Consider the following 72,089-nt stretch of genomic DNA (forward strand, 5'->3'; position numbering starts at 1 on the left):
CAACATCTAACAAGGATACATGCTCCACTATGTTCATGGCAGCCTTATTTATAATAACCAGAATCTAGAAAGAACCCAAATGAAATGGATACAGAGAAATGGATACAGAATTTGTGGTACATTTACACAATGGAGTACTACTCAGCTATTAAAAACAATGACTTCATGAAATTCCTAGGCAAATGGATAGAACTTGAAACTATCATCCTGAGTGAGGTAACCTAGTCACAAAAGAACATTCTATGGTATGTACTCATTTATAAGTGGATATTAATCCAAAAAGCTTGAATACTCAAGAAACAACTCACAAATCTTATGAAGCTCAAGAGAAGGAAGGCCAGACATTGGGTGCCTCAGTTCTTCTTAGAAGGGAGAAAAAAATGCTCATGGAAATAAAGGAAATAATGGGACAAATAGAGGAGCAGGGATTGGAGAAAAGATCCTCCAGAAACTGCCTCACCATTTGATCAACCCCATATGCAGCCACTAAACCCAAGCACTACTTCTGATGCCAAGTAGTGTTTACTGGTAGGAACATTATATGGATGCCTCCTCAGAGGCCCTGCCAGAGCTATACTGATACAGAGGAGGATGTTTGATACTAACCACCAGTCTCAACGCAAGGACCCCAATTAAAGAGGTTGAGAAAGAACTGAAGGAGCTGGAAGAGTCTGCAACTTCATGGGAAGAACAAAATTATCAACTAACCAATCCCACCACAGCTTCCAGGTTCTAAAATAGAAACCAATGAGCTCACATGGAGAGACCCACAACCCCAAGGGCATATGCGGCAGAGGATGGCATTTTTTGGCATCAATGGTAGGAGAGGTCTTTGATCCAGTGAAGGCATTTTTTTTTTCCAGTGTAGGCGAATGTCAATGTGCTGATATGTGATAGGGTGGTTCTGAGATGGAACAGCAATATGCAGACAATGGGAGATGAAGTGTGTATAGAGGGGCGATGGGATTGGGGAAATTGGATAACATCTGAAATGTAAATGCCAAGAATATTCAATTTAAAAATGTTTTTTAAAAAAGATATGGGAAAGGATCATCATCTCATCTAATGACTTCTGAGGAAAAGGAGAAAACTTTTTTTTATTGTTACATCTTTTTGTGGTGTGTTATCTATCTTCATCTTCAAATTTACTGAGGCATAACTGACAAATAGAAGTGATAAACAGTCAAGGTTTTCAGTGTCTGAACTTGATAAGTGCAGGCAGTGGAAATGACTGCTGTAGCCTTCTGACACTGCACACTATTAGCATTTCCTTTCATGGTATTTTGTTTTCCTTTAAAAATTATTTTAATATAGTCATGTGTTCTAATAGTCACAATAAATCTTACAAATATGTGGAAAAAGAATAAAAATCAAAATTGTATTTTAATATTTCTAATATACAATTATAATTAATTTTATTATTGTTAATTTATAATAAAGTTATTATATTATAATATTACATATTCTATTATGTATATAAGACTATATACAATTATATCTTACTTTAAATATTGAGAAAAATCTTCAGAAGAAACTGAAGGAATTACAAAACATTAGGGATTGCCAATGAAGCTTTCTGAGATATTACTGCTAACTTCATAGAGTTTGAAAGAAACATATAAAATTTGATGGTTTATTCTTAAGTTTTCCACTTGATCTTTACAGAATTCTGGATGAATTTAATATGCAAATATAAACATTAGAACCTCAAACTATGTCTTCACTTCTTTTTCTCTAAGCATTTTTCTAGACTATTTGTATTTGGTTGTGTTAAAAATAATTTGCATAACTTTAATGTCTCACAGTTTCCTCTTTAAAAATAAGTAAGTTTTGCTGCTGTAACTATATTTGCTTGTTTTTCACTCCCAATCACTACTAGAATTTAGCTGTCAGTCCTTTTAGGAAGGGCTCAATATTGTATATGTTTGAGTTTTATGTACTAATGGTATCTTGCTTTTTTAAATTTACTTATAGTTTTACATTCCTATATGAGCCTTTTTCTCTTCTCATTACCCCTTTTACGCAAGTCTTCCCTCTATTCAACCTTCACCTTCTGTTTTAGACTCTCTCTGGGTGTCATTCTTCCCATTAGCCCTTCTTTCATTTCAAGTTGCTGTATGCCGACTAGGCCCAACCTCCCCCATCAAGGCCACACAAGGAAGTCTATTTAGGGGAACAGGATCCACACATAGGCAAGCAACAGACTTTGGGACAGTCCCCACTCCAGTTGTTCAAAAACTCTTATTAAGATCAAGCTGCTCATATGCTACAAAAGTGCAAGGAGCTTAGGTCCAGCCTGTGCTAGATCTTTGGTTGGTGATTCAGACTCTGGGAACCTCAAGGGTCCATGTTGGTTGATTCTGTTGGTTTTCTAGTGGAGTTCTTGTCGTACTCTGATCCCATCCTTCTCTCAGCTCTTCTGTAAGACTCTACAAGCTCCATCCAATGTTTGGCTGTAAGTCTTTGTAGCTCCTTCCATGGCTGCTTGGTGGAGCCTCTCAGAGGACAATTATGCTAGGTTTCTCTCTACAAGTATAATAGAATGTCATTAATAGTGCTGGGGATTGGTTCCTGCTCATGAGATGGGCCTCAAGTGTCCTTGTGGGATGGTAGAACATCTTTGGGGTGCTTAGGATGTTATCTTCTGTACCAACAAGTTCAAAGGTATTACCCTCTTAGATTTAGCTTATCTGGTTTTACATTAAGGACTTTGATTTATTTAGACATGAATTTTGTACAGGGTACTAAGTATGAATCTATTTGCATTCTTCTACATGCAGACATTCAGGTGACCAGCACCATTTGTTGAAGACTCTCTCCCCTTTACAGTGTATGGTTTTTGGCTTCTTTAACAAAAACCAAATATCTGTAAGGGTGTGGGTTTATTTCTGGGTCTTTGATTCAAATTCATTGATCTACCTGTCTGTTTCTATATTGATACCATGTAGTTTTTATTACTATTAATCTGTATTACAGCCTGAAGTCAGGGATAGTGATACATCCAGAGGTTATTGAATAGTTCAGGACAGTTTTAGCTATCCTGGTCTTTTGTTGTTGTTGTTGTTTTGTTTTGTTTTCCTGTATAAAGTTGGGGATTGTTTCAAGATCTGTAAAGAATTGTCCTTGAATTTTATAGGTATTGCATTGAATCTGTAGATTGCTTCTGGAAAAATGACCATTTTCACTATGTTAATCCTCCTGATCCATGAGCATGGGAGATCTTTCCATCTTCTTATCTCTTCCTCAATTAATTTCTTCAGAGACTAAAGGTTCTTGCCATGCAGTACTTTCTCTTGCTTGGTTAGAGTTATGCCTAGATATTATGTATTAACATTTGTGGCTATTGTGAAGGGTCCTGTCTTCCTAAACTGTTTTTCTGCCTGTTTCTCACTTGAGTAGAGAAGGGTTACTGATTTCTTTTAATTTTTTTACCCAGTCTTTTCGCTAAAGTTGTTTATCAAGTATAGAAATTATCTAGTAGAAATTTTGGGGTCACTTCTATATGTACTATAATATATTATGCAAGTAGCAAAACCCTGACTTCTTTCCATACCCTTTTGTTGTATCATTGCTTTAACTAAAGCTTCAAGACTATATTGAGATAGGGGACAACCTTGTCTTATCTCCGGTTTTAGTTTAAATGCTTTCAGTTTCTCTCCACTTAATTTTATAGTGGCTATTAGCTGCTTTTCTTTGTATTTTCTTTATTGTGTATAGGTATCTACCTTGTATCTGTGCTCTCTCCAAAATTTTTATTTTGAAGGGATGTTATATTTTCTCAAATGCTCTTTCAGTATCTAGTGAGATGATCATGTGGCCTTTTTCTTTCAGTTTGTTTATATCATAGATTACCTTAATGGATTCTCATATATTAAGCTGTCTCTGCATTTCTGGATGAAACCCACTTGATCACAGTGGATGATGTCTTTGCTATGCTCTTGGATTCTGTTTTCGAGTATTTTATTGAGTATTTTTGTGTCAGTGATCATAAGGGATATTGGTCTGAAATACTCTTTCTTTGTTGGGTCTTTGTGAGGTTTCAGTATCAGGGTGACTAGCCTTATAGAATGAGTTTGGCAGTGTTTTTTCTGTTTCTATTTTGTGGAAGAGTTTAAGGATTTTTGGCATTAGCTTTTCTTTTAAAGTCTGGTAGAATTCTGCACTAAAACCATCTGACTTAGAGCTTTATTTTGGTGTGTGTGGGGGGACTCCTGGGGAGGGAGGGCCTTCTAATGACTGCTTTTATTTCCTTACCAGTTATAGGACTATTCAGAGAGTTAGATAGTTGACCTGATTCTGATTTAGCTTTAGTAATTTATATCTATCTAGAAAATCGTCCCTTTCATTTAAGTTTTTCAATTTTATGTAATACAGACTCTTGAAGTAAGATCTAACAATTCTTTGAATTTCCTCAGTGTCTGTTGTATGTATTAACTTTCATTTCTGATTTTGTTTTAAATTTGGATGCTGTCTCTCTTCTTTTTAGTTAGTTTGGCTTAGACTGTGTCTATCTTGTTTATTTTCTCAAAGAACTAACACTTGGTTTCATTGATTCTCTGTATTGTTCTTTTTTTCTAATTGATTGATTTCAGCCTTGAGTTTATTTGTTGCCATCCATTCCTCCTGGGTGTCTTTTTTTAAAATTTTCTAAAGACTCCAATTGTTCCTTAAATTTATTAGTGTAAGTTGCCATTCTAATATAGAATAAAGTAGATTTTCAACCAAAAGTTATCAAAAAAGATAAGGAAGGATACTTTTTATTCATTACAGGGTAAATTTGTCAGGAGGAACTCTCAATCCTTAACATATATGCTCCAAATATAAGAGGAATCATATTCATAAAAGAAACCCTAGTAAAGCTCAAAAAATACATTCTACCCCACACAATAATAGTGGGAGACCTCAACACCCAACTCACACCAATCAGAATGGCTAAGATCAAAAGTCAGACCACAGCAGGTGCTGGTGAGGATACAGAGAAAGAGGAACACTTCTCTGCTGTTGGTGGGATTATAAACTGGTACAACCACTCTGGAAATCAGTTTGGAAATTCCTCAGAAAATTGGACATAGTCCTACCTGAAGATCCAGTTATTCCACTTCTGGGCTTATACTCCAGAGAAGCTCAAACATACAATAAAGACACATGTACCACAATGTTTATAGTAGCCCTATTTATAATAGCCAGAAGCTGGAAAGAACCCACATGTCCTTCAGTGGATGAACTGATACAAAAATTATGGTATATTTACACAGTGGAGTACTGCTCAGCCATCAGAAACAATGGCTTTATGAAATTCTTAAGAAAATTGATGAATCTAGAGAATATCATCCTGAGAGAGATAACCCAGTCACAAAAAAACAGCTATAATATGCAGTCACTAATATTTGGATACTAACCCCAGAAAGCTCTGAACACCCCAGAAACAACTCACAGACTATATGAAGTTCAACAAAAAACAAAGGCCAAAAAAAAAAAAAAAAGAAAGAAAGAAAATGAAAAACCAATGTGCTTAATCTTTATACACCAAGAAAACTTTGACTAATTCCAGGTTACATCATCTTTGACGTGTACTTTATGCTCATTGTAACTAGTAAGATTTTAATGTACCCTATCTAACCTTATAAAAAAATCAAGTACTGACAAAAATGTATTCGTATACTTTTATGCAAAAATGCTTAAAATCTGTACATTTATATTTGTCTTTTAAAATAAAGTTTTTAAATAAAAAAAAACTCTCCAACTTTTTTATGAGGGCATTTAGTGTTATGAACTTTCCTCTTAACTTAGCACTGCTTTCATTTTCTTCCATAAGTTTGGGTTCGGTCTGTCTTCATTTTCTTCCAAATTCCCTGGGTGCTTTGTGCCATGAACATTTTAGAGTTTCCATTTTCTTTGCCTGATTTCTTCAATCATATTGTTTACAGCTGAGATTCTCTCTTTTATCTCCTGTATTGTTAGTGATGCTTATGTCTATAGTTCCTGTCCTCTTTCCTGGGTGTTCCATCTTCAGGATGGTCCCAGTTTGAGTTTTCTTTATCCTTTCTATTTCCTTTTTCAGATCTAAGACAGTTTTGCTCATACCCTTCATCTGCTTGATTGTATTTTTCTGCATTTCTTTATCTTTACTTGCTTCCTCTCCTTGTTTGAATGTATTGTCCTGTATTTCCTTAAGGGATTTATTCGTGTTCTTTTTAAAGGCCTTTATCTTGTTTATAAGATTGAATTTAAGATCTTCTTCTTATGATTCACTATTAGGATATCTAGTGTTTGTTATAGTGAGATAGCTGGCTTTGCTAGTGCCATATTGCCCTGGGTCTTATTGATTGTGTTGTCCTTTAGGCCTCTGGTTTTAGTCCTGATGGCAGCAGTGAGCTGTGGGCCAAACAATAGAGGGCAGAATACCCAATTCTGCTGGCCATGCCTCAGGTAGACTCTACTCTTCATGGTGTGTTCTAGTAGGACACAACTGGCATGGTGTGCAGATCTGGCCGGATGGGCTTGGTGGAATAGATTTCCATGCTGGCTAGTCTTGGCATCCCTGGAAGGTTTCCATGGAGAAGCAGTATGCTCTTGTCATCCTTAAAGTTTCTCCAGACAAAAGAGCAGGCCCAGGCAATGGAGCTCAGGGGACTGCATACAATTCACCACTGCAGGCTATTCCAGGTGGACCAACAGGGATGAAGGTTGGCTCTGACTAGGATGAGATTGGTCGGGCAGGGTCCTAAACTGGTTAGTTTTAGAGTCCCTGAAGGTTTCTTTGGGGGAGCAAGACACTTTTGGTGTCCAGCTAGTGTCTGTCAGATGAGAGAACTGGACAATAAGGCTCAGGGGTCCACAAGCAACTCACTGTTGTCTGGAGTTTTAAAATAATATTCTATTCCCGTGTGCATGCATGTATGCATGTTTACATGTTCCATGTGCATTGAGGAACCTACAGAGGCCAGAAGAAGGCATTTAATTACTAGAACTGATGGGGCAGACTATTTTGTGCCCGCATGTGGCTGCTGGAAAATGTTGGGTCCTCTGTAAGAGTTATGAGTGCTCTTAACTGTTTAAGCATCTCTCCCCTATCAAAGGGTTTCTAAGTATTTCTGCAAAACCTGATCAGTATGTTGGTTGAGCATTTGACCAGTTATAGTTCATTTTAACTGTCAACTTGGCAACATAGAAACACCTGGGAAGAGAGTCTCATTGAGTAATTATATCAGGCTGTCTTTTAGGCATGTTTGTGGGAGATGTGGATATTTCCTGCATTTGGTCTGTACTGTATACACATAAAGGCTGAGCTCTAAGCATGCATACATTCATTCTTTTTGCTCTTGACTATGGATATGACTAGCTGCTTTAAGTTCAGTGTTGACTTCCTCTCAGAGCTGGATAGTAACCTGTAATTGTGAGCCTGATATACACCCTCTCGATTAAAACTGCTCTTGTCAGCATAGTTTATCACAGCAGCAGAAATGAAGCTAGACTTGGTGTCCCCTGGAAGGTTTCCATGGAGAAGCCATGTGGTCCCTCAAGCAAGCCCAGATAATGGGGCTTAGGACACTGTATACAATTTACCACTACAGACTGTTCCAGGTGGACCAACTGGGATGAAGGTCAGATAAGACTAGGATCAGATTGGTCGGGCAGGGTTCCAAGCTGGTTAGTGTTAGGGTCCCCGTAGGTGTCCTTGAGGAAGCAAGACACTTTGGGGAATTTGACTAGGCTGGCTCTTCTTTGTTATTGATGGTAATTCTGCAGGAAGTTTGAGATCCTGTCCTAATTTTGCCTCATTAATTCTTTTATCTTCTATTTTGTTATTTCGTAGTGATCATTCATATGTATTTATGGATATATGCAAAATTATTTACCATCTTTTTTGAAATAGGAATATGTTGAAGTTATCCTAATTGACTGGTGAATGATAAAATAGTTTGCATACACACATAGAAAGTTATACAGTCAGAAATATACCTAAGAAGCTATTTATGTACTAATGCAAAAAGACTTCTAGAGAATGTGTTGGCCACAAGTTTCAGGTCGGTGCTTGGACAGTAAGGCAAGTATCATGGAGCAATGTTTCTGTCAATTATGGGGTACATGCCTGGTTCCCATACTACCTAGAGAGGTACAATCTATATTTGTGTAAGTGCCTCTTAGATGTCCCCGAAACAACAAACCCACCATGCAGCATATATTTTTGAAATTATCTGTCATTAAGTGGTACATCATTTCATTTTGTAAGAAAGGCAATTAGCAAGTTTGTTGGTTTATTTGCATGGATTTAGGTAAAGAGCTCTTAGCAGAATGCTTAAGAACTTAAAAGTGTTTGTCTGTGATGAGGTGAGTCATGGAAGATGGTATCAGGACTGCCTGTCAGACTTTGTTGTATTGAGGACCATTTTATGTTATTTTGACGTTGGAGCCATGTTAAAACAAAGTAGTCAAAAGTATTGCATTCAAAAGAACAACCACATTGGCTATACAAGAACTGGAATTTGATTTAGTTCTGAACATTTTGGAGCTGGTTCCATAGTCGGCTTCCTAGGAAAGTCTTAATGATAGGTTCTCTGGAAATACCGTCCAATTTAGGAGCCCTTTCTCCAGCAGGAAATCATCAGTGGCCACTCATCACTCGCTCTCCACTCAACTCAGTGTTTCTTCCTGTATTTTTCTAAACCTCATGGGCTTATGAATCCGATGCAGATTATGTATGTTCTGTGAGGAAATAATAAACGTGAATCATCCCCCCACGACTCCATAGACCCCTTACATGTTTCCAGCTAGTGTCAATTGTCAACTTGGCTCTAGTCTTGTTAACAACAAATAGAATGGATTAGGTGTGGCTCTCATAAAACAGAGTTAGTTCCACAATGATCCACAGCTGTTTAAAACATACCTTTAATTTAGAAGAAAGTGGTAGATCAGTATTAGGAATACAGAACCCTAGCATTCTAAAGTAAACAATGGAGATCAGAAAAGATTTATGTACTAGCTTTATATCTGGAACTACCTTTTCTTTTTAAAGGAAATAAGGAATCTCATTGTGAGTGAAGATTGACTAAATAAGAATGGATTTCATCTCTGCCATCAAGAATCTGACAACAATATAAGGGCAGATATCTTAACTACCTCAAATAATTTAGAAAATATATTTACTTATCTAAAAATGATATCATTATTTAGAAAAGTATATACTTTTATAAAAAATATAAATATACTTTTATATTTACTATTATTGAGATATTTCTAAGGTGATGGGGGCTGAGTGGTACCCGTGCTCTGGGAGGGATGTAGTACCTTAGGTATCTTAGAGTCCAAGATGGAGACCCCAAAATGTTTCTAGCTTATGCTTTTACACTTTTTAAAAGACAAGGGCCATAGATTACTTGATTGCCTTACAATAAATATTCAAACAAATTCATAGCATCTTACCTGATGCTACTTAGTAAAAGAAGTGCTTACGAGATAAGATGACAAGGCATAATTTTTAGACATCTTCTTGCCTAATGGAGAGCTAAGAATAGAGCAAAATGATTTCTCCAGTGGCTGAAAAGCTATGCTTGGCTCTCATCTGCCTGGCACAGTGATAATTGATTTTACCGAGTGAACTCTTCATGTCTATAGTGAGTGCAACATCAATGGAACAATGCCAAACCTTCAGTACAAAGACTCTTTTTTTCTCAATGGCAACAAAGAAGAAGGAGGCCCAGTAGTGTTTTATCATGGAACTGAATGTTAGAAGAGACTATTGGGATGGAGATGGAGAGGAGGAAAAGCTTGGCTAAGTAGTAGCCATTATGCCTATGATGCCTAAGGCCGAATTTTATAGTTGCAAGTTTCTGAACCTGCCGATGGCCAGAGGCTCAAGAAAGACCAGCCTCTGTGCCTTAGCAAAACTTCACTGTTGTCAGGGACAACAGAAAACAGCTGAGTTGTCTGAAGAACAAAGAATGCATAGTTTTGACAAAAGACTATGGAGGTCTCATATTGATTCAGTGTTTGCCATGATTCTATCATGTGTTTGAACGAGGCCAGTGACTTGATTCAGAATGGTGTTATTACTCAGACCCTTAAGTTTTCAGGAGCATCCATACACTATGCTATTCTAGCTAAAGTGTGATGTTGCAGCATTCATTTGCTGATACATAACTCATATTTTTATTGTTAATATTTAATCACAAAGTAATGGTTTCTTGTCATTTGTTTTTCATTTGTTCATGGGACTATTTTCTTTCATTTTAAAATTAATTCTATGTCTTCCTCTTTGGATTATTTCTCATTTCTCTGCCCATACGTCTTCAAATTTTTTAAGTTCTTTTTTATCATTTCAAATGTTATCTTCCTTCCCAGTTGTCCCTATGCAAACTCCCTATTAAATCCTGCACCCCCTGCTTCTATGAGGAAGTTCCCCCCACTCCCACCCACTGCCATCTCACCACCCTAGCATTCTCCTATCATGGGGCATCAAGTCTCCAAAGGACCAAGGGCCTCCCCTCCCATTAATGGCAGGTAAGGTAATCCACTGCTACATAAATAGCTGAAGCCAGGTATCTCTACATTTGTACTTTTGAGTTGGTAGTTTAGTCCCTGTGAGTTCTTATGGGTCTGGTTAATAATGTTGTTTTTCCTGTTGGATTGCAAACCCCTTCAGCTTTTTCAGTCCTTTTCCTAACTCTTCCATTGTGGTCCCCTTGCTGAGTCCAATGGTTGGATATGGGCATCCACATCTGTATTGGTCAGGCTCTAGGAGTGCCTTTCAGGGGACAGCCATAATAGGCTCATGTCAGCAAGCACTTCTTGGCATCAACAATAGTGTCTGGGTTTGGTGTCTTCATATGGAATGGATCCCCAGGTGAGACAGTCTCTGAGTGGCCTTTCATTCAATCTCTGCTCTACTCTTTATTCCAGATTTCTTTAAGTGTTACATTTTTTGAATACACACACACACACACACACACACACACACACACACACACATATATATATATATATATATAGACACACACACATGGTTTTTGCATCAAATAGTAGATTAGATATGAGAGTGAAAATGGATTCTAATGTACATAATTTTTACAAGAACTATCTTTTTTGTCTTTGCTTCTATCTGAAATTATTACTGGCTCTCTAATTCCAGAACCCCCAAAGATTACTGTCCCTACATCTAAGGTGATATTCAACATTTATAACTTCCTCATTTGGTAAATCCAACCCTCTGGTAACCACCTTGGCTATTGATGTGATGGTGTCCTTGGTGTGTTGTTGAGGTAATCCCACTTGTCAAGTCCACACTGGATCCTGGAGGCATGAGAAACATGTCAAGTATTAAAATGAGGAGTCTCTCTGGAGTCTCAGAAATGACTTACTTGCCTGGGTGTTTCCTAGATGTCTCCATTGTCTCCACATACAGGAGTCCTTGAAATTGTGTGCCACATAAAATAGTTCAGCTTCTGCCAGATGAGGGGGATGAGGTCTCTGAATTTATAATAAGAAAAAGGTATTTGTCTTCTGGGACAGATGCCTTTATAGATGATTTGTGGAGAAATGGGTTTTTAGTAATAAGTTCATTATATAATAGCTAAGACAGTCTCAACACAGTGTTGCAGGCTTTCTTTTCGATGCTCCTATGATTCTAAATGGGTTCTTTTGATAGGTCATTTCATTTAGCTCGAACTTTCCTTTTTTATATCCTTTAGAATTTTGTGTAAGTCAATGAATAATAAAAATCTAGGCAAATGAAACTTTCCCAAATTATATGCACAGAAAAACTTCTCAATTGTCCAGAAAGAAGTGAGTATTTAATATTTTGTTGCAAGGAGTCATTTCAATGAGAAAGTAAAATTTATAGTTTTGGTTCCTGTGAAAAGATGGTGAGGAGAACAATGGGGTGAAAATGGTAATTTCAGTGAAAAAAATATGAAAAGGGAAGTCAGAATACTAAACTAGTCTGTGCAGAAGTAAAATGTGATAGTTAGAATGGTAAACACACTGTTACACTTTCTGAGAAAAATCTGTATTTTCCTATATATCCATGTAGACGGTGGACAACATAACTTACAGTCACCTCTGATATCCAGGCAGGCAATAGAGGCAGTTACCTCTCAACCAACTGTGATCATCAGTACTTTACACTTAGTCTAGAGTTTTCCAGGATATTTATTTTTATTCTACCACAAGCTTGTTAGTGGGTCAGAGCAGAAAATAATTATGACTTTTTAAAAGAGGTTAATTAACTAGCTCAAGGTTAAATAGCTTGCCAGTGAAGACTCATATTAGAAACCTTATTATTTTAAAACGAATTCATGGTTTATTGTAATTTTATTGTTGCTATCCAAACCCTCATCTAGTGAGAAGAAAAAGGTAAAAATGGCTAAATGAAATAATAACAAGAGAGTTATTACTCAGCTTTGTTGCACTGTCAACACAGTAAATGGGCAGATTGTAGGACTGGCTTCTACTGTTGGAGGAGGTGTACAAGGAGAGGCTAGGAATGGCATAGCCTGCACTGGTCAGCTTAGACAATGTCATTAGCCTATGTGAGTTCTGTCATTTCAAGCGTTACAGATCCTCAGAGTTTCTGCTTATTTCTAGTTAGTGGCTTTTGTCGGTCAAGGATATAGTGTTCTTAATGTATATTTCCACATTGTTATAGATTTTAATAACTCATGTAAAATGTGAGAGTGGCATTGAGTGGTCACTGCTGCATATTTGAGAAAAAGCTTTATAAATTTTATCTAGGAAGAAATTTTAAACAAAATAAAATCATATGAGAGTAATTTCAAAAATAGAATTTTCCTAGAACTAAATACTCAAGAGACATTTAAAAAGTGACAGACGACTTAGAAAACCAATTTGTGGTGGGTATAGCAACAACACAAAGAACATTATAGATGCTTAACAACAATGTCATGGTATCCTGGTTACCTGGTTTAGGTAAATGAGTGAAGCTTGTTTAACACAACTACTGATCAATACCCAATTCTCCACTCCTAAGTCAGAAAACATCTCAGAATAGTTTTTGTCACAGTGGTTTTTTTTCCCCTTGAGTATCATTTAGGTTTTTCTTTCTCATAATGAAGAGTAAGAATAAGAGGAAGAATAAGAGGAAGAGGAAGAGAAAGAAGGTAGAAGTTGAATGGGAGACCAACATCAGCCATCATTTTCATCCTGACCGTTGCAATGCCCTGGGATTAACCTTGTGTGTGAGAGCACCATGTACCATTCACTCCCTAGCCATTGCTTCCATCAGACAGACTGTGAAGAACACTCACCTGTGAGTGAGCTCTCAGCAGTGGGTTGGCGCTTATTTAGAACTTGTCCTTTGATTCTCCTCATCTTCTATCTTTAGCCTGAATGCCATCTCTCAAACATGGTTTGCTTGGGCACAAATACAAACCCTAATGCTTTCTCTTGTTACTAACTGCACTGAAGCACCTAAGGTACCAGACAAGTCAGAGTTTCCTATCACATTTCCATCTGAAACTTCAAGTCACCTTCAGAACTAGGTTCTAAGTGGGTTCTAAAGTAGCTTTTACTTAGCTTTCTGAGGACATTTACATAAATGAACAGAAAAATTGCAAAGAGCCAAACAAATTTTGAGAGAGAAAGAGAGAGAGAGAGAGAGAGAGAGAGAGAGAGAGAGAGAGAGAGAGAGTTTCCTGGGAGTTACTTTGTGGGCTGTTCAGATTAGCCTCTAACAAACTGTGACACTTTCCACAAGTTGCTTAATCGAGTTATACTTCAATTACCTCAGCCATAAAATGGGCATTATAGTAACACCTCCCTCAATGAGTTGTTGTGAGGACGGAATGGGTTATAAAGCAGTTAGTAGTGGTCTAGGCACATGTTATGTATTCAGTAAGTGTTAATTATTATTTGTTTGAAGGTTAAGGAATTCGAACATAGCATGGTATGGCCTGTATTCATGCTTTAAGTCAGTGGACCATAGTCACATGTTCCAAGTCTAATACTGACACTGAACAAGGAGCACTTTCATACACCAGAGGAATGAATACCTCTAATGAATGACGTCTCACAATTAAAGCAGCACATCTCATGCAAATCTCCTCCATCAAAAAATGCAGAAGCCTAATGATTTTGATTATTTTTTAATAGCAATGTGAAGTTCTGCATTTATCGCCTGATGGAACTCCTGAAATGCATTGTGTGACTCCAAAAGAGCCCAGGCTGCTGAATAGGAACTATAAACCTGATCTCAACAGACTGAAAACAAGATGTGACAAGCAGTTTGACACTGGTCCTCCACTAATTTCCGCTCCTTGCAAAGAGGCCCATCTGAATGGAAATAGCTCTGGAGAATGGATCATCACTATGGTTGAGGCCATGTCAGTCCACACATAAAACTGCAGTAAAGGGGAAAATAAGCAGCCATTGATTTCCTGGCAGCCCACCATCACCAGAGACTGGGGAAAGTGGCCAATATGGGGCACCAGCTGCTCTCTGCTGGAATTTCTTTGTCTAGGGCATAAGGAGTGAGAGAAAGCTACCAAAATCTGGGTATATAAAAGGGGACACACACACACACACACACACACACACACACACACACCACAAACACACACACGCACACACACACACACACACACACACACACGCACACACACATACCACAGCACACCAGGACAGAAGAGGTGGTGTCAACTGCTGAGCCATGCTTCATTCTTCAAACTAAGCATGCTTCTTTAGCACAAAATGGAGGAGGTGGAAGGGAAGCTTCAACAAACCCGACCTTTATTTATGCAACACGTTGGGAACCTTTCCAATGGGAATTTCTCATGCTCTTTCCCTCTCTCTGAATTCTGTTGGTGGTGAGACCTTGTTTTCTTTAAACTGCTCTCTAATAAGTATTTGCTTCAAAACTGGAACAAATACCCTGTGTGATTGTAGTCCTCATTTGCATAATTGCATTATGACAGCAATTTGAGGAGGATAATAAATGGAGATTATTATGATGTTTTTTGGCTGTGATATACTAAACACTCCCAGATTTCTTTCTGAGGACCCCTGTGACAGTCTTGCTGAGTAAATAAGACTTAACATTCCTTTCAAGTTTGGGTCGTGGGCAGTCATTCTTTGTCTCTGACTGGGCCATTGTGAGCAATGTGTCTGACAGTGGAATCAAATATTCACAAGATCATCCAGGACAGCGTGGAACACTACGTTTCAGGTTTGGCAGGGTTGCTTCTCCATGAATGTCAGCTATAAACACTGCAGTAGAAAGGCATTAAAACACTATCTTTTTTACTTTCCTAAACCTGCACTGGTTACTGGCCTAAAGACATTTTGGAAAATATCAAATTTTAACAGGTTACAATTGAAAAACAAATGCATGTCATTAAAAAAAATTAGATGGTCTTTAAAAAAATATCCTATTAAAGCATATTCCAGCTCTGTTAACTTTTCTTCCTGCTCTCTATTTCAATGTGTAAGTGTAGGCAGATAACTTAGTTAAAATATGTGACTAGTGAAGGTAAGAAGATTGTAGTTTAAACATGGATTTATCTAGCATAAGAAAAGAAATGGCTCACGTAGTTTAGTAAATGGTCAATAAATTCTTTTATTTTGTTCTTAATTTTTCAATGTATATAAGTATACATACAGATTCACAGGAAGCAGGAAGAAAGAGCCACTGGGCCTGGCTTGGATTTTTGAAAAACCTGAAGGTTCACCGCCCAGTGAGACACTTTCTCAATTCCTACTCTACAAAGCAATTCCTACTCTAACAAGGGCAGAGCCCCAAGTCACTGCTGCCTAAGCATTCAAATATATCACCCTATGGCGGCATTCTTCCTCAAACTATCACATTCTGCTCCTTGGACTGATTATTATAATTTAAAATACATTCAGTCCAATTTCAAAAGTCCCTATTTCCTGTCATAGTTTCAACATTGTTAAGAAGCCTAAAGTCAAAAATCTTGTCTAATACTCAAGGCAAGCTCTTAACTGTGACCCCCGGTAAAAATCAAGGTTAAGAAAACCAGATCACATACTTTTAAAATATAATGGAACAAACAGACATTACTGCCAAAGGAAAAGGAAAGGAGGCATAGTGAGGAAACACTGGACCAGAGCAAGACTGAAAGTCTGTAGGGTAAACTCCAAATTCTGCATTTCTAGGTCTGACCATCAAGACTCTTCAGATTTCCAATTCTTTTGGCTTTGTTGACTTTAACATACTCCACCCACTTGGGCTGGTCCACTCCTGATCTGTAGCTTTTCTTGTCAGTTATCCTATAGCTTTGAGATCTCTAACATCTTGGATTCAACACAATCCAAGCTTTACCTTCACAGTTTCATGAAATACTTGCTCCGAGACTTTATGCAGGGACAACCCTGACACATTGCTGGCCTCAGCTGCTTTCCTTAGACTCCAGTGGAGACAATCCCCTTCTTGTATCCTAGACTCTAGAGCCAGAACTACATGATGAAAACTGCCAAGTTCTGCTTACTGGGGCTGGAACATGTCCCTTGGTTAAATGATATCTCCATCTACTTTCTGTTATTGACAGCTTGCTTGCCTCTTTCAGCTGTTTTTAAATACTTTTGAACAAATTGGAAGCTTAGCTGAATGGGGTCTTGCCCTGAGGTCACCATTCTCTTTATTCCATTTATCATGGGGCTTTTCTTTAAACATTTTATCTCCTTGACCACTAGACTTGGCTCCATTACAAGCTAATGCTCATTTTCTCCTCAAACACTGTAAATTTGTATTTTTCCATGCTCATCTTATTCTTTATCATTATAGATCTCCATAAGTGTGAACACTAATAACCAACAACTGAGTCTGTAGTGGAAATAGCAACTTTTATTAAGGAAAGCATTTAATTTTTGATTTTTTTTACACTTGCAGTGTTTTGTTTTTGTTTATTCTCTCCCATTGTCATAATGGTGGGATGCATGAAAGAGAACAGGGAGAAATGGTGCTAGAGAAGTAGCTGAGAGTTCTATATCCAGATTTGCAGGCAGCAGGAAGAGAGAACCTCTGGGCTATAGCTAGACTTTTGAAAACCTCAGTGCCTACATCCAGGGAACCATTTCCTCCAACAGTGCCACACCTACTCCAGCAATGCCAAACCTTCTATTCCTTTCAAATAGTGCTACTTCCTAGAGACCAACCATGCGAATATGAGAGCCTAGAGGGCTATGCTTATGTAAAACATGACATTGGTCTTTGACATCTTACATGTTAACGAGATTATTTCTTCACAAATGAACCCTTAACCTCTGACAGTTCATTTCATTCTATGTTTAGAAAGTAATAGAAACACTTTTCTTTTAAAAATTCATTATTTTAAAATTCCTCGAGAAAATGCTTGTTTTCTTACGTGATGCATGCATTAGAGAGGTGCAATGAGTGGGAAATCTCTCTGGAAATACCTCTGGCATGTTGACATGCTTCCTTCTTTCCCGTGGATAATTATATTGTTCTCTGATCAATTTTTTAACCCCATCCTTGCTGTCTTTGTTCTGTAATATAGCTGCAAGTGGTCCAGGGGTCTGGCTTGTCTGCCATCACTAGTTTTTCTAGGGCCAACCTAGGTCAGCTGCATTTAGTGATGTAGGGAAATCATATATTGTGGGGAAAATGCAGTGTGCTAATGACTCACATATTCAGAATGTGGATATCCACAACAAAACAGCTTCAGGGTTAGTAGTGAATAGTAGAAGCTATAGGTTTTAGCTGTTAAGCAGAGACTGTCTTTGAGAAAATTATACCATAACCTGAACAAAATCAAAGATATCATCTTGCAGTTCTCAAATCATCATACTAATTCTAGTTCTTTACATTTTTGTGTTTATGATTCTTTATGTTTATAATTAATGTAGAACTTTGCCTATAGAACCTATAATCCAATGAGAAATTCTATTTTGAAGATGGTCAAGGACCCACTGTTAGGCTGCACAGAGAAGAAATGTGTGGTTAGTTTTTAACATGTACAAGATGAAATTAAGCAAATCCTCAGCAAAATCCACAGAAAACAGTCAGCATCATTCATAGTCATCAGAAATGAGCCAATAATGAAATTACCCTAGAATTAATGATACATTCTAAAATTATATGTTTTACTTGCCAATTTTCTCAAGAATAACTCCAAATCCATACTTACCCTACTTCTTTTTTTTAAGGTACTTCTATGTATAGTTATTTTCACTCTACTGAGAACTGTTTCCTCACTATTACCTTTAGGTATGTAGGACTCCTGGGCATACACTATGTCACATGATCTTGGTCTCAAGTATCGTTTCTCTATTTTCATTGTTTATAGAAATGTGCTTGCATAAAAATATATGATGACAGTTATTTTGTGAATTTAGGTGCTTAAAATATCATTCCACTGTCTTCTGACTTTCTTTGTTTCTGTTAAAAAATAAGAAATTTCATTATTAAAAGAACCCCTAGTGCTTTTCCATTTCTGGAAGATTAAAGAGATGGACTCAGTCATGCTGCTAGAAGTTATTTTAGGGTCTGCTTGACTGTGTGGGGTTATAGAGTTTCCTGAATGTGAAAGTAAATCTTTGTACTAGTGTCAGAGAGTTTTGGATATAATCAACAGATATTCTTGTAAAAATAATTTTTGCTACATCATTCACATTTTTTCTAGGAGTTAAACTTAAAAAAATTAATGTCAGGAGTCTTTGTCATGCATCTTGGTTTCTCTAAACATTTTTATAATTTTAGCTCTTCAATCTTTATTCTGAACAGTATATTCTGACAGTCTTCCAATTTCCTGATATGCCTTTTAACCACATCTAGTTTACTGTTAAACTAAATTCATTACACTTTCAGCAGTTGATTTCCAAAGGTTTAAACTTCTTTCTTTTTTATTTAATTTTATGGTTTTTTGAGAAATTATGTATAAAACTATATCTATATCACTCTTACTTCTTCTTATGGGGGAAGTAGAACCATTTAGAAAGGGACTTTGGAACAACTCTTATCTGTGTTTTCTGGAAGTTGGCAATTCAGTCCATAGTTTAGCAGTGGCAGCTCAGTCCACTGTCAAATGCTTCATGGGAATACCAGCAGTCCAGTTTGGTAGAGATGGGTTAGCAGCAATGGAAGGTGACATGGTTTAGCAGGGATAGCCAGGCCTAAGCCTTAGCAGGTGTTAGCAGAAGGGACCAGGAAGAATGCCAGCAAAGATGCAAGACACACAAGCATTGTCCAGCTAGCTCTATAAGCAGCCTTGTTTAATCCCCATCACTGTCTATGGAGTCTTGTTTATGCCTTCCAAACATCACATGTCTTTCTTCAGCCTGTGTATCTGTCTCAGTTGACATCATTCTGCAATTCAGCCAGTTTATGGAAGTGACAAGAAGCTGCAGTATACCACCAGAAGTTCTTGGTTAGTTTCTCTCTAAGAAGGCCCAACAAATGCAGATCAACTATATAATGTAAGGTGAACCAATACATGGGTGTTGTTAGCAAAGAATTCTTCATCATGTGTCCTTTCACCTGCTTGCTTTAGCAGAATATCCGTTTACCTGTGTCTGCTTCAGCAAAACTTTTCTTCATGAGTCTGCCTAAGACTTTTATCTGTGTCCACTTCAGAAAAACACTCCTTCATGTATTTGCCTCAGAAGAGCACTATATAACTGACTTTCTAAAGGACCCTTAAATTTTCACTTAACCTATCCAAATTTATAAACTGTTCTTTTAAAATTATTATTGTTATACACACATATACCCATACACACCATGACACGCATATACAATCTACTGAGTTCATTTAATGTTATGCATATGTACATATACAGAATATTATCTCCATTAGAAGAATAAGTGATTTTAACATCTAGCAGCTAATTCTTAAATTTATAGTTATATGTGGGTTTGTTTTTAACTGCTATTTTTCCTGAGCTTTTCATTTTCATGTGTGTTTTTATATCTCTTGCTACCTACTTTTATTTTAAAATTATACATAGAAATAACTTGATCGGGAAGCAATGTCATCTACTATAAAGACGAATATATTGGTCTGTTTCTGTGAGTTAAGTACAAATATCACATTCAGGGATTATCCTAACCTGTAGTGTGTAATTATTTTAAAAAAATGCACACTATCACCTGCTACTTGCCAGCAATGGAGGTCTCTCCGCCCCATCTCTCCTCTCTGTCTCTCTGTCTCTCTCTGAACCTTCTCTAGCACTCTCAGCCTGCCTTCTTTTTCAACTGCCCAATCACAGGCTCTAGCCTTGTCGTTCACCTGCCCTCACCTGTGAATAGAGAGCAATCTGAACTAAGCAAATGACTTTTTGTTAAAGTCTGGAGTCAATTAACTAGCACAAGCAGTTGGGTTACTTGTAAGCAACTGTTTAATGTAGGTTTAATTTCTTATCTGTAAGAAATAATTTTTATTCTTATTCTTTTTAGTTAGTAATATTTTTCCTTTAGTTGTAGTTGACATAGCTATCTTTCTTCCTGGCTGTTTTTACCTGTGGTTCTAAAATTTGCCATCTAGGTTGTTGTAGTATCTCAGGACCATGGGGAAAGATAACTTTGAAGTAACGGTACATGCCATTGGCTGGAATTCCGCACTGTAGCTGACCAACAATTGTTTGCAAACCTTAAGCAAAGTTATGGTTGTTTTCTCTTGCTTCTTTTGAACCAGAGTCTCACCATATAAAGTAGATGACCTTGAACTTGAGGTTCTCAAGCTTCAGCCTCTTTCATAGTAGAATTACAGAGATGTCTGACAATGCCTAGTATTCCTAACACTAACAGTTGCCTACATTGGAAAAGTCATATAAGTTTTTTTTGAGGATTTGAGAAGGGAAGATATAATTCCAAAGAAAAATGGTTCATGAACAAAGTTGTGTGAAATTTCTGATTCCTAGTGAGAAAGATCCAAGTAAACAAGACAAAGAGTCTTGTATCTCTGCTCCTCCATAATGTGGGTTGTTCTTGAAATGTGCTTTCCTGCCCCTCCCAGTTGTAGCGGATAGGAGGGAGTTTATGTCAGATTATTCCTTACAACTGGCTCTCATTTGTTAGGAGAAACATGGTTTAGCCACTTTGGCCTTGTCCTTTCGATTTGTATGTTTACTTAGATGACTCTTCTTAGCCCTTGAAATATAAATTGTCTGATGCTCTAAATCACTTGTTCTCAATCTGTGTGTTGTGACCCCTTGAGGGTCTCATATCAGATATCTTGCATATCACAAATTTACATTATGCTTTAAAACACTAGCAAAATTAAAGTTAGGAAGTAGCAAAAAATATGTTTGTGGGGTCACCACAATATGATAGACTGTTGAAGGGTATTAGGAAAGTTGAGAGCCATTGCTCTAAATAACGTTGGCTATTGCATAAGCCATTAGTCTGCCTGATTTTAGTCCTGCATTTCCACGTTCATGCTGCAATGGGAAAGTAAATGTCTGGCCATTCTCTATTTCATAAATCAAAGTATTGTCACTAACCCTGATTTTAATAATATTATTGGTTATATGCTATTAAATCATTTTTCATTTTTAAATTTTTACTAGTCACCATTACACTTCAATTTGAATAGCTATATTAGAAAAGATTTTCGGAACTGAAATACAAAATACTATTTTTGCAATATTTATCAAAAGAGAAAAACTACATACAACTCAATTATCAGTCTATAGTCAGAGAAACAAATCATCTACTTCTACAATAGAATATTATAAAACAATCAAAATAACAATATAATTACACACATCAAAAAGTAGTCTTAAAATATGAGCAGGCAATTGATTCAGTGGGTAAAGGAGTTTGTCACCAAAACTGATAACCTTAGTTTATTCTTGAGAGCCACATATTTGAAGCTAAGAAATGTTTCCTGATAGGTACACTGTGGCATGTGGTGTCTAAGTTAGTGTGTGTGTGTGTGTGTGTGTGTGTGTGTGTGTGTGTGAATGTGCACGTAAACTTGCATACTCACACACATTCATGCAGGGACACACACATGTATGTACACATGCACACATGTTTATACACATACATGCACACTCATGTACATGTACACTGAATAAATAAATTCATGTTTAAGAAAAAAGTTATAAGAGAAGGTATAGTGTATGTTTCCACTAATATCAAAGTGAAATCCAGACTAAACTAGATAATAAGTTATAAAAGACAATGTAACTGTGCAAGAGAACTTCAACTCAAGGTACATGATTTCAGACAATGAACAGAGTATGGTGCTTTATGCCCGCACTTACAGGGCAAGTTGTACTCAAATACTTGAGGAGTGTCTATTCCTTTAGAGACAGATACAGCAGGACACCCTATAAGCTATGAGGAGGCCCAGCCCTCTTACACTCTGCCACCATATCATTAGTATGGGATCATTAGAAAGTGCAAGGGAAATATAATATTCTGTCATGAAACAAACACAACCCAGGCAAGATTGCTCGGTTGGTACTATGGCCTCCTCTGTTATCCAAAGATGTTGACTAGAATTTGGTTTGTATATTAAAATCTCTCAGAACTCTCATTAAATAAATCTGTTCTTTCACTTGACAAATAGGTGTATGTCTACAGTATGTCCTGTTGAATTATGAACCCAATTATAAATCCTACTCCAAAATCCCTAAAAATAGCTTTCATTGTGACCTCCTCATCACACTTGAATTATATTTTCATGAATTCAGTGCATGCACTTGCTACCCAAACTGCGGCTAATTTGTTAGCTGAAAATGAAGCCATGTCCTCTACATTAGTGATCAATCATTATCATTTGTCTTCTTAGTCTTCCCTTCATTTTCTTCAGACATCTGAGACTGTAGGTTTATTATTAGTTATTTTTCAGCAGTTCTGTAGAATGGATACTATAAATGAATATCTAAAATTCTATTTAATTATTGTTATTCAGATTAAAATTAAACGTTATTAAGTTTTACGGGGCTTGACTGCTTATATGTGTTTTGAAATTTTAAGTTCAGTTCAGAAATGAATCATGAGTAAAGTTAAATGAACAGGATCAGCAAAATGGCCCAGCAGATACAGAGGCCTGCCTTTGTCATTAGAATACAACGTGTTCCCTAAGGTACACTTAATACATGCATATGTTAACTATACCATGTATTTCCCTGTGTGATTTTACCACTGTGGTGAATATCCATAAGCCAACATCCAAAGGAACTGAGGCAGATCAAGTACACAGTAAACATCCTGATGTCATAGGCATAACAGTTAATTTGAAATCAAGAAATAGACCTATTTCATTGGCTCAGAGAAACTAAACATAAATAATCTGTGCACTGTGTTGGCAATGTCACCCTCATTCCATGCTACAGACTTCACAGTGCAAGTAAACTGGGGTCCTGATTTATTCCTGAAAAGACACATAAAAACAGTTGTCCAGTGTAACAAAAGCCCGAAGTCTCACATAGTGATTGGTTCCCCTATTTTGGCAGACATCATGGTGAAATATTATTTCTTGGGTGGAATTATAATGATCATGTACTTATTCATGTGGTTCTCTTTGACAGCAATATCAGGGATCATGGAAATTAGCAAAAACTAAGGTCTTTGTGCCTTTGATTTTCCAATTATAACATAGAATAGTTAAATTTTTTTGAATCATTACTGTACTCATTCATTTTTTCTGTGTGTATTTATTTGAGTGTGCACATATTAGTCATGCTTAAAAGCAGGAATATAAAATGAATATTGTTAAAATTGCTTTGTTATACTTAAAATTTAATTCTAGAAAATATAAAATTGAACTTAATCATAGAAAGACTTTAGAACTTTCTAGATTGTTAGCCTCAAAACCCAAGAAGGTCTACTTTGTGATCTTAAGGTCATTTGGAATAAATCAACAATGATAACTAGAGATGGAACCTTTCCTCAGCCTCTGGATTTGGGCTTCAGTTCATTTCTGAAGAGTGAGATTATATCCTTTTAGGATCATAAAACAACAGCAAGATCCCAGTGTAAAACTGGTAGAGATTGACAACTTGAAGAATTAGAAAAGAAATTATTTTTAAAAGATTATTGTGTTCATTTGTGGCATATTCTTTTTCCAATTGATCACAAAGACAAACAAACAGATAAGACATATATGCTAAGAAAATTGCCTTAGTAAAATTCCAAACCTGTCCACACCATTCATGGTGAACACAATTGTTAATTATCTACACACATTGCATTATTTCCAGAGTGCCTTTTTCAGAGAATCCAAAACTAGGCAATGTTTTCTATTCAAAAATTCTCACAGTTAAGATTTAGCTTATTTTTTTTTTTTTATGTTTCAGGTTGCTGTAAGTGGAATAGAAATATTATCCCTTCAAGCCTAGAGTTCAGTGCCAGCAAGCTCTGGTTAAATACTAAGAGCACAGTGACCTTGTGTCATTTTCAGTGAAGAAAATTTGAGTTTCATCAGCTTAAAATAAACTCTTCTATCCTAATCAGGTGTTATTGGGATTGGGATTGCTTTTAAAGTCTTTTTTTCTGACATCTACTGGACCTTGGTTTAGGATCTCCCCAAGGATGCCAAATCTGAACATGTGTCCATCACTTAAATGAATGGAGCAGTGTTTGCAGAGAACATGTGTCCTTCCCACATATTATACTTGGTAGGCCATTTTGTTTGTCTTCTTTTCTTCCCTCTTCTCTTCTCTTCTCTTCTCTTCTCTTCTCTTCTCTTCTCTTCTCTTCTCTTCCCTTCCTTTTCTGTTTGTTTGGGTTTGTTTTATGAAGGAAGGACTTTCTGTGTTCCAAGACTCATCTCCTACTCCTTCCTATATTCAAGCCACAACCAGTTCTTCCTAAGTGATAGGGCTTTGGATCTTACAGTATCTAATATAATCTACATACCATAGAATAATTATCATACTATATTCCTAAAGAATAATGAGAGAAAAATAGTCTGTGTGTGTTCATTACAGACTCACTTTTTTCCTATCTATCCTTGAAATCAGAGGTGAGGAGTCTAGTAATTGGGAGGGAGGGCTGTGTGCATGGGGTCAAGCATTAAAAGTGAGAACTTGGTCTACTTTTGCTATCATAGAAGGTTTTTAGTTTAGTAGAAATATGTCTTGAAAGATAAAGAAGGGAAAAATAAATAGGGAAAACCCAGAGATAAGGAGGAAATGTCCTTTGTAAGGGAAATTGGTCCAAAGATGAAAAACAGAGCATTTTTATTATATACATTTCAGAGGAATATGCATGCTGATTTTAAATCCCTAGAAATTAACTGTTGGTCTCTTTGTTTATACATATGTGATACTTGAGCACAAACTTAGGCATGCTCCACTTAGGTATCACTTTTTTATTCAATTGCCACCTCCTAATTCAATAACCTGGCAGATGTAGAGATTTTAAACTTGCCTTGCCCTCCAAATTCCCAGCAATGAAACAATGGCTTTGGTAAGTGCAAATTTACCTAACATAGCTTCTTCCATAACTTTACTATTGTGATACTAGTTTAGTTATGAGAATCACTAAACATTTGGTTGATTAGATTCTAAGAATAAATAGGATGAGACTGAAGTTTGCAGCAGCACTAATACATCTGTCAATGTTTTGTTCTGTTTGAAACAAATATTTTCATCCATAGTCAAGAAATAAATCAGTGATTATACTTCACTTTTAAATACTGTAGCAATCAAGAAATTGTATATTAAGTGTCACCTTTTCAGATAGTCACAGTAAAATATTTAACATGAGAATTAAAATTTTATATCTCCTAAAAAAAATAGCACAGTTCAGAGTTTGTGGTCTAGTTCACTGTTGTAAAATTTAAAGAGACGAACCCACAATGATTTCATAGAATTGTAGTTCTGTACAGCTCCAAGACAGGGTTTTCATATTTGGGGATAATCATTTTGTTCAGAATCAGCTGCTGGAATTTGGAACTATTGAGTTACCTAAGGTTTTGAATAACTCTTGTAGCCAGAAATATCCACAGGTGGGCAACCTTTGATTTGTTGCAAAGTCATCCTGCAGAAGGCATGCCAACTGGAGTCCAAAACTGATACTGCAGCATTGCTGACAAGAGGAATTGTCTCACTTATCCAGAAATTAGACCAACGAGTTATTACCAAAAAGAGCCCTTATCATTTTCGCATGTAAATAACTAGGTCCTGGTGATAATTGTAAGGGGAAAGGGCTTCGGTTGGTTTGCTCATGCTTGTAAATTGTTTAGATGGAACATGAACTCTCTGAGTTCAGATCCATGAATTAGGAAAGAGTTTCATTCTCTGTGGCAGTAGCCATTTCACCAGGGTTAATGTGTTCAGCATGAGAAGTAACAAAGTTTGCAAACATCACAAGCTTTTCATCACAGAACTGGAATTTAATCTGGAAAACGAATAACTATGTAGTCAATATGCTTGTGTTTGTTTTAGATTTTGTCTCAGCCTGCTTTGCCAGTGGAAACAATATAGATACATATTCTATATAGTATATACACAGAGAAAATGTCTAATCAATAACCAAATCATCAAGCTGAGATAGAACCAGAACACTCAGAAAAAGGTTTACTTTAGAAAAACAAAAAACAAAACACCCCCCCACACAAAAACAAACAAACAAACAAAAACAGGTCAAGAGCTCATCCTAATCTGCATAAGTCCTAGAAGCGGAAAGCTTTGTAATTCTGAGGAGTGAGCATAAGGCATCAGAACCTGCTTTTAGCATGCTGTTGTATTGCTGCATGCACCAACAAGGTATGCTTTTGATTTCATTTCTCAATGTGTGCAAGGCAGAACATTTGTCCCATAAGAAAACATAATCTTTTCCCTATTTTTCTTCTTGAAATATATTTAAACAGCAGGTTCATATCTTGTAACTCCTAATTAGAAGGGAACTCAGATGCTTTGTCTATCCCCATTATTTTCTGGGTATTTTACACATAAGGCTAAAAGCTGTACATGTAAAATATTTTTATAGGAAAAGAGGTCCCCCTTTGATTGCTGTACATGGACAGTCATAGTCCCAAAAGAAGTGTGCTGACCTGGATGTATAATTTGTCTCACATGCCCTAAATAGACTCAAAACATTCATAATTCAAACCTGATTAGACAGAGTCCTCCAACGGTTTTCCATAACACTTCCTCAGAGAAAACGCCTGAATATGTCTTTATTCCATAACAATTCAATTCTGGGTCCTTATTATACATAACATGAAGCCATTAATAATTCCTCTTAATTTCTTAAGTTAACCCACACTCTCTTTCCTCATGATACCCTATTGAAACAAGACAAACAAATGACTTTTACAACATCTTTTTAATTATATCAACATAAGAATAATCTGGGTATAAACATAACCACATAGCTTGTACTCATATGACCTATGCCTTTTTCGAATTTGATACTTATTTATCTCTTAAAAGCATATTAAACTTAAATTTTCCACTGTAAATGAAGACATATTTAATTTAAGCTACAAGGAGGAAGAGAACACAAACATATGGTATTTATGCATCAGTTGCTCCTGCCTCCCAATTAAAGCATAATCTATATTCTTTTAAACAAAAGGTGTGTAGTGTAGTTTTGCAAAATATGTTTTTAATCTATTAAGCTTATAGACAAATAGGAAGCAAAAGTCAATTAATGTAACGACCAAGTTAACCTGCAACCTTGGCTAGAATATGCTAATTACATGGTCATGTTCTATATACTATGTTAATTAAACAAAATCAAGACATCCAATTTCAGCAGATAATCCCACTTAGTTAGATTTTAATTAAATGCTTCAATACAAGCCTTCCAGGTTCTGCCTGTGTCTTGCACTGACCCTGTGTTATAGCTCTTTTTACCCAGACACCACTTTGTACCCAGAGAGGGCTGGTCCCACAGAAGTGCTGACACACCTGAGAGCACAATATTCTTCCAGTTTCCACCTTTAGCACAAGCTGAACCTGTGCTAGAGCTCTCTGTATGCATACTCCTCTGGGTAAGAGCCAGTCTCACAGGAGCGCTGACACAGCTGAAAGCACATCTGAGATCACCACCCCTTAATGAGAAAACACACACACACACACACACACACACACACACATACACACAAACACACACACACACACACACACACACACACACACACACACACACAAAACCCACAAAAATTCTTTAGAGAATTATAAGAAAACATGAGCAAACAGGTGAAGGAATTGAAAAAAAAATCCTCGATCTAAAAATTAACATAGAAAAAAAATAAAGAAATCACCTGGCAATTGGAAACCTAGGAAAGAAATCAGGAGTAGACACAAGCATCATCAACAGAATACAAGAGGTGAAAGAGAGAATCTCATGGGCAGGAGATACCATATATAACACTGACAAAACAGGCAAAGAAAATGAAAAATGTAAAAATCTCCCAATCCAAAACATGCAGGAAATTCAAGACATAATAAAAAAATCAAACCTGAGGATAATAGGCATAGATAAGAGTAAAGATTCCCAACTTAAAGAACAAATAAATATCTTCAACAAAATTATAAAAGAAAACTTCCCTAACTTAAAGAAAGATACTCCCATAAACTTACAAAAAGCTTACAGAACTCTGAATAGATTGGAAGAGAAAAGAAATTCCTCATGTCACAGTATGAAATGCATAAAACAAAGAAAGAATATTAAAAGCAGTAAGGGAAAAGATCAAGTAACATACCAACTTAGACCTATTAGATTCACACCAAACTTCTCAACAGAGACTATGAAAGCTAGAAGATCCTGGGCAGACCATATATATCTTACATATCCTATATCATACAGATCCTAAGAGACCACAAATGCCAGCCCAGATTACTATATCCTGCAAAACTCTCAATTAACATAGATAGAGAAGACAAGATATTCCATGAGAAACCGAATTTACATAATATCTGTCCACAAATCCAGCCCTACAAAGGAGAATAGATAGAAAACTCCAACACAAGGAAAGAAAAATACATTGTAGAAAAAGCAAGAAAGTAATCTTCTTTTAACTAACCCAAAAAAGGACAGACACACAAACATAATTCTACCTCTAGCAGCAAAAATAACAGAAAACGACAGTCATTGGTCCCTAGTATCTCATTATCACACCATCCATAGCCTTTTTTTCCTCAGTTTTTATAGAAGCATATGTCTTTCTTTCTTTCTTTCTTTCTTTCTTTCTTTCTTTCTTTCTTTCTTCCTTTCTTTCTTTCTTTATTTTATTAAACATTCCATCTCAAATGAAATCCCCTTTCCAGGTTACCCCTCCATAACTCACTACTCCTTATCTGCCCCCTCCTTTCCCCCTTTGCATCTATGAGGGTGCTCCCCATCAACCCACCCACCCACCCCTATTCTCCCACCCACCCTTACTCTACTACTCTAGCATCCCCCTGCACTGGTGCATCAAACCTCCAGAGGACCATTAGCCTTCCCTCTCATTGGTGTCAGACAAGGCCATCCTCTGCTACATATGTATCTGGAGCCATAAATCCCTCCCTGTTTTAACTCTCTCTGTTTCTCTGTCTCTCTGTCTCTCTGTCTCTCTGTCTGTCTCTCTCTCTGTATATTGTGTGTGTGTGTTTGTTTTTTTACCTTTAGAACAATTCCAATTATACTTTATTTAGAAAAAAAACCAACTCATTTGGAAGTCCATTTTTAATAGAACATGGCAAATTTCCCAGGCCATCTCCCCAAAATACCATATATTTGATTTTTTGTTGATTGCAGAAAACAACAGGAAAATACACATTTGAATTTGGGGGACCATTCTCCCTGGAAGGTTCTCCAGAAGAATATATCTTTGCTTTTCCATTGGCATTTGACTGTTGTGAACAGTTCTTTGAATACTGCTTGCTGACAGACAAATCCACTAGCAATATCTGCCTCTATTCTGGCTTCTAACAATAATAGATTATAACCTATAATCTGGAATAAACCCTTTGTTCCCGCAGTTGCTTTTGGTCACGGTGTTCTTCAGAACAACAAAAGGTAACATAGAGAATGAGAATGGAAGATGGAAAATTAAGATGAAATAAAGTTATTGTGGTGGGCTCTTGTGTACGGTAGCATGTCTTTACAAGTATATTTAAGATGGGTTGGATAAAACAATGTGATGAAATAAAAAAAGAAGGCTACCTATATGGCAGAGAGACAACCTGCCAAGACCTCAGTCTATGCTGTCCAGTGTCCAGAAGTCTGGGGCATATATTGCAGTTCTTCAGCCACCTAGTGTGAAGAACCTGCTAGAACAGAGCTACATAAGGCGAAACTGTTTAGGCATGAAGGGCCAGAAGCCATCTATGGGGGAGCATCTCTGTATTCTTAGCCTTGGGAGGCTGCAGAAGAAGGCCATGAACTTGTGGCATGCCTGGGTTAAATAGAAGGACCATCTTCGAAAGACTTTTTAATGGGATCTAGACAGGTCCTGATATTCAGACATCATTTAGTGACACCCAACCCCAGTGTCTGTCTTTTCTTTCTACACTGCTTCCTGTCCTTACTGTCCTTGAAAACCCCACCTTTATTAGAACAATTTTGCTTCCTCTTAGTTTCTCTTAACCGGTTTTTAATTGCCACAGCTCCAGAGATTTAGTATGCTGATAAACTATAGATTTAATAACTTAATTTGTAAGAGGCTTTAATGATGACATGTTTTAATATCTGCTAAGATTATTTCCCTTTGAGGGTCTTCTTTTCTTAGAATTGATCTAAGATTTTTTTTTTTTTCATTTGTTCAGGTGTGAACATGATGACAGATATCCTATGCTGTTTAATTATAATCATACTTTACATATGCATCATTCTGGAATGAATTAGAGATTTTTTTAGTGTTCCTATCCCAGAAATTATTTGCCTGTGTTTATCTGTCGTTTATATCATTTTGGTATATTTTCTCAATTTCCTGATTTATGACATACACATTCTTCGGTTTACTCCATGAATCATTTTCTTAGTACTTTACCAAACATGACTTCTGCTTCTAGCATGTGGAAGGATCATTCTTACCTATGAATGTAAAACATTTAACAGTGGCTACTATTTCTAGTATTTTATGTGTTCCCTCAGATGGGTAGGTAGACAATTTCATTGTTTCAAGTTTCCTGTCCTCCAGTGAGTATCTATTATTTCACGATTTCCTTTTTTTTTTATTAAACAACTTTATTTAAAAAAACAAAAATAAATGTACAGATTTTAAAAGCATTTTTGAATTAAAGTATATGAATACATTTTTGTCAGTACTTGATTTTTTTAAAGGTTTGATAGTATGCATTAAAATCTTACTAGTTAAAATGATCATAAAATACATGTAAAACAAGATGTAGGCAGAGCGGAGCCTGGCCCAACTGCCAGCCAGAAAGGCGGCTCGTACAGGCTGAGCAACTGTGACCGGGAACAGATCTTAGGAACTTCTGGTCCCACCTGGAGACTACTTCAGGACGCAGAGCAGAGCCTAGCCCAACTGCCAGCCAGAAAGGCGGCTCGTACAGGCTGAACAACTGGTGAGTGGGAGACCTAGGCTGCGGGGGAGCAGAGGGATCTCTGCGGAGTGCACACGGAAAGGGCACCCCCTGCCCTGACCTGCCCTGTCCTCCCCGATCCAGTGACCGGGAACAGATCTTAGGAACTTCTGTTCCCACCCGGAGACGACTTCAGGACACAGACCAGAGCCTGGCCCAACAGCCAGCTGGAAAGGCGGCTCATACAGGCTGAGCAACTGGGACAGGGAACAGGTCTTAGGAACTTCTGTTCCTACCCAGAGACAACTTCAGGACGCAGAGCAGAGCCTGGCCCACCTGCCAGCCGGAAAGGTGGCTCGGAGAGGCTGAGCATCTGTGACCAGGAACAGATCTTAGGAACGTCTGTTCCCACCCAGAGGCAACTTCAGGACGCAGAGCAGAGCTTGGCCCAGCTGCCACCCGGAACCTGGGCTGCCGGGGAGTAGAGAGATCTCTGCGGAGTGCACACGGAAAGTGTACCAGGGACACAGACCAGATACAAGGGAAAGGCAAGAACATATCACTGACAACAAAATGGCAAGAGGAAAAAGAAAGAGTATATCCCAAGGAAACCAAGACAATCTAGCAACACCAGAACCCAGCTCTCCGATAGTAGCAAACATCTGAATTCCAAACACTCCAGAGAAAGAAGACACAGACCTGAAATCATGCCTCAAGACGCTGATAGAGTTACATAAACAAGAAAGGGAGGAAAAGCAAAAAGATTCAGAAGCTTTTAAAGAAGAAACAAGAAAAACACTCAAAGAACTCAAAGAACGAGACAAAAACAGAACCAAAGAAATAAAAAAATGGAAGAGGGAAATTAAAACAGAAATTGACACAATAAAGAAAGCGCTAAAAGAGATAACCCTAGAGTCAGAACACCAAAAAAAGAAATCAGGAGTCACAGAAGCAAGCATTTCCAACAGATTACAAGAGATCGAGGAGAGAATCTCAGGGGCAGAAGACAACATTGCAAACATAGACAAAACAGCCAGAGAAGATGCAAAAAACAAAAAGCTCCTAACCCAAAATGTCCAGGAAATACAAGACACAATGAGAAGACCGAACCTAAGGATAATAGGAATAGAGGAGGGAGAAGAGTATCAACTAAGAGGCACAGTAAATATCTTCAACAAAATCATAGAATAAAACTTCCCTACCCTCAAGAATGAGATGACCACGAGCATAAAAGAAGCCTTCAGAACTCCAAATAGGTTGGACCAGAAAAGAAATACCTCCCGACACATAATAGTAAAAACATCAAGTGCCCAAAGTAAAGAAAGAATACTAAAAGCAGTAAGGGAAAAAGGTCAGGTAACATATAAAGGCAGACCAATCAGACTCACACCCGATTTCTCAACAGAGACTATGAAAGCTAGAAGAACCTGGACAGACATCATGCACTCCTTAAGAGAGCACAAGTGCCAGCCCAAGCTGCTATACCCAGCAAAACTATCAATCACCATCGATGGAGAGACAAAGATCTTTTAAGACAAATCAAAATTCACACAATATCTGACCACAAACCCAGCACTACAATGAATTATAGGTGGAAAACCCAATACAAGGAGGGAAAATACAGCCTAGTAAAAACAAGAAAACTCCTAAACAAGAAAACTAAAAGAAGAAAAAAAAACAGACACAACTCAACCCAAAAAAGCAAAAATGGCAGGAAACAGAAACAACTATTCCTTGGTATCTATTAACATAAATGGTCTCAACTCCCCAATAAAGAGACATAGACTATCAGACTGGATACATAAACAAAATCCAGCCTTTTGCTCCATACAAGAAACTCATCTCAGAGACAGAGACAGCCACTATCTCAGAGTAAAAGAGTGGGAAAAAATCTTCCAAGCAAACAGCTCCAAGAAGCAAGCTGGAGTGGCTATTCTAATATCGAATAAAGTAAATTTCCAACCAAAAGTTATCAAAAAAGATAAAGAAGGACACTTTTTACTCATTACCGGGGAAATCTGTCAGGAGGAACTCTCAATCCTTAACATATATGCTCCAAATAAAAAATCACCCACATTCATAAAAGAAACTCTACTAAAGCTCAAAAAATACATTTCACCCCACACAATAATATTGGGAAACTTTAATACCCCACTCTCACCAATGAACAGATCAGGGAAACAGAAACTGAACAAGGACACTGCAAAACTAGCAGAGACTTTGAACCAACTAGAATTAATAGATATATACAGAACATACTATCCTAAAGTAAAAGAATACACCTTCTTCTCACCACCGCATGGAACCTTCTCGAAAATTGACCACATAATTGGACACAGAACGAGCCTTCATCGATATAAAAAGATTGAAATACTCCCATGCATCCTCTCAGATCATCATGGTCTACGGCTGGTCTTTAACAACAACAAAGACAACAAAATGCCCACATACACATGGAAACTAAACAACGCTCTGTTAAAAGATAGCAGGGTCATAGAAGAAATAAAGAAAGAAATTAAGGACTTTCTAGAATTCAACGAAAATGATAACACAAAATACCCAAACCTATGGGATGCAATGAAAGCAGTATTGAGAGGAAAACTCATAGCCCTAAGTGCTTCCAAGAAGAAACTAGATAGCTCACATCAGGAACGTGACAGCACAGCTAAAAGCCCTAGAACAAAAGGAAGCAGATATACCCAAAAAGAGTAGACGGCAAGAAATAATCAAAATTAGGGCAGAAATAGACCAAATAGAAACAAAAATAACCATTGAAAAAATCAAAAAAACAAAGAGTTGGTTCTTTGAGAAAATCAACAAGATTGATAAACCCCTAGCCAGACTAACTAAAGGGCAAAGAGAGAGTATCCAAATTAACAAAATCAGAAAGGGAAGTGGTGACACAACAACTGAAACTAAGGAAATTCAAGAAATCATCAGATCCTACTACAAAAACTTATACTCCACAGAATTAGAAAATCTGGAGGAAATGGACCAATTCCTAGACAGATACAAGGTCCCAAAGTTTAACCAGGACCAAGTAAACCATCTAAATAACCCTATAACACCTAAAGAAATAGAAGAAGTCATCAAAAGCCTCCCAACCAAAAAAAGCCCAGGTCCAGAAAGGTTCAGTGCAGAATTTTATCAGACATTTATTGGGGATATAACACCAATATTCGCCAAACTATTCCAAAAGATAGAATCAGATGGAATATTACCCAACTCATTTTTTGAGGCTACAATAACCCTCGTACCTAAGCCGCACAAAGACCCTACAAGGAAAGAGAACTTCAGACCAATCTCACTTATGAACATTGATGCAAAAATACTCAACAAAATCCTTGCAAACCGAATCCAAGAACACATCAAAACCATCATTCATCATGACCAAGTAGGCTTCATCCCTGGGATGCAGGGATGGTTTAACATAAGGAAATCCATCAATGTAATCCACCATATAAACAAACTTAAAGACCAAAATCACATGGTCATCTCACTAGACGCTGAGAAAGCATTCGACAAAATCCAACACCCCTTCATGTTAAAAGTCCTGGAAAGAACAGGAATCCAAGGCCCATATTTAAACATAATAAAAGCAATATACAGCAAACCAACAGCCAACATCAAACTTAATGGCGAGAAACTTGAAGCAATCCCACTAAAATCAGGGACTTGACAAGGATGCCCACTCTCTCCTTACCTATTGAACATAGTACTGGAAGTCCTGGCTGGAGCAATTAGACAGCAAAAGGAGATCAAGGGGATACAAATCGGAAAGGAAGAGATAAAAACATCACTCTTTGCCGATGACATGATAGTGTACTTGAGTGACCCCAAAAATTCCACCAGAGAACTCCTACAGCTGATAAACAAGTTCAGCAAAGTGGCCGGATACAAAATTAACTCAAACAAATCAGTAGCCTTCCTATACTCAAAGGACAAACATGTGGAGAAAGAAATTAGGGAAAAGGTACCCTTCACAATTGTTACAAAAACTATGAAATACCTTGGTGTGACTCTAACTAAGGAAGTGAAGGACCTGTATGACAAGAACTTCAAACCTCTAAGGAAAGAAATTGAAAAGAATCTCAGAAAATGGAAAGATTTCCCATGCTCATGGATTGGAAAGAACAACATCTTAAAAATGGCCATCCTACCAAAAGCAATCTACAGATTCAATGCAATCCCCATCAAAATTCCAACCCAGTTCTTCATGGAATTGGAAAGATCAATGTGCAATTTCATATGGAATAACAAAAGACCTAGAATAGCGAAATCCATCCTCAACAACAAAAAAACATCTGCGGGAATCACTATCCCTGACCTCAAGCTATATTACAAGGCAATTGTGCTGAAAACTGCATGGTACTGGTACAGAAATAGGCATGTGGATCAATGGAATAGAATAGAAGATCCAGAAATGAGCCCTCATGTATATGGTCACCTGATTTTTGACAAAGGAGCAGTAAACACTCAATGGAAAAAGGACAGCCTATTCAACAAATGGTGCTGGTCCAACTGGCACTCAGCATGCAAAAGAATGAAAATAGACTCGTTCTTATCTCCTTGTACAAAGCTCAAGTGTAATTGGATTAAAGATCTCCACATTAAACCAGATACACTGAAACTATTAGATGAGAAAGTAGGGAAAACCTTAGAACATATAGGCACAGGAGAAAGTTTCCTAAACAAAACACCAATGGCTCAAGCTCTAAGGTCAAAGATTAACAAATGGGACTTAATGAGATTGCAAAGTTTCTATAAGGCTAAGGACATAGTCAAGAAAACAAAACGGCAACCAACAGAATGGGAAAAGATCTTTACCAACACCACATCAGATAGAGGCCTAATATCCAAGGTATACAAGGAACTCAAAAAGCTAGACACCAGAGAATCAAATAACCCTATTAAAAAATGGGGTACAGAGCTAAACAAATCATTTTCAGTTGAGGAACACCGAATGGCCGAGAAACATCTGAGGAAGTGCTCGACATCCTTAGCCATCAGGGAAATGCAAATCAAAACAACCCTAAGATTCCACCTCACACCAGTCAGATTGGCCAAGATCCAAAACTCAGATGACAGCAGATGCTGGCGAGGCTGTGGAGAAATAGGAACACTTCTTCACTGTTGGTGGGGTTGCAAGCTAATACAACCACTCTGGAAATCTGTCTGGCGATACCTCAGAAAATTGGATATAGTACTACCTGAAGACCCAGCTATTCCACTTCTGGGCATATACCCCAGAGACACTTTAATACACAACAAAGATATATGCACCACAATGTTCATAGCGGCTCTATTTATAATAGCCAGAAGCTGGAAGGAACCCAGATGTCCTTCAGAAGACGAATGGATACAAAAATTGTGGTACATATACACAATGGAATACTACTCAGCCACCAGAAACAATGACTTAACCAAATTCTTAAGAAAATGGCTGCATCTAGAGAAGATCATCCTGAGTGAGATAACCCAGTCACAAAAGAACAGACATAATATGCAGTCACTGATAGTGGGATGCTAACCCCAGAGGCTTGCACTCTCCCAGAAACAACTCACAGACTGTATGAAGTCCAAGAAATAAAGAAAACAAAAAATATACATATATTCACAAAACAAGAAGACTTTAACTATTCCCATGTTGCGTTTTGTTTTGCATGTACTTTACGCTTATTGCAACTAGTACGTTTTCAATGCATACTGTCAAGCCCTTGAAAAAAATCAAGTACTGACTAAAAAACATATTCACATGGTTTTATGTAAAATTTATTTTAATGTCTGAAAAAACAGTACTGACAAAAATGTATAATTTTAAGCAAAAAATGTTTAAAATCTTTACATTTATCTTTGTTTTGCAAAATACAGTCGTTTAAAAAATAAAAAAAAAAATTAAAAAAAAAAAAAAAGAAGATGTAGCCTGGAAATAGTCAAAGTTTTCTTGGTATGTAAAGATTAAACAAAATGATTTTTCATCTTTTTTCGTCCTTTGTTTTTCTTAGACTTCCTACAGTCTATGAGTTTTTTCTGGGGGTGTTTAGAGCTTTCTGGGGTTAGTATCCAATGATCAGTGACTGCATATATATCTGTTCGTTTGTGACTAGGTTACCTCACTCAGGATGATATTCTCTAGATGCATCCACTTTCTTAAGAATTTCATAAAGTCATTGTTTCTGATAGCTGAGTAGTACTCCATTGTTTAAATATACCACAATTTTTGTATCCATTCATCTACCGAAGGACTTCTGGGTTCTTTCCACCTTCTGGCTATTATAAATAGGGCTGCTATGAACATAGTGGTACATGTGTCTTTTTTATATGTTGGAGCATCTCTGGGCTAAATGACCAGAAGTGGAATACCTGGGTCTTCAGGTAGTACTATGTCCAATTGTCTGAGGAACCACCAGATTGATTTCCAGAGTGGTTGTACCAGTTTACAACCCCACCCACAGTGGAGAAGTGTTTCTCTTTCTCCACATCCTCGCCAGCATCTGCTGTCATCTGAATTTTTGATCTTAGCCATTCTGGCTGGTGTGAGTTATAATTTCAGGGTTGTTTTGATTTGCATTTCCCTGATGGCTAAGGATGTCAAGCACTTACTTAGATGTTTCTCAGCCATTCCATATTTCTCAATTGAGAACTTTTTGTTTAGCTCTGTACCCCATTTCTTAATACGGTGTTTGATTCTCTGGTGCCTAACTTCTTGAATTCTTTCTATACCTTGGATATTAAGCCTCTATCAAATGTGGAGTTGGTAAAGATCTTTTCCTAATCTGTTGGCTGCTGTTTTCTTTTCTTGACACTGTCTTTAGCCTTACAGAAAGTTTGCAATCTCATTAAGTCCCAGTTGTTGATATTTTACCTTAGAGCACAAGCCATTGGTGTTCTGTTCAGGAAATTTTCCCCTGTGCCTATGTGTTCTAAGGTTTTCCCTACTTTCTCTTCTAATAGTTTCAGTGTACCTAGTTTAATGTGGAGATCTTTGATCCACTTGCACTTGAGCTTTGTACAAGGAAATAAGAAAGGGTCTATTTTCATTCTTCTGCACGCTGAGTGACAGTTGGACCAACACCATTTGTTGAAGAGGCTGTCCTTTTTCCATTGAATGTTTACAGCTCCTTTGTCAAAAATCAAGTGACTATATATGTGAGGGCTCATTTCTGGATCATCTATTCTATTTCATTGATCCATGTGCCTATCTCTGTACCAGTACTATGCAGTTTTTAACATAATTGCCTTGTAATATAGCTTGAGGTCAGGGATAATGATTCCCGCAGATGTTTTCTTGTTGAGGATGGATTTCGCTATTCTAGGTCTTTTATTATTCCATATGAAATTGCACATTGCTCTTTCCAGCTCTATGAAGAATTGGGTTGGAATTTTGATGGGAATTGCATTGAATCTGTAGATTGCTTTTGGTAAGATGGCCATTTTTACAATGTTGATCCTTCTAATCCATGAGCATGGGAGAACCTTCCATCTTCGGAGATCTTCCTTGATTTCCTTCTTTAGAGATTTGAAGTTTTCGTCATACAGGTCCTTCCATTGCTTAGTTAGAGTCACACTAAGGTATATTATATTGTTTGTGATTATTGTGAAGAGTATCTTTCCCTAATTTCTTTCTTTTGTTGAAAGGCTTTATTTTTCTAATGCATTATTTTTATTACCTTTATTAAAGTTTCTATTATTGATTTTAGTATAGTAACTTCGGGTTCTTATTATGGAAAAATGATGCTACATTTAGTTGAAATATTTATTTATACTAGGAGACCTGCAAATTTTGTGTAGCATTTCTCTAAATCATAAATATATTTAAAATTTGACAGTTGGCATTTTCTTAGAATATCTGTTTTCATTTGACTGAGTACTAGTCTGTTACATTAACTTATTTGACTTATTACTTGTCTGTTACATTAACAGTATTCCTATTATTGAGGAAAGAATTCTTCTGCAATAAACTTCTTATGATTGTATTCAGCTCTTTGCATGATTCTTGGCTTCTCATTTGTACTTGACAATGTGCATTAAACATTATTATTTACTGGTAAACTTGGCTAACATACACCCATGGGCCATGTGCTGTATAAAGATTTTGCTTCTTTCCTGTCATGTGATAGTGTCAGAATTATATTTTATATAAGATCCTGAAGAAAATTTTGCCGATATACCACTTATTTTGAAGTGGTGATTATGTGCTTTATTGATTAGTTATGACTTAATGTTAGAGAAAGTAACTTAAACTTTAGAATATTTATAGCAAACTTTTTAAATAGCTTCAGCTTAATTCCTTTTACTCTGAGTGATTTTCATAAATTTTATTCTTTTAATTAAAATAGTTTTTAATGCTGGGTTGATTAGTGAGTGAACTTCTGATTTCCTCTTTCTTACAGAATTCACTGATTTTTCTGTAGGTAATTTTAAGGTCATCTTCTTGATTAAGATTGTTAATTAATTATAACTTAAGTGGTTTAGTTACTTGTTTTCTTCTGTGATATATATTTAACAATATTATAAATGTAAGCCTCATTAATTTCTAGAAATTTTGAAGTTCACTTTGAATATTTAGTTTGAAGTTATGTTAAATATATTTTTGACAAAATGCTTTTTTAAAATTTCTGTTAATTTTTATTTTAATATATAAATGTATTTATTGACTACTCTTTATTATCATCATTATTATTTTATTTAAACAACTTTATTTTCAAAAAATAGAGATAAATGTACAGATTTTTAAAGCAATTTTGCATAAAACTATAGAGTACTTAATTTTTTAAAGGTTTGACAGTATGCATTGAAATCTTACCATTTACAATGAGCATAAACTATATGTAAAACAAATTGCAACATGGAAATAGTCAAAGTGTTTTTTTTGTGTAAAGATTAAGCATAATAATTTTTAAATACCAGGAATTGCCACAAGGCTATATTCTTAGCTCTTGAATTATTATTGATTTAAGGTCTAGGTGTAGCACACTCTGAGAGGGTGTTATAGACTTTTTTTTTCTAAGAAAGACTGAGGATTCCATTTTTTTCCCTTTCTCTTCTTAATTTATTTTATTTTTTATTTTTCGAGATTCATATGGTCTCTGAGTTGTTTCTTAGGTATTGATTACTCTTGAGATATATGAAACATATCTATTCAGAATTTTGATCAAGTGTAATAACTGAAATATTTTATATTTATGAAGAACATCTATCATATTATTATATTCAGCATTGCTCTCAGTGACACTTTGTGAAGCTCATTTTCTGGTATGACAATGAATACAGTTATAGCACAGGGTGGTGAGCCTCACGGCCTACATGGCTTCTAAGGAGTAAGAAACCCTGGACCACTCACCCCGCAGCAAGGATAGCGAAAGCAAGAAAGAGGCCCTCAGTTGCTGAGGAGTCCCATCTTATCTTGGCCCCCAACACTGAGCACTCCCTCACAATTTCCATCTTAGACCCTCATTAATAATATAATAATAGGAAGGGCCTAGCGAGCTCATCCTACTCTCTTAAATGCCATCAGTAAAGTTCCACTGCACCTTGCCCCCATAAAAACAATTAGTTGAGACATAATCTCACTGTATATTATCTTTTTTTGTTTATACGTTTGGTAATATATATTTGACCTCTATAATATCACCATTTCATTCTATGTCTTGGTCCTATTGGTCTGCTTTTTTATTTCAAATCTTTCTCACCATTTTGTTTTATTAAATATATTTTATCTAGGGTAAAATATATATTTTAAAAGATATTTGAATGTTTTGTATTGCTGGAATATTTTATATGACTTTGTCTTCACTTTTATGTGACTGTCCCTTAGCATATTAATGTTACTATATATAAACATTTACAAACAAATATTCATCAACATTTTATGTCCATGTAAATTAGTCATCCCATGTATTTTTTCTTTCTTGTATTTAACATAATTCTTATCTGTCTCTTCCTCTTTTTCATTTGCTCATTGTTTTTCTACCTTCTCCAGTCACTGTGGTGCAGTGTGCAACAAGAAGAAAGGTAAGGGACTAAGGGTTTGTTTTGCTTCACATTTTGAAGAGTACAATCAGTCATGGTGGGAAAAGCATGGCAGCAGGAGGAAGAGACTGATCATTACATCCTAAAAATAAGACAAAATGGGAGATAAAAGAATAGGTAAGTGTTTGTACTCAGCTCTCTTTTGTCCTCTTTCTGTCATATTCCATTTTATCCATCAGTTTATAGTACAGTGCCTCTCATGTTCTGTCTTTCCTCTTTAGTTAATCTTCTTTGACATGCCCTCTTAGCTACACCCATTTGCCTAGGGAATTTTAAATATAGTCACATTGATAATACTAACTCTCACAGCACCTATACTTACTAACTTAGTATGGTAGTCTTTTAGGAATATATTTCCTATATTGGTATGAACTGTGTATTGTAATAAGTCTTTACTTGAAAGACTTCTACCACTGACAGAGACCCTAGCTCCCATGCTTCTCTTGTTAATAATTCATTCTTTAAATTTGAATGCCCTAGTGTATAATATCTGCACCATTTATCTTCATGGTGGAATCGATATTGTTGCCACACAGATGTTTGATCTATTTTATTATATTAACGTTCCTCTGCTTCTCTCAATCTATGGCTCACAACCAATTGAACAAAAGTCAGAATATTTTTGAATTTAATTTTTTATATTTAGTTTTTATATTATAATTTGATTACATTTTCTCCCCTCCCATATAGTGCTCCCCATTCTCCTTCTGAGTAATGGCTTTTTATAAAACTAGTTTATTTGATGCATATATATATATATATATATATATATATATATATATATATACACATATGTATATGCCTAAATATTCCATATATATTCCATGTATATATACATACATATGTATGTATGTATGTTTTAAGTACTAACCATTGAGTAGTAGATAACTAACTTTGCTCTTCCCTGATTTCTCCCAGGGATGACCTCTTCCCAGATTGGCTAAATTCTCTGTAATTCTTTGTGTAGAGTGAATCCTCATGGACTTTATTCAGTTTGGAATGTTCAATGATACCTTCCCTGTTCAGCTCACACTGGGTAATCATGTTGGTGAGACTATATGGGTATAGCTTCTGATGTTACTAGAAGAAACAGTCTCACAGTAAACTCCCAATCCTGGTTCTTACAATCTTTCTTTCCTATAGGATACATGTAGGTCCTTATGCTCAGATACAAAAGCATTAGAGAAACAAAGAATATTAAACACACAAGGATGTCCCTTTGAGATGAGAAATGTGTTCTGCCCAGAAGGGTGAGAGTAAACATGTTTAATAGCCCGGGGACTTATGTGCTACCTATGAGGTCACAATGAATTCCTCCCCACCCCCTGCCACTGCCAGACCCTTATGCACACCCAGATCATATTCTTAATTAATCTACAGAACCTAGCATTATGGAAGACATTGCTCGTTCTTTACAAAGTATTTCATGTAGTCATGTCTTTAGTTTTGTTGCTGTGCACATGGAGATATATGAACTATTACCAGCAAACTTTTTTCCCCAAATTTTGATGTGCTTAAATACGCCTAATATATGATACTCAAGGTCAGACTCTCAAAATTCAAAAACAACACAAGCTACTGCGTCATGTTGAATCAAACTACATCCTTGCCTACCACAGATCAACACTTTGCTAGTTGGTAGCATTTACAAGCACCCCAAACTGTTCCCTTTCCCACAGTGTCTCATTCTCTTTTTCCTTCTAAAGACATTTAGAACTCAGATGTTTAAAACTCAAGCAAGAATGTTTTGCAAATTGTGTGAAATTTTTTCTCCTGTTACTTTCAATGTTTTTTAGTAACTTTCGTTGGTTTCTATACTTTATTTTACTTTACCTTTATTCATAATAACTTTTCCATTTCCATTTAACTCCATGCTCACTAATGACATCATTTTGTTACTGATCCCCTCTGTTTGGTCCATTTCTATCACTTTTTATTCTTTTTATTTGGTGGAGAGAGGCTAATTTGGAATATGCCAGGGAAAAGTAGATCTTAATTGGCTCTAGTTCCTCAACATCAATGCCACAATATTTTCTGGGTCTAGGTCTAATGCTTTTACTTTTCAAAGTGGAAATCTGAAGAATTTACCTGACTGAGCAAAAGGCATACACTTTATCTAAAGGACATTTTACTTGGATCACCTTTAAAAGTGAGGTTCAAAAACAATGTACAATGATAGAAAGCAAACCAGTTACTTCCCCATGAATTTACTTTTTTTTTTTTTTTTTTTTTTTTTACCAGCTAACACTGAGGGAGAATGACTTTCTATTTCAAGGGAAAGTCAGAAAATTAGGCCAGTACATATTTCTTTATCATAACCGAGGCACATACCTTGATGGAAGGTTTTCAAAATTTAGATAAATCTCTTTATTACCAAACTCTCCAATTTGCAACATAAACAAAAATGTATACATTTATGACCTCATTTTATCAACTAGAGGAGAATTAAAAATATTACTCAATTATGACATTATATATGCTACTTGGCCAGCACACTTTGACATTTGTACAGTAGAGAGTCTTCCTTGAAGGAGATAACTTGAAGAATCTGTCCCCGTCTCCCAAAGCAAGAAACTAAACAAATAAAAAAAAAAAAACTTTTTCTCACTAAATTATGCCCTATGCTCCTAAGACAAAGTTTTTCAGAGGGTTAACAATTGTTCCCATCCCGTTTGGACTGTAAGGAAAGTTCCTTGAGATAGATTTTTATTTTTTACAGCTTACTTTTAACTTTGATGTGCTTTATTTACTAACTCATTCAGCCCATTTTTGACTCTTGATCTGATCAATGAGGAGCCTGGTTGGGATTTGCCTGAATTACAAAGAATATAGGGTACATCATATTTATCATCCTAAAGTTTATCTCTGTTGAGTTAAAAAAAAACACTCAAGATTGGTTTCAAAAAATTGGCGTTAAACAGGTTTTTACTTTCTTGGGATTAATAATTCATATAATTTATCGCATTGGGGGCATTTCTGTAAGTCCATTATACCTATATTTCTGTACAGTCAGTAAATTTTGTAGCTCTTAAAGTCCATGAAATGAAATGTAGGCTTGAGAAGCCATAATACTATCAATACATTAATATTTATGTAGCTCTTTTCATGACAAACATTCTGAAATTCTCTCTGGTAAAAGAAAGTGAAATAAAGCATGAAGAGAAAGCCCATGATTACAAGCCAAAAGGTCACTTTCAAAGACAAATAAAGCACAATGTGTGCAGCCAAGTGATTGACCAGCTCATACCAAAGATAGCATGTCTGGCACAGAGAGCTCGGGTTATGGGAGCAGCTTCTCAGCAACCGGCAAAGATTTTAATTAACTAGTAATGTTTGGCTCATTCATTGCCTTTATTCAGAAAACAGTGGATTTGATAGTAAACATACCAGAGTTTCAGCCCATGATCACTTTTACAACTGTATTAATATAATTTTATAGTCCTAGATATAACAAAGGTTAAATAAATGGATAAATACACCATAAAGATTATTTAATTTCGTGAGGGGTACTATTTTAGTCACACCTAATGAACACAAATAGGTTATATAAATTATGTAGAGTTACTTCTGTGATGAGGTCATGCATGAATGAATGGTATTTCTGGAGGGGAAATGATCTTCCATGTAAACCTGCTGCTTCTCTGAGTACAGGTCTCTCTGCCTAATTTCTTTTAGATATGATGGCTTTAGAGAAAGGTATTTTTACTTGAGAAAATTTTTAGTTCTAACTGGAGTAGAAGTGATGAGAAGGCCTAAAGAGTGAGATTATAGTGGAGGGCACTGGGGAAGTACAGTATCAGCATGGAAGGCAGAAATGGAAGCTTCTAGAAGGACATCTAATCCAGAAATCCTTGAAATACTCTTGTTAGAGCATTTTAGTAGACCACAGTTCCTAAGCAACTAGGAAAGAATTAGTATTTCCCAGGTGTGACCCTGTTACTACACAAAAGCAGTCTAATGAGAGACTGCTGCTAGTTGGTACCCTCCTCCCGAATCCAGATCTGATAGGCCTGGACAAAGAGCTGAACATGCACTATTTGTTTTAACCACACTCATTCATCTTACAAGAAAGGAACATAAATGAGAAAGAACCAAAAATTATTCACTTAGTTTATGATTCTGTCATATTACACAGTAAATTGGTTTTTTTTTCCTGGTATAATTGCATATTGTAGCAATAAAAGCTACTGGCTCAATTCATTATCTCACTTTCTGTCTCTCTCTGTCTCTGTCTCTGTCTCTCTCTGTGTGTCTCTCTCTGTGTCTCTCTGTCTCTGTCTCTGTCTCTGTCTCTCTCTCTCTCTCTCTCTCTCTCTCTCTCTCTCTCTCTCCCTCCCTCCCTCCCTCCCTCCCTCCCCACCCGATTCTTTTCTTGGCCAAAATTCTTAAGTACGAGATTGTTTGTTTATACAAGTCCAACTTTTATGACTTAAACAAGGTTTGGCTGTCCACATGGTGTCCTTGCTGTGGTTTTCTTGGTAGGTCAATTTACTCTGGTTCTTCAAAGCTCATTCCATGGTGCAGCAACATAACTCTTGTGTCCTGTGACATTACAGGTTCTTGTCTTATCACTTACCACAAGCTATGCTTTTGAATGTCTTGTATTGCTTTCCTCAAATCATATGTCCCAGATTTTTTTTTTCCATATTGAAAACCTAATTGAGGTATTGGCTTTTCTAGAGATCGAATTATAATAACCCTTCCTGCTTCTGAGCCTGGGTTTTGCCTCTCTTCAGGGATCCTCACAGGACTCATATCCTGTACCACTCTTCTATTTGTAGAACCAGTCAAGTCTCTCTCAAACAAGAGCTGCCATTTAGTTAATTCGTTTTTGCATCCTAAGCATCTACCAGAGTTTGTGGTAATTATTAATATCACAAAGGATATTTAAGTACATTGATGATACCAGTCGGCAAAGACTTTAACTCCACATATTTACTACACAGAAAATCTCATGGTATGTAGGGTGTCTTGCAGGAGATACTCACAAAAGTCCTTACCTGTAACTAATGTCAACAGAGCCCTCTGTCTGGCAGCTCAAGTTGAATGAATCACAGTTTCTGCTTTATCAGAATTTACATTAGGAACCATTAGATAATCCCACAGGCTGCCTGAGAATTAAATTAACAAGGGAAACAAAACAAACAGAAAGCAAGTTTATGAAGTCATCCCAGAAGCTTCAATTTTGCTGGAAGACCTGCTAATGACTTCTGCAGAGTGTTCTTGTTCTTGTTTGGTTTTGTTTTTGTTTATCAGAGTTCTTGTTTATGGATCCAGTATGAAGGTGAGTTAACTCTCCAGGTAATTTTGTCTTTCATCCTAAATTGGAGACTTTATAGATTAACATCTATTTCTTCTCAAATGTATTGCTTATATAGTACTTACATATTTTCTAGGCAAGCGTTTTTCAGTCACAGCATAGATCCCTGGTGCAGGTCTTCTGTTGGTAGTACAGAAATGGTTGTCTGAAGCTTTTATAAGTGTATCATTGTTCATCGATCTTAGATAGGAACTGGACTGAGCATGAACTGTGCGGTTGAGGTAGTGATATTTGTACAGAATCTACATTAATGCCCATTAGAGTAAATTTATGTCTGCTCATTTTGTTCGAGACAGGGTCTCTCTGTGTAGCCCATGCTGAGTTACTGTACTTGGCTCACTGTTGTATCTCTGAGAGCTCAATCTCTAGATTTCTTGTGCTCTAATGGTCTGGAATGTCTACTGAAAGAGAGACAACAGAAGTGACTGGAACCTGAGGTAATCACAATTTCTCACTGAACATGTTACTTCTCCTGTTCTCCCCCTTCTGGTTCCCTCCCCTCCTCATGCTTCCCTGTCCTTCTCGCTTTTAAAATTTTATTCTACTTTTCTTTCCTTTATTATAAGTATACACATTTTTAGCAAGAGATTTTTTTTAAAACATGCTTTAAAATGTAAATTCTATAATAAATATTTTCTTGGGATGAAGTAACAATGTCTTACTTGAGATGCACTTCTCACTCAGTAAATATTGGTTCAAAATTTACCACATGCAAAATACTCTGTAGTGAGGGAATATGAAGGTGGAAAGAAAAAGAACTAAAAACCATGTTTGGGAGATTGCTGAATCACCTATGAAAAACAAGTAATTATCATCAAAGTCCTCCCTCCCCTCTTACCTTGCTAAAACACATGGATATACTAAAGGCTGAGTATTTTCTTATGAGCAGATAGGAATGGGGCATGTGGTTAATACCAGGCTGGAATATTAAACTTTGGAGAAGAAACATATCAGCTCTTCCCAAACTTAGATGTTATGCTTGCTTTCCAATCCAGCTTCCATTCAAATTGGTTTATAAATAATAAGGCTGCTTTCTGCAGGCGGTCTTGTCCAGTTGATGCCTAAGAATGCAGCTTGCAATTTCTTTTTTAATCTTTCTAAGTCATAATTGTAAGTCAGTTCGCACTATACTTAAAAGGGATGCTTTCTAGAAATTTGATTTATTATTTGCTGGAATGAGGCTGACTGCTTGGTTTCTGTGGCTTTTCACATACTGAAATGGTAATTCTGTCAGTAGCATGGTCCTGCTGTGTGTGGTAAGTTCTCTCCCCAAGAAGATCCTCTGCTTTGGTCTGACTTCTCACCCAATTTCCTTCAGAGCATGCACAGGCTCAGCAATTGGCACTCAGTTCTCTGAATATAGTTTTCATTTAAAAATCGCAATTTTCTACATTGGCAAAAAGTTGCTGGTCATTGAACTTGGTGCTTGAGAAAAGATGTTCATTCACAACACATATATCGAGTTGTATATGCTAACAGCATTCTCAATAACAAGGTTCTTACTGGGTTTAAACCTTATCATCACATTTTATCAAGTTCCCTGCATTAATTTATTACGGAGGGATTTTAATACCTTCCCTTTGTATAATGTCACCAGTTTGTCCTACAGGACACAGTGATAAACAGTCCTTTGAGGCTCTGTGCTATATTTACTGGAAGGATTCTCTTCTTTGTTCAGTGTAGCAGAGATTTATTCCTTCTCAGAGGGTCTGGCTAGGAAAAGTTCCCCTTTCTTTGCTGAAGCAATTGGTATATCTTTATCTTGCAAACACAGTAAATTACATAACTATTCATGTTGTTTAGCCCCTGCTGAATGATCACAACCTGGTGACAGATTTGAGCTCTCTGTTGTGTGCCTTGGATTTTTATGCATAAATTGTTCTGTGTTCATCATTCTGGTTCCATGCCATGTTTTATTGCACTTAGTATTTCATTGCTTTAAATTTCATCCCAACTAAAAACATATTTTATTTTTCTACTCTGTTAGTTTGTGAGATAAAATGCCTTAAATTATTTCTGGAACAAGGTAGTAGTCTCTCTGTCTCTGTCTCTGTCTCTGTCTCTCTCTCTTTCTCTCTCTCTTTCTCTCTCTCTCTCTCTCTCTCTCTCTCTTATTAAGATAAAGAGTCATCATTAAGTATTAAATTGAAAATGTTCAATCTTTAACAATTAAGAATTTATAGAATGTTGGTGAGATAGTATGTAAGAATGGGGTGGAATGTGGAAATGAGGAAAAGAGAAATGAAAAGCCTTTGGTAAAAGACCGGATTGATCAGGCACTTGACATGGAAGAAGAACCACTGAGAAACTTGTCTGGATAGGGTGATGGGCCTATAGAAGGCATGAAGACTTCTAGGAAGTATTAATGCCTGCAGGAACTAGACTGAAGTTGAACAACGAGGACGGCATGTGTATTTTTCCACCTTTCCCTTTGTTGATCTTAGCTAACTATTTGCACCACAAAGTTTATCCTTGCTGTTAACCACCAAAATTCAGCTTGATAGAAATTAATTAATCAACTCTAGAATGTTTGGTTCACATTAGGATAGAGCTACTTGGGGTAGTTGCTGATTGTATGATGCTTGATGATATCAGAATTATTTAATGATGCCTTAATCAATATAAATCATATCCTAAGTAAACCCATTTATATTCCTGTTACATCAGCACTACATGACAGAGGTAGGCACCCAGACTAATCTGTGTATTAGCAGTAGTCTAAATGGGGACTCAGACATGTTATGATCATTCTATGAGTTAGCAAACTACTTCAAAGGACCCAAAAAAGAACAGAAGCTGCAGGACTCAAGAATACCCCTGCTGAAAGTGTTGGGTGAACCCTGTTATTTTTTCCATAGTAGGCCAGATTTTACTATACTTCCAAGATAATGAAACCTGTCACTTGCTCTCCAACTGTTTGTCATAATGTCCTTGGTCAAGACAGATTTTTTTTTCCCTAAAAATCTTGTCTTTATACAAGCAAAGGAAACCAGATACACCATAGCTCATTTATGCATTCAGAATGAATTTTATAAAAATTGGCTATCTTTGCAAATTCAAAAGCACATTTTAGACCTTGGGCTATTTATCTCTGGTACCTATTGTCAACAGGGAAATTAGAATCCTCTCCTTCGGTTCTTAGTCTAGCTAACAAAATAATTTAAGAATGGGTCCAGGACACAAGCACAAGGACAATTTTTTTTAAAGAGTTCAAGGAAAAAAAAAAAACAGGACAGAGCAGGCAAGCTGTAAACTTCAGCAACCTCATAGAAGAGGGAGATGGAAAAGAGGAAGAGAGAAAACATTCATTTTTAGAATTGGGCATGAAGATTTAGCAGATGGTCACATGGGAAAGGGAGATAACTTAAGAAAGTTGAAAAAAAACCAAAACAACAACAACAAAACCAAAACCAAATAAACAATCAAAAAAAAAAAAAAAAAAAAAAAACCCAACATGCCGGAAGAACCATACCTTGTCTCTGGCCAACATCTGAAGGAAAGAGGCAAAAGCAGAAGGAAAAGTTGTTCCTTTCTGAGTCCGAACTGAGAAGGAAGAACAGAGCGTACAGAGCACCAAGGTGGCTCCCTACTGTTGCAGCGAGGGCAGGGTTCAAGGAAGGAAAAGCATCTCATCTCATTAAAGAAAGAATTACTCTCCCCACTACTCTAGCATGGCTTATGGTGAATCAGCCTTCCTAGAGATGTGGTCTTTTAGTTAGGTCATTGACAGTCTCAACTAGATTAACTCTTACATAGTGGGTAGTTTGATTTGTTAGTCTCTACCCAAGGCCACAGGTAAGCTCCATTCTTTTGATGAAAACCTAATCTCTTCTCCTTAATAGGTTTCAATGTAACAATCCCTCCTTTGAGCCCTAACATTAAGACTTGTTGAAATTAGGAGCTGTATATAATGCATTTCACCATGAAAATCATGGGATCCAGTCCACACCATTCACCCGAAGTAAATATTGTCTAGACTGTCTTTTCTGTTGCTCCAGGCAATGGTGCTGGTGGCAGTTGGAGGCAGTGGGAAAGCAGGGCTCTTTTCTGGCACTGTTGGCTTGAGGACCCAAGGCAATCCTGCTTCAGTCCCTGACCTGTACTCTCTGTTTGTTTACTATCTCTTGTTCTTACTACTACTACCTGTCATAAAGGCACAGAAATCATTTCCTATGAGTTAATACTATGAAAGAAGGGTGGCTGTTCTTTCTAATCAAGTTACTCTTTCTGTGATAAGCATAACTTTAGGTGGGGCACATGTTCCGAAACTTGGTGACTCAGTTCTGCAATCCTTATGTCACTTTGGTTGATAGGATGCTCCGGCAACATCCTTCTGGATGCAAGTCAAAAGCAAGGAAAATAAAGGTTTTAAACATTTTATTTCAGATTGTATGTTAAACCATCTAAACATTTCTTTTTCAAATAAAATCAATTAAACACAAACACACTGGCAGAGCCTAAAACACCCCTGTGGTTTTGTGTGCTCCCAACAGAATAAACTGCATCTACAAAGCAAGGTTTTCAATTTGGGTGAAAAACCATTATTACTAAAAACATATAAAATAGACCATGCAACTGAGACTGCATAAGTCTCTGGCTGAGAGTAGAAAACTAATGAGATGGATGTGAAAGTTTTCTTTTTCTTTTTTCCTTCAGTCTTCTCATTACTATGTAGATAAGACTGATTTCAAAGGATCCATGCTACTGGAGATATGGCTTAGTGTTAGAAATTAATGAGGTAAGTTTTTTCAGTATTTAAATCAGCTCTTGGTATTAAGTTAAAAAAGTGTCAAGGCGAATTAGTTATTTTAGACTTTCAGGGTTTCACTTGCTTTGGTCTGTAGTATATCAGGTGGGGGAGGAGCTCTCCATGTTGGAGTATCTAGGGTTTCTTTCCTTCTTTCTACAGGCTTCACTATGAAATGAATTCACGGCACATACACAGTACTTTGAGTCATGGTCTCTTCCAGCTGCCTGTGAGGTGTACATGCTTGTCTCTGAAGTCATACTCTTCTGACTTTATAGTGGCTGTGAAGACAGGCAGGTAAGTGTAAAGGAAATAGGTCTAGGCTGTATCAATACAATTCAAACTGTCTCCATGTTCTCAGGGAGAGCAGGGAAAACTTATCAGAAGTTAAAGAATTGGAAATGCAGCCCTCTCTACAGAAAACTGAAGTGCCTTCACAGCAAAGTTTCCAGCAGGAACTTGCAACTAGGAAACAATTAGACATGCAATTCATTAAATGTAAAACCAGCTGGGTCTTTTACTTCTTCCTCTTCCTCTTCCTCCTCCTCCTCCTCCTCCTCCTCTTCTTTTCTTTCTTTATTTCTTTCTTTCTTTCTTTTTTTCTTTCATTCTTTCTTCTTCCTCCTCCTCCTCCTCCTCCTCCTCGTCTTCTTCTTCTTCTTCTTCTTCTTCTTCTTCTTCTTCTTCTTCTTCTTCTTCTTCTTCTTCTTCTTCTTCTTCTTCTTCTTCTTCTTCTTCTTCTTCTTCTTCTTCTTCTTCTTCTTCTTCTTCCCTTTCTATGTCAGCAGGCAGTGGAGATGGATGTGCCCTTCTCCAGGCATGGAAAACTCTTCGGGTTGTGATGAAGAGATGCGGCATTGACAACTTGCACTGAAAGGCTCAGCATCCTGGGCTCTTGTTTAAATCTGCAGCGATTACTTAGAGGGATGTGGATTCATTTTCAGACTAAGCACTCAGCACTGCCCCCAGATCACAGCTCCAGAGATGAAAGGCATCATTTATAAAGGGTTCCATTTGCCTTTGAAGGCTCAAATGCCTTTGCTCAGCCCTTCTCCCCAATTTTCTCTGACATCTGTTTGAGGGGAAAATATTGTTCAGCTTACAATAAGATCTTGTAAGTAGTAGGACTGTTTTCTGGATGATATACTTTGTTGCCTTTTAAAATAAAAGATGATGATTTTTTTATAAAAGAAAGGTGTGCCTTTGACTTCAGACCTTTGCTTTTTGGAAAATATCATTATTTGTCAATTTGTTGGTTTTGATAAGCTTTTTGCTTTTACAAGAGCTTAGACAAGTTTTGAAATATAGTCCAAAATTCAATGTACAATTTTATATAAAAGCAGGCACCATTATCTCCTTCCAGCCAGGACAGATCAGAAACTTGATTATCTTGACACACAAACTTTCTAAACTGCCCTGGTGTTTAGTTAAGAACATGAAATACAGAAATTGCTTTGTATTCTTTCAGAGCACATACACACACACACACTCATGGCAGATTTCCTGTGACTGTCATTTCAACAGCTCCTTGTTAGAAGAAGTTAACACTGCACTGAACGCTTTACCCTATGCCAGATGATTGTTTCATAATAAAAGAGAAATTTGTATAAATATCAATCACTGACTCTTCTCAGATGCCACTTCTCTGTTTTAAAACTTTTGCTGCACCTTTTATCTTTTGAGTACTTGACTTCATGTGTCTCTTTACTTGTCAACCCCCAGCGTTCCATGATGTGACAAAGGTAAAAGACACTCTGGACAACCAGGACAGATGGAGCAGCAACTATGAAGTTAACCACAGTTCCCTGTCAATCATAAAGTCTTTTTGTTTTAGATGAAAGAGTGAACATTTGATCTCTGTCCCTGACTTCCTTTTAGAAGGAAGCCATGCCATTTACCTGATTTTTAAAAGATCTTGTTGCCTAAACTATCTCTGTATACTAGGCTGTTTGATCACTGGGTTAGAAATTTTTCCTGCCACAAGAGTTTTTGGGCTGTGGGGAAAGGAAAATTAACTGAGGTTAGGGGTCAGACAGATGAGAATGAACAGACACAAGCACTGTGAATTTGAGCTAATTGTTCCCTTAATTATACTCACAAAGAGTCCCCATCCCCCTTCGAAAAACTTCCCATGGCTGTGGGTGCAGTGACCCAGTCTTTCAGGCACGGGTCTGGAGAATGTGAAATGATTTTGGTTCTGTCTATCTGAGAGACCTCCAGTGCTGACCCTGGAGTTATCAAGTGGAGATCAGGAACAAGGCAGCAGGGTCTGTCGCCTTTGGAAGAAACAAGATTTGTGAAAACACAGTTTCTGAGCTCGGTACTTCAACTGAATCAAGTATGAGGAGTGTCCAAGGCCTAGAATATAGAAGCTGCTGATCGAAATGGATGATAGGCTTTGAGCAGCATCTGAGCCCGTATGCCTACTTATGCATGCTTTCATCACGGTTAAAATGCAGTTCTGGCTTTTTCACTGTGTAAAAATGATTTTGGTCACAATGCAATGGAAATATAATGGAATGAATAGAAGAAAGATCAGTTCTCTGCTTGTAGCTCTGCTCTGATTCAGGATTTATTATTTTTAAAGTTAGTATATAAAATTCCCTTTGGAAGTATCTCCTGAATTTCAAGTAGCCTCCTTCTTGAGGAATGTCTTCTGAAATTGAACTTAACTACAGTGGAAATGCAACTTAGAAACACAGTATAAATTAGACTGGTTCTTCTGTGTATCACATTGTGTGTTCCTATAGCAACCCTTCCAATTTTACTTGCCCTTTATTGACCAGATATATTTTTAGTGACTCCTCACAGGCTTACAGGCAAATAAAAATGTTGAAGACAAGAAGCACTTATAAAAGTATATGCACACATATAGGAGATCAGATGGGAATTAAGGCCACTCATTGCTCTTTTTCTAACACGAGTTCACTGATTTTAGTCTTCATGGCTCCAAATAGGTGTCATGGATCTTTACTTTCTTAAATAAGTAATTAGTGTACCAGCAATCTAGGAATTTTAGACACAGAGCCAGACCCATATTTTTATCCGCAGAAATTCGGTTCTTAAACAAAAGCTAGCCCATGACTATACATTCTTGCCAAATCCAGGTTATATTTACCCAGCCTGCACTTGCTGCTACTACACTGTCAAGAGAAACATAAATATTAATGAAGGATCTCTGTCATGAAGGAGATATTCAGGGATTGCTCTCTATCTGTCAAAGCTGACTCCATCAGCACACACTTTCTGGACAGATCAAATGTTTATAAACTCACAAATTGACATTTATCTGACAATTTTTATATTCCCATCAAACAGCTTTCTTTATTAGGCCTTTGTATTTTAATAGTCCATAGGGTTTCCTGTAAAAAATTAAACATACAGCCTCTTTCTTTTGGAGGGAAGTTGAGATAAGTAGAAAGCATCACTCACGATCTCTTCATGGGTTATTTGGCTGTGAAATGTGAACACTTGTCTAAGTAAAAGGGTAGCGGTCTGTCACCGAAGCATCTTTTTAACCCTGTCTGTTAAGAGATAAATAACACTCTAAATAAAAGCAGTCTTATATTACTTGTGACAAAGTCTGTTGAAGATGCAAGAAGAGATGCTTTTGTTATGTCTAACAAAATATTAGCATGCGATAATGTTACTTCATCGTTTGCTTCTACCAAAAATATATATAAAAAAGATATATTTTGTTTCCCAAAATATTAAATGTGGGTATTTCCAAAATATAAAATATGCATGTTCAAACATGCATGTACATGTGTGAGTACATGCACACACATATTTGCAAGAGCAAGAAGTAAACAGTTTCTATTTGTCACTAACATGTCCCTATTAAATGCCAATAAAACTATGAAGTATGAAGTCAGCCATGGTATGTTTCATTCTGTGCTAGTAGTTTCTGGTTTTGAGTAGCACACGTTTTATAAAAGTTATCGCGATTAAAACACTAAAATACTTCATCATCTTTACAAAAAAATTTTAGTAATAAGTTTTTGAAATTATACTTTGAGTATAAGACTTCTTCCTTCCCATCCTCCTTCCAAGTCTTGTTGTATATGCCTCCCCACTCACCTTCAAATTCATGACATTTTTATCTGAAAATAAAACCTATTTGTTACTGCATGCATACATACACACACACATTATATTATATATTCTTAAATATAACCTGCTCATTGGGTCATGCTGAGGCCTCATGGGCTTTACTCGGTCTAGTTTGTATTGATCATTTGTGTCATCCTTTCTCAGCTCCTGGGACATTTTATGGGCATAGCTTCTGATATTACTAGAAAACATGATCTCAATCTCACAGTAATCCCCTGTCCTTTGGCTCTCACTGCCTTCCCACCCATTTTCTACAATGACGTCTGCACCTAAGGTGCACAGAGTTTTGTAGATGCAGACTGACTTCCACAACTCTGTATTTTCATATGTTGTGTTTTTTTAATTTTTTTTTCATTTGTGGTGGTCTTTATTTGTAGCAAAGAGAAGTTTCTTTGTTGACCATACTGATTTGCACAAAGAAAAGTTCTTCCACATTGTTCTCTGGGATACACTGGTTTCATATGTTAGTAGTTTTAGATTCTCCTTCAAAAACTATGATTTCAGTAGTTCTGAGTAGTTAGCTAGATTCCCAGGATCAGGCAAAATCTCTTTTTTGGTGAGTAGGTCTTAAGTTTAATAACGGTTGGTTATCACCAAGGTATTCATACCACTACTATATTTTTATGGTTATTTTGGCTTGAGGTTGTTAGTGTGGTTTGTAGGTATTGTAGCCAGGTAAGATCGCTGGTTGCTTCCTTCCTTTGGAATCTTGCATGGTTTCTTTTGGTGCCACAAAAGTCAGTCCAGAGGAAGAGGGTGTGTGTCACATCTGTCAGGGGTACATCAAAATGTTGAAAAGAATTAAGATATTGCTTGTAGACATTGTAATAAAAAGCTGTAAACCTAAAAGCCAAAAGCAGCAAAGAAGCAAAAAGACTGATGCATCTCTCTCTCTCTCTCTCTCTCTCTCTCTCTCTCTCTCTCTCTCTCTCTCTCTCTCTCTCTCTCTCTCTCTCTCTCTCCCTCCCTCCCTCCCTCCCTCTCTCCCTCCCTCCCGCCTTCCCTCCTTCCCTTATTCCCTCCCTCCCTTCCTCCCTCCCTTCTCCCCCTCTCTTTCTCTCTCTATCCATCTATCTATCTGTCTTTCTCTCTCTCTCTTGTAATTAACCAGATGATCAGACTGACAAGCAACTTTCAAAATGCCTGCTACCATGAGATGGCGCAGTCATGTTCACAGACACCCTGAAGAGGACCTTTTCTACGTTTATTTAGTCCTTGCTTTAGTTTTTAAAGAGAATTTTGGTGACAAAAAGCAGGTCCATCTTAGTGGTACAAAAACATGTGGGAAGTATGCCCAAACTGAACTTTTTACCTTTATTTAGAGTTATTCTCATATTTTTTGTCATGTCAATATATTTCTTCTGGGAGACTAGTGTCTGTGATAAAACCAGCCACAGGTTAATCTATATTTTTTCTGATTTTCCTCAAATGTGATGGGACTTTAATTGAATATATATCATTTCACTAAATAACAAACCTTATATCTCTCTATACACTTAACACATTTTATTAATTTGTGAATTTTCATTTTGCTTACTTATACACCTTCCAAATTCATTCATGGACTTTGTCTTAGTTAGGGTTTTACTACTGTGAACAGACACCATGACCAAGGCAAGTATTATAGAGAACAACATATATTTAGGGCTTGCTTACAGGTTCAGAGGTTCAGTCCATTATCATCAAGATGGAAACATGGCAGCATCTAGACCAGGTATGGTGCGGGCACAGGTGAGAGCAATTAGAGTTTAGAGTTCTTTTTGTTTTTCTGGGCTTGACAGAAACATTGGAATTTGTGTCTTCTCTTTTTAGCCACAGGCCACTGAGGACAATGTGTGCTGCCACCCCATAGACAACACTGCTGAAAAGGCCTACAAAGAAAAATGAGAGTTCAGTGGTGGCAAATAAATTAAATGAGCTTCCTAATAATATCACTCAAATCCTGGGTTACTAATTTCTTCAATTCCAGGTTGAAATTTTCATAGATTTTATAGGAACATGAATGCATTTCATGCTTATTGTCATTGCTTAATATTGTTTCAGTAAAGTCTCACTGGTAACCTAAAATGTCTTGTCTAATATGTGGGATGTTATGACATTTATAAATGCACAAAAGGAAAGGAATCAAGGCTCAGGTGAATGATACAAACTAGCTAAAGCTGTAGATTTTATTTCCCTGAAAAGCTATTCTGTATCTATCCTGGTGACTTCAGTTTCTCTACTTCTGCATGGTCGTAGCATGAACGTGTCCTATGACCAGTATTCTGAAGCTCTTTCTTGCTAACTGTTACTTCAAGTACCCACTATAATGTCCTTTAGCACTTTTAAACAAAATGTAATTCTTATAATTGGCTTACATAGTATTGGGTTTCCACTGGGGGAATTCTCATACACATATAATTGGATCGATTTTCTCCCTGCCTGCACCTGCCCCCTATCTTTCTGTCCCGGCCTCACCACTCTACCAATTTGTCCTTAGTGACTCCAATGTCCACTTGGCTCTGTTACCTTCTTCATCTCCTTCCTTCATGCTATTATTTGTCTATTAATATAATTTTCCTAGATTGTAGGTCTTTACTCTGTCTCTTCACACATTGATATGTATATTTATCAGTTTTTAAATAGATTCTTCTATCCCCGCTAACACTGAAGATAACCCTCTTCAATGATCTCTTTGTAGGTTTCTGCTTCTACATTTACTCACGGTTGAACACACAGAATTAAAGATTCAAATCTAGGATCCATGTATAAGAGAGAACATGAAGCATTTGTCTTTCTGTGCCTGGGCTACCTTACTCATAATTTATTTCTAGTTAAATTCTTTCACAAATTTTATAATTTCATTGTTCTTTAGAGTTGAATAAAATTTCACTTTTCGTTATCTTTTCGTCCGTTGATGAACATCTCTGCTGATTCCCTTTCCTAGGACTGTAAATACAGTGTCAACAAACATGAATGAGCAACTACCTCTAGTAGCAACATATGGCTGGACTCATTTGAGTATATGCCCAGGAATGGGACATCTCAGCCATATAGCAGATCTAGTTCTAGCTTTTACAGGAATCTCTACTCTTATTTTAATCCTGGCTGTACTAGTTTATATTCTAATCAAGAGTAAATTTTTCCCTACATCCTAATTAACATTTGCTGTCTTTTCAGTTTTATTATTATTGTTGTTGTTGATTGCCATTATGCTTAGGCTGAGATGGAATCTCAGAGTACTTTAAATTTGCATTTTCCTGATGACTAGCAATGTTGACCACTTTTAGAATGTATTATATGCCATTTGAACTTTTTAATAGAATTCTCTATTGAGATCTATAGCCCACTTCATGACTTGGTTGTTTTCTTGTTGATGTTTCACACTCTGTTTAGACACTGATCCTATATTGAATGTGTACTTTGTAAGCATTTCTTCACCTCATTTTGTGTGCTGCCTCTCCACTCAGCTGACTGCGTCTTTTGCTGTACAGGTCCCATTTGCTAGTTGCTGGCCTTATTTCCTAATGGACAGACCTTGTTTGGAAAGTCCTTCAAGTACCTATCCATATTCTGTAGCACATCCTGTGCGTTCCTTCTAGGCAGTTTCAGAGTTCAGATTTTACATTGATCTGTGAGCTATTTGGAGCTGATTTGTGTGCAGAGTGACAGAGAGGGATCTAGTTTCATTTTTCTACATATACATCCACTTTCCTTTTCATACCTTTTGTTAAAGATGGTGATGTCTTTTCATCAGCTTGTATTTTTGGTGTCTTTGTCAAATATCTGGTGGCCATATGTAGTGGTTTGAATAAGAAATGTCTCTCACACACTGGGGTAATTGATCACTTGGTTCCCAGTTGATGGTGATGTTTATGGATCTGTTAGGACAGAGGGGACTTAATGGAGGGTGTCATTGAAGGTAGCCTTTGAATTTATACCCTTACATCACTTCTAGTTAACTCTTTCTCTGCTCCCTGTGTGACAACATATAATCATCCAACTTTATGTTCTGGCCAACTGTTTCCACAACTTGTCAACATTATGTACCCCTTCTGGAACCATACGAAAAAGAAACTATTTCGTCTGTAAGTTGCTTTGGGGGCATGATGTTTATCATAGCAACAGAAAAACTGCTAAAAAACATCCCCCATAACTGTAAACTTAATATGGGTTCTAATGTATTCTATAATATTCTATTCTATTAAAAATAAACTCTTTCTAATCCAGTACTATGATGCTTCAATTACTATATCTTAATTACTTTGTATTGCTGTGCTATGACAGCTGGACTAAGATAAATTACAGAAAGAAGAGATTATTTGGGGCTTACAATTCCAGAAGTATGGGAGTCTATTAGCATTATAGAGGGAACATGGCAGGAGGCAGGCAAGCAGGCACTGAAGCAGTGGCTGAGAACTCACAGCCCAGTTCACAAGCAGGGGACAGAGAACACATTAGAAATAGCCTGAACCTCTTGACACCTTGAAGCTCATCAGAAATGATATAGCTCCTCTAACAGGAGCACACTCCTAATCCCTCCCAAATAGTTCTACCAGATGATAAACAAGTGTTCAAACATTTAAGCCCATGGGGCTCATTTTCATTCAAACAGCCACATTATTGCTCTGTTACAGTATAGTTTGAGATTGACAATGGTAATGACTCCATATTATACTTTTGCTCAGGATTAATTTGGCATTTCAGGGTCGTTTATGTTTCCGTTTGGATTTTAAGATCATTTTCTTCCATTTATGTGAAGAACTGCATGAGGGTTTTATTTTGACTTGCATTGTCTCTGTATTTTGCTTTCTTTAATAATCTTAACCTTATCTGTCATAACATTTCCAGAAAATCCACACAGTATCACCACCATAGGTTTCCAGGAAAAAAAAAAATGCTTCTTTCTGTTTCTACATCTCCCTCTTCTTCCCTATCACTGCTCTATTTTGCATAGGGTCAAATGGTATATTAGCTTTCCTTGATTCACTTGTAGAGCAAGAACTGGTATACAAGGTGGGTTGCTGTGATAAAGTACCCTGACTCAAAGCACCTTGGGGTGGAAAGTTTTTATCTGGCTTATATTTTCCCACCGCAGTCTGTCTTCACATAGAGGCATGACAGGAACTCAGGGCAGAGGCTGAAGAAGCTGCGGCTTAGTGCTGCTTACTGAAGTGTCCCCCAGATTATGTCCTTAAGCCATCTAGGACTACCTGTTCTGGGGTATCACTGCCAACAATGGGCTGGACATCCCACATCAACCTTTCATCATTGCCTCACAGGTATTGCAAACTAGCAATTCTTAGGAAAGCATTTTACCAAGTGCAGCTCATTCTGTTCAGATAACTCTAGTTTGTGTCAAATCGAGTAAAAAGGAACTACCCAGTACACAGAGCAACCTAAAGAGTGTGGCCAAAGTGAAAGACAATCATTAGAATTTAAGATATGGAAGGCAACAAAAATCATAGCAATGTCCGAGTACCAAGCAGAACGGATGTGCTTTCTCGTGTCACCAAGCTCTCATTTCCTAACCTTCCCTTAACCTACTCTTCTGTTCACACTGTGTTCTCTGAAGCACATAGAGCATCCTTTGCAAACATTGTTTCACCATGGCTATGTTCTGCCGTACTCATAGCAAGACTAGCTGATGGAGAGTAATACTGCCTGCGTTTGACATAAGGAAGATGACTAAGAATTGCAGGAGGAGAGAGTGATGCTCTCAAGGTACAGAAATTTTGAGGTAAAATTGTCAAAGTCACTGTTTACAATTATGTGAGTGAGCAAGATTTAGTAGAAGAATGAAGTCTTGTGACAATGCGGATGTTGTTTCTCCCTTCAGACTGACAGGCATCATTATGATTTTGGTTTACAAGGGAGAATATTATTTTCATAATTACATTAGATCTGCCTGAATCCCTACGAACTGGATTATTTATTCACTAAATATTGTTTGTTTCTCCCTTTAAAACTTCAATTCCAGGACTCCCAGAGACTATTGTCAGAGAATTAAGCATAGAATTAAAAATTTTCAATGTAAATTTACATGTTAAATTTATAGTTGTTTCCCAGATAAATTATACCTTAAAATTAACAACATTAAGCATGGTAGTTTTATAAATAAGTAAATTTCACATAATGCATTTTAATGTCTACATGCCCTAGAACCTTATTTAACTTCTTTATTCTTGGAAATAATACATTAAAATGTATTCTGTCTGCTCTTTTTTTCTTTGGAGGGGTTTTTCCCCCCTATAGACTTCAATATCCACACCACTGTCTTATCCTTTCAAACCGATTTGGTGTATAGTTAAATTAATTCTATCTAAAACACTTTGCCTGTATATTCATTTTTTTTTTTTGAACTTCAAGTAATCTCATTTTCACATTTAGTTAAATCGCCAATGTCTGCAAATCCCTTAAAGGGTTTTGTTCCCTGGAGCATATAGTAACACACTGTTGCTCCATAGCTTTCTTGAGTCCTGCTTTGAAATCCTCATCTCTTACACTACACCAATTAAAGGACAGACCAAAATTTGCCAAGTTCTCCTCCCCAGCATAAACTAGGCTGAGGTACATTTATGTCATGGAATATGTACAATTTTATATGACTATCCCCCAAGATACATATGAATTGTTAACAACAATCTTAGTATCTTAAAACAGAAGTTTCCCTCTGGAGAACATGTAATTTTTTTCACTTTGGGAAAACAATACCTCACCTAGAGGCTGACTCTTAACAGATGACATAATAGTAATTGGGAATTTTGCTTTTTGTTTTAACAGTTGTGGCAGCTCCATGAAAATGTGTACTAAATAGTAATATCTTGATATTCTAAAATTATAGAAGCTGTACTGAATTAGATGGCTTATATTTATGTGTCAAAAAGGAATGCTGTTATGTTTCTAAAACTAAAACTAGAGGAAGTGCTCTGCCGGAATGAGAAATTTCTACCAAGCATATGTTTTGCAAGGGTTGTTGATGACTTATTGGAAAGTTGTGTTTCAATATACAAAACATCCTTCATATAGTCATAAATATGGAAAAATTTTAAAGAGTATTAGTAATTCTATGCAAATCAATCATTTTATTACATTCTGATTATAAACTAATAATGACCCATAAATACAGAACATACTCAGTTAGGAATTGATAAATAACATTAGGTCCAGTCAGGATTACTATACAAAATTAATATGTCTCTTTAAGTGTTTCTCTTGCACATGCCTTACCCCCTAATTATATACATCATACGTAAAACATTCTTAAACTGGTTTAAAAGAATTAATCATTTGTCCCTTTCCTATTTCTAATCTATCCCCTCCATATCCTCTCTTTCTTCTTTCCCAAAAGCCTGGTGAAATGAATTTTCCTTTATATATTTTTTTCTTTTTTGCTCTGAATAGCTTTCAGTAGAACACTAGATTTTTGTAAATGGCTACTTCCTCTTAACCAGTTCAAGGCTCTTTGTACTAGATGTAGTTTCTGTAACAACAACCGCTTGGCTTTTATTTATTCCCTACTTGGATGTTTACATTTAATTCCTACCAAATCCAGTCCCCAGGTCATCTCAAGTCTATGCTCTCCTTCAATGAATAAAGTTATGGCCTTTTTTATCATTGTTATTGTATAAGTCTATATCTATACATGCATATTTCTAAATACAACCGACTCAAGCCATATAATGTTACATGTGGGGCTGGAGAGATGGCTCAGCCATTAAAAGCTAGGCTCACAACCAAAATGTTACATGTTTTTAGGGCTGACTGTATGGTACAAGACAACCATTGTTATGCTTTTACCTGGGAGGGGCCAGCTCTCCAGATCACAGCTTTTCTCAATTGCCTAGAGTTATCTGTGCATGGGTTGAGGCCTCACAGGCTTTTTCTTATCCACCTTGTCCTGGCATTGATGTCACCATTCTGTGAGCCATCATGCTGGTGACACTTTATGGGTGTAGCTTCTGACATTACTAGAAGATACAATCTCACAGCAAGCTTCCATGTTCTCTCCTCTTAGATCTTTCTATCCCATCTTTATCTTCTGCAGTGTTCCCTGTCACTTTGGTGTGGGTATGTTTTACAAGTGTAAATCTACTGGGATTGGGCTCCATAAAATTTCATTTGTCAGAACATACTATCAGCTGGATTCAGCCTATAGTGTCAATTTTAGGGCACCTAATATATTTATTTTGTTTTTAAATTTTATTTTGGTTAACACGTAATCTTTAATAAAAAGAATTATAAAATATATAGTGATGTTTGACTTATGTAATAACTGTGTACTGATCAGCTCAGAGCAGTTCGTGTGTCTAGCATCTTAAAGTTCTCTGTTGCTTTCAGCTTATGATTTAAGTTGACACATAAAACAACATGTCAAATGTATATATATGTGTGTGTATGGCACTGTAATATTTTGATTTACACAAGTATTGTTTTAGTGTAGTTAAATTTATCTATCTATACAAACTTTTATCAGTTCGTTAATTTGAAGGTCAAATGATTTTACAATGGTTGCCTAAGATGATCAAATATACAGATATTTATATTATGATCCCTAATCGCAAAATTACAGTTATGAAGTAACAACAAGAATAATTTTAATGGTTGAGATTCATTGCAACAAGAAAAGTTGTATTAAAGGGTCTTAGCATTAGGAAGAATGAGAACCACTGATTTAGAATAAAAGCCTGGAAATTCCATCCTTGTAGTTTTTTTTTTTTTACTTTGTTTTGTTATTTTGTCTTTTTGCCCAAACATTTGTCTGGAGTTCCCCCACACTTGCTCTCATTGGAAGTCAGACTATGGCTACTGTAATTTTGTATTAGTCACATTACCATTTTTTTTTAATGCAACTGAGATTGACTTATACCTCTGAGCTTACATTATTGGTTCGATTTCTCTTCATCATTCTAATTCTCACTGGAAATATTTATGATGTTCTAAAAGGCTAAGTTCTGGTACTTTGAGGAATCAGGTATTTCTGCTGGATTCCGGAGTAGAGTGATAAAGAAACCCTCAGTCCCTGTGCTTAGAATACCAGGCTCAGTCTCTGGTATTAAATTCAAAACGGGGTGAGCTTTTTACACTATTAAATGATACAAATCAATTAATATACCACTATCCCTTTAACTCTAAACATTTTAGGGTATATAAGAACAATAATATTGAGGGTTAGAGAGATGGTTCAGCAGTTAAAAGCACCGACTAGTCTTCCAGAGGTCCTGAGTTCAATTCTCAGCAACCACATTGCAGCTCACAACCATCTGTAATGGGATCTGATGCCCTCTTCTGGTATGTCTGAAGACAGTACACACTGTAGTTTTATAAAATAAATATATCTTTAAAAAGAGCATTAATTTCACTATATCCTTTAGATATGAATGAAGATGTAAATGAAAAGGAAACAAATAGGAAGACTAGTTAATAGTGTGGCACTGACTGGGGAAACTAGTAGAGAAAAATGAAAACTGAGAAGGAGAACAGGGTCAGGGGTGGGGTGAGATTAGGCAGTTCTGTCTAACAGAATGAAAAAGAAATAGTTTCAAAAAATGAATCATCAGATAACCAAACCAATCCCAGCTCTCAGAAGCCTGAGGTCCAGAGAACACCCAAATTAGGCCAACCTGTGTTATTTGAGAAAGCCCAACAAAAGGGAAATGTAAACAAAACAAAACAAGAAAAAAAAAAAAAAAAAAAAAAAGAACAAAATCCAGAATGGCAGCAAAGAAGGATGTAACCCACAGCTCTATTGGCGCCAGGTGTCAAAGGAAAGAAATAAGGTAAAGAGAAGACTCTCAGATGACTGTGCACAATTTGAACATGGTCTCACTTCTTGGTGTTGGATTGAGTTTCGAATCTTGTGGTTCCTTTGAAGACACAAAGATACTTATCACTCCCCTGGGAAGTCGTTTACAGGTCAGATGACTAACTTTGTTATAGTCCCAGGACAGCCTGTTACTGGTCTGCATAACAATTCTAGTCACACCTCTGGGTGGTCCTTTTCAGATTAGGTCCCAGCTGTCTTTTTCATGGAGGTAGACCCCCTCACGGGTCACATTGCAAAGGGTGGTCACACTCTTAGGCAGACTTCATGATGTCTGCTTTGCATCTGGGACCTGAGTATGTTTCAGCACCACAGACTGTTGCTCTGTCCATATTGACAATGTCCTGACTGACTTGTACATGATTCAGACTCAAGCTGTCTTCCCTGCTCTCTAGATGTGTTTTGCTGGACAAGTATAAGAATTATAGCCCTATAACACTTGCTGGGGGTCACAAGTCAGAGGCATCTGGTGTGGCCAAGAGCCAACCCAGCAGAGGTTGTTGAAGAAAATTGCTTCTTGTTCTGGTCAAACACTGAGAAAGGGGATTTTTCCAAGGCCTTCCCTGCCTCTGGCCATGCTGCTCTCTTAGGTAATGCTCTCACCATCTTCTGTCTTTTGACTCATTAAAATACCTGTAACTTCTAGGTCTGGTGGCACATCCTTTGAATCTCAGTATTTGGGAGTCAGAGAGAAGCAGATCACTGTGAGTTGGAGGCCATTTTGGGCTATTTAGTAAGACCCTGTCACAAGCAAGCAAGCAAGCAAGCAAGCAAGCAAACACATACTGTTGGAAGTGCAGTGCAGATTTTCTGAGGCACAAGGTCATGAGTTATGCTTATGATCCAGTTTCCTGCTGTAGTGCTCATTCTATGAGAGCATACCTTCTAACTGGTGCCAGTTACCCCAGGATAGACTCTAGACTCATGCCCCTGTCCTACTCTGCACCATTGACGCTGTCACCCCAAGCTTCTGGAGCCATCCTCCAACTTGAGCCTGCAATGTTACAGCAGACCAGTCTGTGCTCTGTCTACCATCATTAACGTCTACTGTGTACTGCGAATGATTCTCAATGCAATTGAATCTTTCAATTCTGTAAGATAATCACATTTTGTTTTAGTGTATTAAATGTACCATATATAAAGTACATTTATAACAATTGAATACCTATTACCCACCACCTGATAAAGTTATACAAAATTACTATATGCTGACTCTTCATAATTGTCTTTTCCTAATTCAGTATTCCTTTTCCTAAAGATAAGTGCTCTCTCTATTGTGCAACCGATTTTTATATAACTTTAAACTTTTATCAATGTGTAAAAGAAACTATAGTCCTAGAAAATATGGCTTCAGTGCACTGTTTGCTGTGGCCTGAATATTTTGTCTTTCCAAAATTTATGTGTTGAAATATTATCTCCCAAAAATAAAAGTCCTAAAGTGTGGAGATCTTGGGAGGTATTCAGCATTGTTATTCTCAGTCTCTGAGGATCTCTCCCTTCCTCCCCGTATGGAGATTTAAGTACACATGGAAGTCAGTAATCTGTCTCTCAGAAGAGGTACCTTACCCAGTTTTGTCCATGCTGGAAGTCTGGCCTTGGACTTCTAGCCTCCTGTATTGGGAGAAATAGATTTTCATTATTGAATTCACCTAGTTTGTAGTGATATGCAATAGCCTTCTACGTTCCTTTAAAAGCACCACGGTGGGGAGTCGCCACAACCTAGGAATTGTATTAAATGGTTACTGCATTAAGAAGGTTGAGAACGACTGAATCCAGAGATTATTATATAGAGTTATGAGGAGTGTATTAATTCATGCTTGTCTATAGAATCGAAATGTATTCCCATGTCTCCATGTACAGATCTGCTTCACACTTTATTTTTTCCACTCATACTTTTCCATTTGCACTCATAAATATTTTTGTTAAATATTTTCTGTATTTCTTTTGCATGTGTGGGGACTCATATAATGTTTGTATATGGATATGTATGTATATATGTTATATCTCTCAATATCTATACCTATCTATATGTAGATATAAAAAATTGCTAAGTTATCTTTGTCTCAATAGTTTGATAAATAGGTCATAAACTGGATGCAATGACTTGCACTGTACTAGTAAAATCTGAGAAATGCAAGCAATACTCATGCATTTTCTACCATCAATCTTTTAATGTTTTCTGCAGTCCACTGGGCACAAAACAGCAATTTTAAACAATTTTTCTTTCCTTATATTTTATTTAAGTAGTTATAACATTATGTATTTATTGGTTCTTCATCAAGTAAAATTAATATTTTGTGGATTTTCTCTACCTATTAAAAAATTTTCAATTAAATTACATCTTTTTCTTCTAAATTTAAATGTTATTTTTATATTTCCAAATCTTTATTAAATAATCTTTTTCTATTGAGAGTGACCAGACTTTTATTTCACTGTTTTCTTAATATATATTATATATATAAACAATCCAGCAGTTGTCCCCCTCCTAGTCCTCCTCCCCTCACAGATCCTCATTCCATTCTTCCTCCCTCCTTTCTCTGAGAAATTGCCCTGCTTCCAGACCTCCCCTTTCCTGGAGCCTCAAATCTCTCAAGGATTAGGCATGCCTTCTCCCACTGAGGTCAGACCAGGCTGTACTCTGCCTCATATATTTCAGACCTCGGACTAGCTCCTGTATGCTGCCTGATTGGCAGCTCAGTGTCTGGTAGCTCCCAGGTGTCTGGGTTTCTTGAGATTGTTAATCTTTCTATGGGGTTGCCCTCCCTCTCACCCTCTCAGCATTTTCATTCTCCCCTATCTTAACCATAGGGGTCCCCAATTTCAGTCCATTGGTTCAGTGTAAGTATCTGTGTCTGTCTCAGTCAGCTTCTGGTTGGGCTTCTCGGGGACAGACATGTTATGCTTCTGTCTGTAAGCACATTATAACATCAGTGATAGTGTCAGATCTTGGTGCACCCCACCCCCATGAGATGGATCCCAAGATGGATCCGGGGACCACCTTTTATTCAGTTACTTCTCCAATTGTGTACCTGCAGTTCTTTTAGATAGGAACAATTCTGGGTCAGAAATTTTGACTGTGGGTTGGTAACCCCTTGCCCAAATTTGAGGCTCTGTCTATCTACAGAAGTTGAACTCTTCAAGTTCCCTCTCCCCACTTTTGGGCTTTGCCCTACAGTCACATCCATTAAATAATCTCTCACCTCTTAGATTTCTGGCACTTTCTAGAGGATCCTCGATCTCTCCCCTCTCCCGAGGCTGTGTATTTCCATTCATTCTTCTGACTCTCAGGGCTTCTCTCCTGCCCCTCCATACCTTATCATGTAAACTTTTTCCCTTCCCCCTCCATTATCCCACCCAGGCTCTTCTTTCCCTCTGCCTTCTATGATTATTTTCTTCCCCACTTCTAAGTGGGATTAAAATCATCCACACTTAGGCCTTTCTTCTTGTTAAACCTCATACAGTCCGTGAGTTGTATCACGGCATTCTGTACCTTTTGCTTTATCAGTGAGTGCATACCATGCATGTCATTTGGGTCTGGATTACCTCACTCGGGATATTTTCTAGTTCCACTCATTGGCCTGGAAAATTTGTGATGTCTTCCTTCTTAACAGCTGAATAGTATTTCATTGTTTAAATGAAACACTTTTTCTGTATCCATTCTTTCTTGAGGAACATCTGTGTTGTTTTGACCTTCTAGCTATTATATATAAGGCTGCCATGAACATGGTGAAGCACCTGTCCTTGTGGGTATATGCCCAGGAGTGGAATAGCTGGGCCTTCTGGTAGAACTGTTTCCAATTTTCTAAGAAACCTCCAAACTGAGTGGTTGAACCACTTTATAATCCCACCAACAATAGAAGAGTGTTCCTCTTTCTCCACATTCTTTTATTTTATTGAATATCTCTGTATTTACCTTTCAAATGTTATCCCCTTTCACTTGATTCCCGTACCCATTTCTTTCCCCTTGCCTCCATGAAGGTGCTCCCTCTTCCAACCACCCTCTCCAACCTCAGCACTTTGGCATTCCCCTACACTGGGAAAATGAACCTTCGCTGGATCAAAGTCCTCCCATTTATGCCAGACAATGCTATCCTCTACTACATATGCAACTGGAGCCATTGATATCTACATATGTGCTCATTGGTCAGTGTTTTAGTTTCTGTGAGCTCTGGAGGGTTTGGTTGGTTGAGAATGTTGTTCTTCCTATGATGTTGCAAACACTTTCAGATCCTTCAGTCCTTTCTCTAGCTCAGTCATTGGGGACCCCATGTCAGTCCAGTGGTTAGCTGCCAGAATCCTTAGCTGTATCTGTATGAATTTGGGAAAGCCTCTGAGAAGGCATCCATATCAGGCTCCTGCCAGTAAGCACTTCTTGGCATCACCAACAGTGCTTGAATTTGGTGGCTGCATATGGATGAGTCCCCAGGTGAAGCAGTCTTTGGATGATCTTTTCCTTCAATTCCCTTTATTTTCCCCTGTAATTCCTCTCGTTATTGTTTTGTTCTCCCCTCTAAAAAAAAGAATGAGGCATCCTGGCCTTTTTTTTTTCTTTCTTTCTTTCTTTCTTTCTTTCTTTCTTTCTTTCTTTCTTTTTTTTTTTTTTTTTTTTTTTTTTTTTTTTTGATTTATAAGGTTTGTAAACTGATCGACTATTCCCAGCTTTTTGGGCGAGTATCCACTTATAAGTGAGTGCTTACCACGTGGGCTCTTTTGACTGGGTTACCTCATTCTGGATGATAGCTTCTAGTTTCATTCATTTGTCTAGGAATCTCATGAAGTCATTATTTCTAATAGCTGAGTAGTACCCCATTGTGTAAATGTACCACATTTTCTGTATCCATTCCTCTGTTGAAGGACATCTGGGTTCTTTCCAGCTTCTGCCTATTATAAATAAGGCGGATATGAATGAACATGGTAGAGCATGTATCCTTGTTATATGTTGGAGCTACTTTTGGGTATATGCTCAGGAGTGGTATAGCTGGATACTCATAATAGTGCTATGTCCAATTTTCTGAAGAACGGCCAGACTGATTTCCAGGGTAGTTGCAATCCCACCAACAATGGAGGAATATTTCTCTTTCTCCACATCCTCTCCAGCATCTTCTGTCACCTGAGTTTTTTTATCTTATCCATTCTGACTGGTATGAGGTGAAATCTCAGGGTTATTTTTATTTGAATTTCTCTGATGACTAAGGATGTTGAATATTTTTAGGTGCTTCTCCAACATTCAGTATTCCTCAGCTGAGAATTTTTTGCTTAGCTATGTACCCCATTTTTAAATAGAATTATTTGGTTCACTGGAGTCTAGCTTTTGAGTTCTTTGTATATATTAGATGTTAGCCCTCTATCTGATTTAAGATTAAAGATCTTTTCCCAATTTATGTGTTTGAGGTGGTGCACACTGGTAGGATTTGCTGAGGGAGACAGATGCAGGACAGTCACACATTAGATGCCACCCTGGGCTACATTGTTCCCCATGCTTAATAGGGTTATTTGATTTTCTGGAATCTAATTTTTTGAGTTCTAGACTGCCTTATCTGGGGATCCATCTCATATATAGTTACCAATCCCAGACCATATTGTGGATGCCAAGAAGTGCATGCTGACAGATGCTTGATATAGGAGAGTCTCTGCTAGAGCCTGACAAATATAGAGGTGGATGCTATCAGCCACCCATTGGACTGAGAAAGGTTTCCCCAATGGAGGAGTTAAAGAAAGAACTGAAGAACCTGAAAGGGTTTGCAACTCCTAGAAGAACAACAATATCAACAACCAGACTCATCAGAGCTACCTGGGGCTAAACTACCAACCAAAGAGTACATATGGAGGGACCCATGGCTCCAGCTACATATGTAGCAGAAGATGGCCTTATTGGGCATCAATGATAGGAGAGGCCACTGTTCCTATAAAGGCTTGATATCCCAGTGTAGAAATGCCAGGGTGGGTAGGCAGGAGGGAGAGAGTGGGTGGGTGGGTTGGGGAGCACCCTCATAGACGCAGGGTAAGGAGGATTGGGTGGGGAGTCTGGATGGGAAACCTGAAAAGTAGATAACATTTTAAATGTAAGTAAAGAAAATACCCAAAAAGAAGAAAAAAAGAAAATTTAATGATTAATAAAAAGAGAAAAAGAAAAAGAAAACATAAAATAGTAACAAAGAAATAGCTTCATAAGCATACACATAGGTTAATCTAATCTAGAGGAGGTTCTATTGAAACTCTGTCCCAGACAATTCTTTGTAGAAGGAACTTAGCCAAGCAGTCGCAGCCACAATGCTAGGCTAGAGACTGCTAATACTGGATCAGAGGATGGAGAAAACCAATGAGTACAAGATAATACCACATCTGGCTGCTGGAAAGACAATGAGATGCTGTGATGGGGGTCTGTCCAGTTCCAGTAATAAAGGAGTCTGCTTTGCTGCTTGTCTGACCCTTGGAGTCTATGTCTTCTTTCCCCTGCCTGCAAGGGTCTTGGTCAGGGTCCCAAGCAACAATTCTTTATTGTATAGTGTTATCAATCAAAATTAATCATCAAAAACTCCTAGTGGTTGGATATGACATCATCAAAAAAATCTAAGAAAATGGAGGCAAGATAAACACCTTGGTAGAAAAGTTTGTTCTTGTATTTACTACTATTAAATACTTTCTTATAAAACAAGTAATTGGTACATTAAAGATCCATTTTATCCTTAAAAGCTTCTACGTGATGG

The sequence above is a fragment of the Micromys minutus genome, assembly GCF_963924665.1.
Source record: "Micromys minutus genome assembly, chromosome: 8".
Classification (NCBI taxonomy): Eukaryota; Metazoa; Chordata; class Mammalia; order Rodentia; family Muridae; genus Micromys; species Micromys minutus.